We start from the raw sequence: 69,516 nt of genomic DNA, 5'->3' as shown, positions 1-69,516 counted from the left end.
ATTGCTTCTACACCAATAGATAAGCTGGAAAGTAGATGGCTAAACCCCTCCTCCCCCCACAAAAGTTGTAAAGTTCATTTTTTGACATAATGATTTGTACATCTCATTGATGCAATGGGTCCACCTGTATTCCTAGTTAAACGATTTGTTTTTGCCCTTCCTCTCCACAGATTATACAAACATCAAATACAGTGAAAGCAGGGGTTATACCATGGGGGAGGGACATACAAAGCAATATAGAAATCATCTTATAAATATGTTAGAAACAACTGCATGAAAGAAAAAAAAACTTATCTTGGGGTTCATTCAACTAACATCAACTTCATCAACTAGTTATTGCAAATAAGGGAAGCCGTGGGACCTATGTTTCTTTGGGTCTGGTATACTTAATATAATTTTTTCCAAGTCTTTCCATTTCCTAACAAATGGGCAATGTCATTCTTTCTGATGGAGGCATAGAATTCCATTGTGTATATATACCACATTTTCTTGATCCATTCATCTACTGAGGGGCATCTGGGTTGGTTCCATATCATAGCTATGGTAAATAATTCTGCTATAAACATAGGTGTGCTGGTAGCTTTACTATGATCTTGTTTGTGATCATGTGGGTTAATGCCCCAAAGTGGGATTGCTAGGTCATAGGGGAGCTCTATGTGGAGTCTTTTGAGGAACCTCCATACTGCTTTCCACAGTGGTTGAACAAGTTTACACTCCCACCAAAAATGTAGTAAGGTTCCCTTCTGTCTACATTCCCTCCAGCATCTGTTGTTATTAGAGTTCTTGATTATAGCCATTCTAACTGTTGTGAGGTGGTACCTCAATGTTTTTATTTGCAAATCTTTTATGGCTAGAGAGGTTGAGTATTTCTTCATGTGTTTATTGGCCATCCTTTTTTTCCTCTTCAGAGAAGTTTCTCTTTAAGTCTTTAGCCCACTTATTAACTGGGCATTTGTTTCTTTGAGGATTTGTTGTTGGGGGATTTAATTTTTTGAGTTCCAGATATATTTTAGGTATATTTTAGATATATTTTAGATATTTTAGATATGAGTTGCAGGCATATTTTAGATTTGTCCATTGTACGGCTAGTGCAGATCTTTTCCCAATCTGTCGGCTTTCTAGTAATTTTGCTAGCTATGTCCTTTGCCATGAAGAAGCTCTGCTATTCCAAGCAATCCAATTTGTCCCATTAGTCTTTGATTTTTTTTTTATTTCTGGGACTCTATTAAGAAAATTTTGGCCTGTGCCATGGAGAAGTTGAGTTTCTCCTATTCCGTACTGTAATGTTTTCAGAGTAAGACTTGAAACTTTTAGAGTTTCAGATATTACAGGAAGATCTTTGATTCACGTTGAACTGATGTGAGTAGATTGAGCTGTTGCATATATTTGTGTGTGTGTGTGTGTGTGTGTGTGTGTGTGTGTGTGTGTGTGTGTGTGTGTGTGTGTGTGTGTAAGGCGAGTTATGTTTATCATTGAAATCAAGGATAAGGAACTTGGTTATTTTTTCTGAGATATACATTATGGTGTTTCTTTGTTGGAGGTAGGCTTGCCTTTGCCTGATGTGTACATTTCAGCTCAATTTTTCAATTAAAGTTTCTTAATTATTATTGAACATATAGTGCTCTGATATTGCTTTGTCTTTAGTCTGCCACCTAGGATATTCTTTTCCTCTTAAATGTTAACATTCAATATAAATTTTACCTCCTGACTGATTTTCCCCTTTAATTTGCATTTTGAAATAACTACGATAATATCTTTGATCTCTGTATTCATGAAGAAAAACCATTTTGAATTCTCTGTTTAATGTAATAACACCTGGACAGATTTTTTAGCAGCAAGACCTTAAATTTTCTTTTTTAGATTTAGTTTAAAATAGCCCTCCTCCATGTTTTTAGCATGGGTAGACAAAGAATTCCCACAATGTCTTACAACTTTTATCTTTCACTTTCTCTATGCTTGTTTGTCCCTGCTAAATTTTTCTGGATGCCTGTATTAGCTACCCCAACCCTTGCAAAACTGTTGCTGCTACCCAATTTCCTGCCACTACAACTCAGCAATTACATTCACAATTACCCTTTCCCTGGTACTCCCTTTCTATGCTATTCATTTTGCTACCCATAATTCTTAACACTATGTTTCCAGCCACCTGATTCCTGACAACCCTGTCTCTGCTACCACATTCCTAAACAAAGCAAGGCAAGAGTAGTCACAGACAGTCGACTTGGGTACTCCTCTTGCAGGCAAAATGGGATGTTATTCCTCATGTATTTTCATAAGGAACTAACTAGTGGTGGAAAGAAAAGAAGTTATTCAAAGGAGACTAAAATCCAAGTATATCAACTTATAACTTATTGCTAGGAAAAAGTCCTAAGGTGAAAGCTAATGAGAAAAGAAAATTTGACAAAAATATTGGGGATGATATAAAAGTTTACCTTAGTCTCTTGTGCCAGTGATCTGAACTAATTTATGATATAGATATGTAACTAGTTTGCATTTTAAAAAGTTTATGAAGATGCACATTTATGTGGTACTTATATTATTTATGAAACAGTTGCATACGATCATGTTTATGATATTCAATAGTTTATGCTTTATTATATGCTCATTACTCTGCCTTTGGCAATATGAATTGAGCTCTCTAAAAATAAATGGAATTTCATTGTCAAATACTACAAGGAGATTACTAAGGCTAATACTAAAACGAAAGCTGGTACAAGAAAACTGAACAAAACTACAAGTTCGAAAGGAAGGGGTCAGTGGTAAGGGCTATGATAAAAGAGAAATTCTTCACCATAGAATCTTGGAAGAATAGAATGTGTCTTGTTGAATTACTAGCTTTTTAAACATTCTTAGAAAGCAGAACATGATTTTTGATTCTTGATTTTTGGAACCTCTTTAATGAGTGGTTAAACAAAAAAATTATCGAAATGACTGAAAATCCACTGACATGAATTATTAGATTAATATTATACTCAAAGTTGCCTTGAGATACATGAAGGCTGGATTCCTTTCCTATTAAGTTAATGGAATAAGTTTCCTTTTGGATGGTTTTACAGTCCATGACACTTGTTCCAAAACAAGGAAAGATACTGTAGAGAAAAAAAGAGGAAGGAGAGGTAAGGCTGCTGAAATTAGCATATTTCCCATTTGGACTTTACTTGGTTGTTACTACAAAGAATTAGAATTTCACCTTAAGATAATTTCAAAATGGATGTGCTAAAGGATAACGCCGAAATGTAATATTTAATGCTGTTTGATTACTTGAAGACAAAGGTTTACAGAAAACTGTCATGTACCAATAAACATCTAGAAGAAATATAATTTTAAAATTCACATGTTCAAAGAAAACCCTGGCATGAAAGTCTGTGAGTCACTTATCTCCAAATAGGAAGTGGCCCTGTGGCTCAATTGGGAGAGGGCTCCCCTTGAGCTCAAGCCCCATGATTGACAAGAAGAAATTTTAAAGAATTAAACCATTAGGGCTGGAAGGAGACTCGGTGGTAGAATGTTTGTCTTGCATGCATGAGGTCCTGGGTTCAATTCCTCAGCACCACATAAGCAGAAAAAAATGGAAGTGGCACTGTGTCTGAAGTGGTAGTGCACTAGCCTTGAGATGAGCAGCTCAGGGACAGCACCCAGACACAGAAATCAGGCCCACCTACCAACAACAACAACAACAATAAAAATTAAAGCATCAAACAGCCTGAAGATGTTGTCCAGAATAATGAATGCAGCATTATCCGTTTACATGACTTAGTGAATTAAAACCTAGTTTACCAGGGGAGATGGTGGGCATTTTGTGTGTGTGCCAAAGCCTTCAAAATTATTTTGTAATTTCCCAGGGAGGGAGAAAGGAGGAAATGGGGGGGAGGAGTGAGGTTTTTGGTGGACTTGCCTTTTGATTCACTGATTGTTTTCTGGAGTCAAATTCAGAGAAATTCTGCTTGCAATCCTAGTTGCATGGGGAATGAAGAAGCCATGTCCTGGAAGTGGTTTTGTCTTGTCCTTGGCCTGGTTCTAACCACCACTGGATAAGTCAAGTCCCACTTCAGGACCAAGATGGCTTGAAGAATACTGATCCATTGGGCAGGTGGACCTAACCACAGCCAGAATAGGCAGAAAATGCAATTCCGAGGGCAACACTGGAAATCTACACCAGGCAGAGATTTTTTAATATATATTTTAACGTAAAAATACTGTACAGAGGACTCAGAGTTACAGGACCAGGTAATGAGTACATATCTTATAGAGCATTGTTATCTCCTCCTTTGTTTTTCCCCTGCCATGTTTTCCTTCCCCACATCTCCAAATCCTCCCTCGTCGACCCCTGCCTGACATTGTAAATTCATTTTCAACACAGTGTCCTGTACATCTCATTGTCACAATGGGTCAACCTGCAACCAGCTATTTCCCTTCCACTCTCCAAATTACATTTATATATATATATATATATATATATATATATATATATATATATATATATATGCTATATAACTATCTATATCTATATCTATCTATCTATCTATCTATCTATCTATCTATCTATCTATCTATCTATCTATCTATCTATCTATCTATCTATCTATCTATCTATCTATCTATCTATCTATCTATGATCCAGAACACTTGAATCAAATACAGTGAAAACAGGGGTATACCGTGGGGGGGATGAACCTACAATAGAATCACATAGTGCATTATAAGCATATTAAAAACCAAAGAAAGAAAGGAAAAACCACTTGTGTTTCTGACTTGGGGTACACTTCGCTTGTATGTTCATATGTTCTTAGCCTTTGATCTTCTCTGCTTGTCCTAGACATGTTCTAATCCTTGCAAACAAAGGTAAAACAAGGTAAACCATGGGTCCTATGTTTCTTTGGGTCAGGCTTACTTCACTTAATATAATTTTTTGCCAAGACTTTCCATTTCCTAACATATGGAACAATGTCATTCTTTCTGATGGAAGCATAGAATTCCAGTGTGTGTGTGTGTGTGTGTGTGTGTGTGTGTGTGTGTGTGTATACACCACATTTTCTTGATCCATTCATCTGCTGAGGTGCATTGGGGTTGGTTCCATATCATAGCTATGGTGAATAATACTGCAATAAACATGGTTGTGTTGGTAGCTTTGTGATCATTTGGGTAAGTGCCCAAAAGTGGAGTTGCTGGGTCATTGGGAAGCTCTAGAAGGAGTCTTGAAGAAATTCCTTACTGCTTTCCAAAGTGGTTAAACAAGTTTACACTCCTACCAATAATGAAGTAGGGTTCCCTTTTAGCCACATCCCCACCAGCATCTGTCATTATTACATTTCTTGATTATAGCCATTCTAACTGGAGTGAAGTAAAATTTCAATGTTTTGATTTGCATTTCTTTTATGACTAGAAAAGTTGAGTATTTCTTCAATTGTCTAATGGATATTTTTTATTTCATCTTCAAAGAAGTCTCTCCTTAAGTCTTCAGCACACTTAATTATTGGGCAGTTGTTCCTTTGAGGATTTGTTGTTGGAGGATTTATGATTTTGAGTTCTAATTATATTTTAGATATAAGACTTTGTCTGTTCTATGACTCATGAAGAACTTCTCCCAGTAAGTGGACTTTCTATTGATCTTGCTATCTATGAGCTTTACCTTGCAGAAGCTCTGCTGTTTCATGCAATCCCATTTCTCCAATGTTTCTTTGATTTGTTTTGTTTCTGGTTCTCTATTAAGAACATTTTGGCCTGTGCTAAAGAGCCCTAGAGTTCCTCTTATCTTTCATGTAATGTTTTCACGGTGTCTGCTTTTATTTTGAGGGCTTTGATCCATTTGGACTTGATTCTCATGCAGACTGATATATATATATATATATATATATATATATATATATCTAGCTTTAGTTTTCCACAGGTGTTTAACCAATTTTGCCAACACCATTTACTGAAAAGGCTGTCTTTCTTCCATTCTATTTTTTAGCTCTTTTGTCAAAGATTAGGTGGCTATAGGTCACTTGGTTCTTTTCTGAGTCTTCTGTCCTATTCCATTGGTCCTCAGGACTGTTCTTGTGCCAGTAGCAAGATGTTCTTATTACTATGGCTTTTCGGTTCAGTTTGAAATTTGGATATTGCTCCAGTGCTGTTCTTTTGGCTAAGGATTGACGAACCTACAGCCAGCATTATACTTAATGGTGAAAAGTTAATGTCATTTCTCATAAATTCAGGAAAGAGATAAGGATGTCTTCTCTCTCCACTCCTCTTGAATTTAGTATAAGAATGCTAGCAGGGATAATAAGACAAGATCTAAACTTAAAGGAAATCCAAACAGGTAAAGATGAAGTAAACATACAAGATGACCAATGGAATAGAATTGAAAACCCAGAAATGAACCTACAGTCCCATAGGCATCTAACTTTCAATAGGGCAGCTAAAAAAATAGAATGGAAGAAAGACAGCCTCTTCAGCAAATTGTGCTGGCAAAATTGGTTAACTAATTGTAGAAAACTAAAGCTAGATCCTTATTTATCACCCTGCAGTAGTATCAACTCTAAATGGATCAAAGACCTCAGAGTCAAAGCAGACACTCTGAAAATATTACAGAATGGAATAGCAGAATCTCTAGGTCTCCTTGGCACAGTCTGAAATTTTCTTAATAGAGATCCAGACACACAAAAAATCTAAGACAAATGGGACAAATGGGATTGCATGCAATTGCAAAGCTTCTGCATGGCAAAGGACATAGCTAGCAAGATCACTAGAAAGCCCACGGATTGGGAGAACATCTTCACTAGCCATATAATAGACAAGGGTCTCATATCTAAAATATACCTGGAACTCAAAAAATTAAATCCCCCAACAACAAATCTTCAAAGAAACAACTGCCCAATAAATAAGTGGCCTAAATACTTAATGAGAAATTTCACTGAAGAGGAATGAAGGATGGCCAATAAATGCATGTAGAAATGCTCTTTAGTAATGAAAGAAATGCAAATCAAAACAACATTGAAATACCATCTCATCCATTTAGAATGGCTATAATCAAGAACTCTAATAACAACAGACGATGGAGGGGATATAGACAGAAGGGAACCTTACTGCACTATTGGTGGCAGTGTAAACTTGTTCAACCACTTTGGAAAGCAATATGGAGGTTCCTCAAAAGACTCCACATAGACTTCCCCTATGACCCATTAATCCTACTTTCTGGCATTTACCCAAATGTTCACAAACAAGACAACACTAAAGCTTCCAGCACGACTATGTTTATTGCATCATTATTTACCATAGATAAGATATGGAACCAACCCAGATGCCCTTCAGTAGATGAATGGATCAAGAAAATGTAGTATATATACACAACAGAATTCTATGCCTCCATCAGAAAGAATGACATTGCCCCATTTGTTAGGAAATAGAAAGACTTGGAAAAAATTATATTAAGCGAAGTAAGCCAGACCCAAAGAAACATAGGTACCATGGTCTCCCTTATTTGCTAACTATAATATGCCTGAGTAAATCAGAATATGTCAAATAAGTTGATGTTAGGGAAATGAAAGGTTAGATATGTATTCAAATTTTTTTTATTTCATGGGATTGTTTCTAACACATTTATAAGATTATTTCGTTGTTGCTTTCTATGTCCCTCCCCCATGGTATAACCCCTGCTTTAACTGTATTTGATGTCCGTATAATTTCTGGATGGGAATGGCAAAAACAAATCGTTTGACTACGGATACAGGTGGACCCATTGCAACAATAAGATGTACAAGTCATTATGTCCAAATCGAACTTTACAACTTTGGTGGGGGGGAGGAGGATTGGGTGGGGGCAAGGGAGGTAGATGGGAAGGGATGGATAGGGGAAACAAAGTAGAAGGCTACAATGCTTGACAGGAAATGTACTCATTATCTTGCCCAGGTAATTTTAACCCTTATGTACACTATTTTCACCAGAAAAAATAATAAATTAAAAAAAAAGAAAACAAGAAAAAAAACCCATGAACATTACATGATCTTGTATTTAATGGACTCCATGGACTCCACTCCCAAGTTACTTGAGATGATCAGAAACTCTGGTGAACTAGCAGAAAATATTTTTTTCTCAATAAAACCATCCAAGAAAGGAATAAAAATAAACAAGAAAGGAATACACAGTTGGAAATTTGGGCTAATTTTGTCATTATGTTTTGAGAAGTCAAGTTTCCTATAGAAATGCAACTCATATATAATCCTCAGTTGTGTTTTAAATGTTGTTTTAATTAAAGATCATTTCTAGATGCAAAAGAGCTCATGATTCTGAACCAAAAATTTGAAAAAGTAAGCATCATTCTGTTAAATTCCAAAGAAATGATGAAGGATTACAAAAGTTTAAGCCTGGAGAAATAGGAAAGTTCATTTAATGTAGGACTTTGTAGATCTGGCTAAATTAGAATTTAGATTTAAAATAGATATTTTTATTTGTAATTTAATATTCTATATGATACTACAAAATTATTTTCAGGTAAAAGATTTAATTTACAACTCACAAATGATTCTGGCATTCTAATTGACTAGAGTAGTTTTTCAAGTGAGGTATAATAAGAAATTTGTTGATAGATAATTCCAACAGTTCATGTGTAAAATGATAATGTGAATAATCTAGACAAATAGCCAACAAATTGATTGTATTAATTTATAAATATAGAAACAGAGCAATCTTTTGAGACTTTGGTGTAACATGGTATGAAGAGTAATTGGGTGACATCTTTTTTTTCTACCTATACATATCACAGGAAGAAATTTCCTTAATTATGTACCTCTGTATACAATGAGAAAAATGCTATGTTTGAGGTTTGTTTTTATTTTGTTTTTGTTGATTGGTTTGTCCTAGGGCTTAACCTCTGGTCTCGGGCACTGTCCCTGAGCCTGTTTATGATCAAGGCTATTGCTCTACAACTTGAACCTCAGTGCCACTTGGGTCTGGCTTTTCCTTATGAGTTTATTGGAGATAAGAATTCAAGGAAATTTCTTGCCTGGGTGGGCTTTCAACCATAATCTTGAAATCTTAATATTAAGATATACAGATCTCTTGAATATCTATGATAGATTATATATATAATAAAATAAATAAAAATAAAAATAAATAATATTTGCAAGTGTTCGGATCTCAAGAAAACCACTGCGGGGAAAATGATATAGGAAAGTTTAGTGTAGTATTCTTTCCACAATAGGAAGGGCATGACATTAGCAGAAGTGTAGTATTTTTTCACAATAGTGATAAAGTAGTCATGATGTGAATTTAGGGAATTTTAAGGCACACCTTACAAGTTGGAAATTGTTGTGCTAGGATGATTTGACGGCATAAAAACTTGGGATTGATTCTTATAGAAATAATAGCTTACTCTGATGAACAAATGTTTACTCTTACGGAATTATTTATTGGAAGTGGCACTGTGGCTCAAGCGGTAGAGCTCTCACCTTGAGCTGCAGAGCACAGGGACAGCGCCCATGCCCAGAGTTCAAGCCCCATGACTGACCAAAAAAAAAAGGAATTAATTATTATAGATACTTCATAGTTTTATCCTCTACAAGAACGTGTCTATTTTTTCTGTTGGCTTTTAAATATGTAATGCCTCAATGAAAATTGCATCTATTGCAGAATTAAATATAATGCAAACAGGTACTATTTTGAATGTCTCTGGTATGGCATGTTCAGAATTTGAAAATGAGTAGTTAGTAGTCTTAGGAATGTTGAGGAACAGATATATTCTGTCCTCTTAACAATTAGTCAGTTTTCAGTTTTCAGTTAGGAGTTTCCATAGAATTGAACTGTTTTCTGTTTTAGTATGAGACAATACGAAAATAATATTTTTTCAAAGTAATGGCAAGTATATTCTGAAAATATTGTATAGTTTGATAACATTCCAGTTGATGTCCCTCTGATAAAGAAAGAGTAAATTCAAGTTAGCAGCCAAAATGTTCATTTTTTAAAAAGGTAATACACATAGAATAATATTTACTCTACCAATACAGTGAAATTATATTTTATGCAGCTCATTTTAACTTAATTTTATTAAGGTCATATATAGAAAAGGTTGCAGTAATTGTAAGGTATTGAATACATAACATGTCAAAATTTTTACCCCCTCCCTCATTTTTCTCACACTTTTCTTTACCCCATACCCCTTACAAGTTATAATGTCAATTTCCAACATGTTGTCCTGTGAGTATGGCTATTGCATTGGTTAACCTTTTGTCCTTTGTCTCGCCATTTTATTGTTCTGCTTCCCTTGCCAAATGAACATAAATGTATATACAATACACAGAATACTGAAATCAAATACAACAGTGGCCAAACCATAGGGGAAAACACAAAAGAAAAAAGAAATCACATAGTATATTAAAAACAACATCCACAAAGAAAAACCTCTCTTTCCATATCTAGGAGATTATTTTGCTCAGCATCATTTTATATGGTCATTTATACCTAGCTATTGAGCCATTCTACTCATCTGCTAGGACTATTTCCTATTTATTATTAATTTTTATTATTAATAACTTTTTCCTATTACAAATGAGGGAAACCATGGAATCTGTTTCTTTGTGTCTTACTTATTTTTCTTTGTAGGATTTTTCCAAGTCTTTCCATTTCCTTATGAATAGGAAGCATAGGATTACTCCGTATATATATAAACCACATTTTGTCAATTTGTTCATCTACTGAGTGGCATATTGGTTTAAAACATGATTGCATGTAAATATCACTTAAGGCCATTCAAAAATGACAGATTCCACCTCACCAGATATAATATCATGATTTCTAAGTAAGATAATATTTTATGGTGGTACAAGTTTTGAGATATAGGATGAGTCTAATGTATATCTTTCACTGAATTAAGCAGGAAGATATCCAATATCATGTAGGACTAAAGTGGTAGTGACAAAATATTTCCCTTGAGAAAGATATAGGAGGCTGCCAGAAGTATGAAGTAGTTCAGATAATTTTGAAGAATTTAGAAATGCAAGCTCAATTATGTCTCTTTAAATAATAATTATCTAAGTGGAAGGGCAAAAGAAGGGTAAGAGAAGAAAATAACTGACAGCAGATCATTGTCCCAAGTTAGAGAATAAAAAAACATAATCTATAACTTCCAAGTTAAAGAGAAACCAATATAATACGTCCCACTTAATTTAGGTACATGCAAAATATTTACTTGGCTTTTCCCTAGTTAATGATCCAAAATAAATGAACATTTATAAGAAAAGTTATGTGATTGAAATTGCTTCAACTTGAACACTAATTGTGATCAGCCCTTTTATTCTCACTTTGTACTTGGAAAATTGTCCCTAAGTTGATGATTTTGTGGCTGATTAGATTCAGAGTTAGGGGCTTCTACTTGTACAATTAGCCCAGAATAGTTTAAAGCAGTTTTCCACCCAAGATATCCAACTAACATTGTCTGAATCTGTACTTTGAACACACACTCACACCTGAGCACATTATTTGAAATTATAATTCAGCTTTCCTTGGCACATTCTACTTTGTGCCTTTGTCTTCTTTGCATATGCCTTTTGAGTTCATAGTTGCTCTATTTCCATTTCTTCTATACAAACTGCTCAGAACATTGTTCAACTACCACTTCTTATTTGTACAGGCCCAGTCTGTGTATGAAGGTTCTTTGTCCATGTTAAGCAATAGGATAATACTAACTCTCTGAGAAGAAAAGTTCCACAATATAACCCTATGCCCACATTAAAGGATGTAGAATTTAAAGCATTTTGAGACAGTGATATTAGAATTAAAAGGCTCCTTAGGGACATTTTCCTGGAGTTCATCAGTTTACCCAGGAGAAATATAAATATCCACAAAATTTGGAGCTAATTAGTAAGTATCCGAATTAACATTAGATCCTAGATGTTGTGTTAATACAAGTCAAGATTGTATTATTGTTAAATCAGAATCCTTCAATCTTTGACAATGTGTATGAGAAAGTGAAAGAAAGACATTAAATCAGAATATCTTATCTTTTTAGTCATTTAATCCTAGTGGTGAGAGTAATGTCTGAACTTTTCCATTCATTAAAAGCTTGAAGTTTATAAGAACATTTTCCTACATAAAAGAATTTGTGTCAGGTTTGTTCACACAGCATGGAGATATACCTAACAAGAATTAGATTTCAATAGTGTATATGGAAGTTATGATGTGTCAATGGCTATTGAGGCATTTTCTGTTCTAAAGAGGAATCAATTCCAGGAGTCTTCAGTCACATCAGTAAAGCTGTATGTTTAACCTAATACTTGGTTTTACTTGTCCTACATTTATAATGAGTAGGCTGATAAGATATCCAAACATATCTAAATATTTTTCAATAAAATCCCAAACTGATATGGATAGATGGGTCACTAATTGGAACTGTAGCACCAATTAGGCTTGTTTGTGCTGTAGTTCAATCTATAATCTCCTGGCTAAATAAAGTTTTCAAAAATATTCACAGAATATCACTAAGAAAAGTTCATGATATTTAGATCTGTGTAACATTTCTAAGGTCAGGATTTAAGCATTTGTTCCCAACATTTAGAATCAATAGGATCTGTTAAATTAATGGATCCAGAATTTTATGTATTCACATTCATATCTCAACATTTTATCAATATGACTTTCACCAAAACACTGTTCTTATTGAATTTGTCTATGTCCATTTACTTTTCAAATCCAAATAGTAGATTTCCTTCAATATCTTCCTGAAAATTCATTCCTTCCCTTTCTTCTATAAATCTGTGTTTGTTACTTTTTTGTTTCCTTATTTATCGCTTTCCTCCAATCTTGTCCACACTGGTACTCACATTGTTCACACATTCATCAGAACTTTCCTTTTCCTCTTCCCTTTAATAATGTCCCTGATTTTATTATTATTTTTCATATTCATGGTCGTGAATATTTTGATGATGTCCAAACAGACCTATCTTTGCATCTCTTTAACATTAACCTTAGAACTATCAGTGAGTTTTTTTTCCTCTAAATCCATCTTTTCCACCTGTAGTCCTTATCACCAAGAATGTAACTAACACAGTTAGGAGACAGAGATGTGGAAAAGCTTTAGATTTACTCTTACACTACCTCGATCCATTAGATAAGATGAATGATCAAGATTTTCTCAGTTTCTGTCACTAATGTAATTTCTATGTACTCCTTTTTATGCCCCTGACACCAGCCTATTGCAAATACTCATCACCAGTCACTCAGTCCTAAAACAATTGTTTACAAAGTATGCATTTTCCCCCACAGTCTTTTTTATATTGGTCCTCTCCATCACCAAATGACTCTCCTTGTAAGCACACAGAGTGAAGAACTCAGACAAAAATTCTACTACATTATTTACTCACAGCATTGACTATTGGTCTTACATTTCTCATCTGTAAATGGATATAATCTACCAGAAATATTGAAGAATATATTTGTTGACCTCTAGAGCAAGGCAAAAGAAAGTAAACAGTCATTACTTTTCCTGCCTTAGCTTACAAATAAGGAAAGTGTCAAATTCAGTTTGTTGGTATAAAGTCAGAAATAGTTTCATGCAGAAATAAAAATAAATTTTAACTCCTGCAGCTTGTGTCCTTTTATGGTAACTGCAGATATGTAAGTATTATTATGTAAAATTTGTCATGTATTTACAGCTGTAATGAAGAACATACTCTTAATATATCATTGGAAAAGTATCTATCTGAGAATGTTATTTGAATTAATCACACTAAGTTGAAATCTAGATCGTAGCCAATCAAAATATGGAAATAAATGATTTTATTTATAAGCAAATAATACCACCAAGAACAGTGAGTATACCTTAGAAAGACTGTTGGAATAACATTAGGGTTTTTACTGTCTCTACCTGTTTATTTGATTGATTTCTTGATATTGAAACTCTCCTCTTTTTATTCTGGTTTTGTTTTGTTTTGTTTTGTTTTTGGTTCGTCATGGGGCCTGGACTCTGGGCCTGGCACTGTCCCTCAGCTCTTCAGCTCAAGGCAAACGCTCTACCACTTGAGCTTTTTCTGCTTATGTGGTGCTGAGGAATCAAACCCAGAGCCTCATGTAGGCAAGGCCAGCACTCTGCCACTGAGCCACCTTCCCAGCCTTCCTCTTGTTATTGTTATTTTATGTAATCCAACGCTGTTAATAACTATGCATTCAACGTGGGAAATTTAGCTTCAAAGTTATCTAAAGTTTTTTTTTTTCCTTTTCAATCACAACATCGTCATTATCAGGATACACTGTGGTCATCATTCTCTCCACCCAAATTATTATTAGCATCATAAGTGCTAATTATTGAACGTCGGATATGTGTCTATGATTTTACTATTATTTGTCTTTAGATTAATAATTTTAATGTTACCACTGAGCATGCATCCATATTGAAATTTTGAACAAATAAACAAAAACCCCTAAACCATATCAGGTAGCTTGACTATGTGCCTATAACAAATTATGGAATAGATTTTTTGAAGCATTGCAAATTCCTAATCAGTATGAATTAACTTCCTCTCTCTCCTGAACTACAAACAAATATTTAAGAGTTTGGGCAGAACCTTTTCAAGTAATATACTGTAAATGTTACTACAATGTGTATATCTAAAATTCCCTTGAAAGTAATAAACTCTACTTTATATTGAAATCTTAGTTATTTCATTCTAGGAAACTTTTAGAAAAATTGACTGTACCTTTGAAATGAAAAATGTCAAAAATAGTAACATAAAAGTTTTAGAGGGAATCTGTCATATATATATATATATATATATATATATATACATATATATATGTAAATGTTATGTGTAGAATAGTACATATTTAGAGATTATTTGTCATCAGAAATATATACATATATCTAAATTTATTTGCAGAATGATATACATAATAGTGAAACAAACATCTTAAAACATAATTAAAATTAAAAAAAAAAACACTTCATGAAACCAAGTTCCGGTAACTCACCCTTATAATACAAGGTATTGTGGGTGCTGAGATATTAGAATTGTTTTCGAAACTAGCCCAGACAGAAAAGTACTTGTTAGATTCTTATCTCCAATTAACCAGTAAAAACAGGAATTAGCTCTTTTCCTCAAGTTGTAGAGTGCTGTCTTTTAGCATAAAAAGGCTTAAGGACAATGCCCAGGCCTTGCAAACAACACCCACAACGAATTGTATCACATTAATTTCACAAAAGCATCTTTTAACTGCTGTGAACATTTCTTAGAAACATGAATACACACCCCTGGAAAATGTTAAGTTAAAATGTATAGAATATTTACATCTATGTTAAAGACATAACTATTTAGATTGTTTAAGGTATTTAGGTAATGATTAGAATTTAAGAATAATGATAGGTAGGTCATATATTGGGACTGGTTTTTTATTCTATTTTACAATAGTAATAAAATTATATTTATAATGATTATATAAAATTATTGTTGCTTGCTACTTGAATTATCATAAGTGATAAATATTTTTAAATGATTTCCAAAGCAAAGGAGAATCAATTCTTTTGAAATTTCAAAACAATTAAGAAAATGATTTCAATGCTGCTTCACTCTAAGTCTATATTTGTTTTCTTGTTCTTATTTTCATATGTTAGTAGAAATTAAAATTCCAAAAATTTAATGGATATTGGCATTCAGGAACATCTTCACATACACTAATATTGGAGTTCCTTAAGTGGGATTGTTTTATTTCATTTGTTACTGTCAAAAATATATCAAGATTATTGTGTATTTTGTTCTTTTCACTGCTTTTGGCTCTTATCTTGAGAACAGGTTTTTCCTATCAAGGTAGAGATAAGCAATTGGATTAAACAAGTAACATATGACTTTCATAAAATGCAAATGCATAGATTTGTGTCTACTATCATTTGCTAAAAGTTTCTTCCAGAAAAGTTTCTCAATTACTTAGAAGTTTTTCCCCTCCCCCTCCATAAATTATACAGACATCAAATACAGTGAAAGCAGGGGTTATAGTGTGAGGGAGGGACATACAAAACAACAAAGAAATAATCATATAAATGTGTTAGAAACAATCGCATGAAAGCAAAAAAAAAAAAAAAAACATTTGAATACATAACTTAGGGTTCATTTCCCTACCATCACATTATCTGACCTTTTCTGCTTGGCTCAAATATATACTACATATTGCAAATGAGGGAAGCCATGGGAAAAATAGGGATACATGTGGACCTATTGCAACAATGAGATGTACCAGTCATTATGTCAAAAAATGAACTTTACAACTTTTGTGGGGTGGGGGTAACGGGGAGGATTGGGTGGGGCGGCGGGGGAGGATGGGAAGGGATGGGAAGGGGAAACAAAGGAGGAGGCTATAATGCTTGATAAGAAATGTACTCATTATCTTGCCCATGTAATTGTAACCCCTCTGTAGAGTATTTTCCCAATAAAAAATAAAAAATAAAATAAATTTCTCAGAAGTGATGCATAATTCCTAGGTATCCCACTTATCACATATACTTTTGGATTGAGTTATCTCTGTATAACCTCAAACGGAAAAATTACCCTCAAAATAAACAGAAATCACATCTTTGTTTTAAATGCAGCAGTTTACAAAGAGTTTTTAGCCAACACCAAAAACATCTTTTTAGCTGTTCTGCATTTTGTGTGAAGAAGTTTTAACAATAGTTTTTTTCCTGATATGCAATTCACTTACAATATATTATTTCCTTTTATTGTATACATATTAGTCCTTTGGAAGTGAATTGTACTTGCATAGGTTTCCAAAGCCTAATTTTCACAAACTTGCATTTCTTCAAATAGAAATGCTGTAAATTTTAGAACAGACATTAAAATAGATATAAAATTCAGTTACAGGAATTTGCCCAGCATACATCCTCTATAGTGTGTCTTTTCAAAATTTGTTTTTGGGGATCATTTCCAGGGTCTCACACATACTATTCAAGTTAACTGTCAATTAACTACATTCTGTGTCCAAAAAAGTTTTTTACTTCTGTTTAATACATTCATAGAAGTGTAATGTCTGGATCCTATACAATTATCTTTCATCTTTTGAAGACTTAAAAACTTGTTTGCTAAAATGATTGCAGTATTATACAAATCGATCACTATGAGAAGTATATCAATTTATCCACAAATACATTACTATATTTTGCGTCCTTTTTTATATAATGGTCATACTAGTGAGTTTTCTTTTTATTATTTCTTAGACACTAAAGAGAATCTTATTTCATATGCTCCTCCTATTGACTATTAATTTACATATGTTACTTAAAGAAATATTCTATTCAGGAAAAAAATTTATATACAATTAGAAGACATAAAAATACTTAAGTTTAAGAATCATTGTAGCATTAACATTGTAGCATGAACAAATATATGCACTCTATCTGTTGGATATGCTTTCATTTCTCTTATAGTGTCCCTTGAATTATGAAAGGTTATCACTTGATATAATCCAGTTCTTGCTTTTCTTTAGCCATTAATGTTTTCCATATCAAAGGTTTAGAAACCTTTACTGATCAATATCATGAAATTTTACATTTATGTTTTATTGGTTTTTAAATCTCACATTTAGTTTGATAATCATTCTTTATAAGGTTTGAGGTAGGCCAGGTGCGGGTGGCTCACGCCTGTAATACTAGCTAGTGAGGAGGCTGAGATCTGAGGATCGTGGTTTAAAGCCAGCCCGGGCACGAAAGTCCATGAGACTCTTATCTCCAATAAACCACTAGAAAACAGGAAGTTTTGTTGTTGCTCAAGCGGTAGAGTGCTCACCTTGAGCTGAAGAGCACATGGACAGTGCCCAAGCCCAGAGTTCGAACCCCATGACTGACATACAAACAAACAAACAAAGTATTGAGGTAGTAGTCTAAGATCATTCTTGAAGTCTAGAGAGGCAATAGTGCCAATAAAACCAGTTAAGATTCTGTTTTTATTTCATAAAATCATAGCATTCTTTTAAAAATCTGTGGACCATAAAACTAAGAAATTATTTTTGACAAATCTGTTACCTTCTTCTATGTGTCTGTTCTTAAAGTAGAACTATGTTGTCTTCACTACTAAAAATGGTAATACTGTTCAAAGCTAGTATGAAGGCTCAAGCTACACCATTTTACAAGATTGCTCTGACTGACCTGTATTCCTTGAATTTACATACGAGATTATTGAGCAGGTGGACCAATATTCTACAGAGCTATCTAAATATATGATAGTCACTCATATTTTACAACTTGTGAAAATACAAACCCATGATATTATATATAGAAAATGTCTTTAGATACTGCTCAATGCAACTAAAATTAGTTTAGAAATGAGTTAAGATTTAGATAACAGTACAGCATAATCAAGCTGAATGATGACGACTTGAGATGTACTGCAGAAGAGAGTGTGAGAAGGAAGAATGGTGGACCACATAGGAGCTGTATGTCATTGGTATTGTTTCAAAAAACAGAAAGACTTCAAAAAAGAGGAGAAAAATAAAGTGTCCTGAATCTAGTTTCTTTTTAATCCACCTGATAGTTTGGACTGAAAGTCAGATAACATGGGAAAAAAATAGAAAATAAAGCATCATATAGATCTGTTACAATGTAAAGAAGTTGTAATAGGAATATAATTAATTTCTAAAAAAATCAGAGAAAGAATAACAATAGCAAGTGCTAATGTGGATAGAAGATGGATCACATTTTATCATGTAATTTTGAAAAAACATACTATGAATGAAAATTTAAAAGTCATAATTTAAAATACAATTTGTATTATAACTAGATAGTATAGCTCAGTGGTAAAACATTGGCCTAACTTATGTGAAGCAATTGTGTGATCTCCCAAGCATTAGAAAGTACACACAAAGCACACATACACAAAAACCAAATAAACACACACACATCCCACATACACACATTTGTTATTATCATATTAAACAGAGGAAATTATCACAAATAGTAAAAGTATTTTAATATATGAAATCACAATATTGCTCATACTATTTAAAAGTTTAGTAGAAATAAAATAGTCACAAGATACTTGGAATCTTATAGGTTAAGTACATTGAAAATTCAGAAATAAAAGACATGAGAAATTTGCAAACAAGTTTTAAATAATAAACATTTTGAAATATGTGTCCTTTTATTTAGACAAAAGATTGATGTTACTGGTGTTTTAACTCAAGATTTAGAATATGATAACCAGGTGCTCTATATCTTGCTAGGGATGACTATATCTCTAATCATTTCACTCTGGAAATTTTATGATAAGGTCTCATAGTTTCTCAGTCTCTCCTGAATTACAAACCCTATTTATACTTACCATTGTAGTTAGAAAAATGGAAAGCACAAATCACTATGCCCAGCTCAAACATTTTTTTTAATTCAAGTAAAATATTTCCAAATAATGACCTTTTTAAATAAAGTATGTGCTTCTTGAAAATACACTATTTGTTAAATGGGCAAATATGTTTAGAACTAAAGAAAATAAATTTATTTAAATTCACCAACCATAGAAAATTTAAGAAAATAATTTTTAAATATTCACATGTTAACTATTTTGAAATCAAACTATATGTCTGAATAATTTACATGTGTTAAAATTATGCAAAACTAAATTAACTACTCCTACAACTCTGAAAAAAGAATTACCCTAAAGAAACAATAGAAAATAATTAAGTTCAAAATTTGAAATTTACAAAATAAAATGAAGTGTACTCTATAGTTGACTTAAGTACCTGTAAACCCTCTGTATATCAATTTTATAATAAAAAATGCATGAACAAAGAAAGAACAGTACCCATTGGTCAATAGCGACAGGAAAAACATCAGTAGGTTTTTTTTTTGAGTGTGCAAAAAAATCAGTGGAAGAGATAACAATGTTTCTTCCATAATAAATGTACTCATTACCTTACTTATGTAACTGTATCCCTTCTGTACATTACCTTTACAATAAAATTAAATTGAAATTAAAAATATACTAAATAACATACCAATTAAGATTTCGTAGAGAGCATGGGAGGTGGCTCAGTGGTGGAGCGCTTGCCTTGCATGCTTGAGGCCCTGGGTTCGATTTTTCAGCAAACATAAACAGAAAAAAAGCTGGAAGTGGTGCTGTGGCTCAAGTGGTCAAGTGCTAGCCTTGAACTAGCCTTGAGGAACAGCAACCAGGCCCAGAGTTCAGGTTCCATGACAGGACCCCCCCTAAAACAAAACGTAATTACTAGAAGCCATTGGTTAAAACTTTTTAGAAAACTAACCTAAGTACCCAAGTAATATAATTTGATGATGCTATCTAAATACTTCAACTTCAGCAGAGAAGCCAAAAGTTTAAAAACTGTTACAAAGTAAAGTAATAAATCAGAATATATTACTATTAATAATAATCATACGATAAATTTATAGGGGTAGTCAAATTTGTAAGAAATGAGGCAATTTGCCATTCGTTTGCACTTAATAAGTGAGAAAGAATTTTCTAGGTCTTTTAAAATATATAATAAGTTTAATGAAGAAACAATTCTGTCACATCATATGATAATCAGAAGAAGCTGATATTAGAACAAAGAGCAGATTGTACTGTTTTGGATGTTAATGTATATACTTATTTTGGTTGTGGGAAATTGTGTTCAAATTGGGGAATTGTTTTTGTTAGACTGGTGTCATATCAGTGGTTAATTTTAGGATAGAGGTTCCCTTTCCTCAAGAACATGCACCTGATCTGTCTTTTTAGCCTTCCCATTATCAATGGCATACGAGTTGCACACCAACTTGTCCTGCTTCCTACCTTGACTGGCTTGGATTCTGTAGTCCTTCCAATCTTAACCTGTGGATAGTGCAGGATGGTGGAAATGATCCAATGCACCCAGCTATAGATTGAGAAGGAAGTCCACTAAACTTTCTGTTCTCAAGCCTCCTCAGTAGTTAAGAGCTCAGATGGGAGCCCCTGGTACCAAGCAGTAAGAGTATTTCTTAAAGCAACTAGACATATCTATGACTTACGCATGTGAACACCTCAGGACAAGAATAAAAGAGCAGTGAAGCACAGAGGACAGGACCAATTTAAACTAGCTACTTGGAGGCTGAATAAGCTTAGCTAGCTACTCTGGAGGCTGAGATATGAAGACCACTATTCAAAACCAGTCCAATCATGAAAATAAATGCGATTATCTCCAAAAAATACAGAAGTGGAACAATGGCTCAAGTGGTAAATCAATATCCTAGGTCACAGAAGCATAGAGATGATGAATGAATGAGCACTTGCACATGCGCGTGCGTGTATACATGTGCATGTGTACACAAACACACACACACACAAACATAAGTATTGCAATGCGAAGTTTTTTTTTTAACTTGCAGTACTCTATTTCCCTGTGTTAGTTTAAAAATTAACAAAATCAGCTAAGCACCTATTTACCTACAACTCCTCATGTTTCTCTAAAGTCAACTCTCTTTTTGGAAACATGATTTATTTGACCCAAATGTAAATTATTCAGGAGTTTGATTCTTCGCCCTCAATTCTGTAGAATTAGATGATCGTTTAGCTTCATCCTAGCAATATAATTTGAGAAATCCTACATCAAGCAACATATTTCTTTCACTAGAAGGGAAGCCTCTTTCAAACAATTAATAATAGGTTTTCCTTCTTCTTGCTAGCATCTGTAGTTTTATTATCTTCATATATTTCATGATCTGTCTGTGTATGACAAAGATTGCTGTGAAAATGAAAAGACCCTTCGCAGCACTTATCATTTATATACCATTCATAGAGATGAAGGTGTTTAAATATTACTCAAATTGCTTTGGAATAAATCATGTTCAGATTGACTATCGTGAAAAATAAGGATTGGTTTCTCAGCACATTAGGTAAGAACTTGATTGAAAGAAACCAGAAAAGTGAGGAACAACTCAACACATACATTCAAATGAAACAAAACAACCCAAGAAAACAAATTAATTCAGTACTCAAAAACCTGCAGAAAATGACCTGACTTAAAAAAAAAAAAACATCAGCTATGACAAACTTATGAAAATTCTGACTACATTTGAGTCTACTCTTGTGAGGATAGAGGTTAAAGCCCAGACTGGACAGAAAGATCTTTACACAATGACACGTACCTGTTATTCTAAATTCCAGGAAGAATAACATAACGTGGACTGAGCCCAAGATCAGTATCTGAAAAATAATCAGGATAATTTAGGGCTGGAGACATGACAAAGTGGTAAGAACACCCATTTAGGGGGCACAAGACACTCAATTCAAACTCTAATATTATGGGTATTAAAGTAAAAAGCTATGATTTTAAATAAGTGGAATAATTGTAAGATTTGAGTATTTGAGTGGAAAAATGCATGAGAGAGATAGAATATACCCATGGTACAATGCTTTCAACTTAACTGAAAATGTTTTGTGGTACTTCAGACAAAATAGAGTTACCTTGCAAATGAGCATGGTTGTGCATTTGGGTGATGGAATTACTTTACTTACACAGGTGTAAATTGAATAGATTTTATTTGGGTAGATTGTACTTCTTGAAATAAGAACCTGGATGATGTCCCTGAGATTTTTCTCGCAAAGCTACCATTTTACTACTTTGAGCCACAGTTCCAATTCTGATTTTCTTTTGGTTGTTTGGTGATAAGAGGCTCCTGGACATTCCTGCCCAGGATGGCTTCAAACCACGATAATCAGATCTCAGCCTCCCGAGCAACCAGGATGCCAGGCAATAGCCGCCGATATTTTTCATAATTTAGTAAATTGTACAGTTCTTGAAATTATTCATTATCATTATAATCTGTGTAATATATGTGTGTTTGTATATATCAATGCATACAGATAGAAATACTTTAACATATTTTTGTATCTACAGTAGATTTATGAAATCATCCATTATAAAATAAAATGGAAACTAAAATTAATAAGGAGCAAAACAAAGGAAATTATCACTTGTCTTGTTGGTGAATGGAATACGAATTGCGAAAATCACTTTGGGAAAACCATCTCTACGTTAACAAAATGGATAAGAGCTATTAATTCCAATCCATCTATTTGCCCATATTGTGCAACCTCACACATGAGTGTCAAAATCAAACCACACTTTTAGCCTTTGTTTTTAACTCACCTGTTACAAATTATGGGTTAGATGAAGTAACCAAATAAAGATTATAATAATATTATGTGAGGCTATGAATTAGAGCTGAAAATGATTTTAAATGTGATAATAGCTAATTAAATTGCATACTTCTTACTTTTACTCTGTCATGTCCTTCATTCTCACATTAGGAAAATACATAGAAGGTTCTCACTAAATTATATGTACATTTATGATATAATGTATTGAAAGAATATGGGCACAGTGTGGTTTTAGTTTATTGAGACCTGTAGGGGGAAGTGTGTTTTTGAAGACTTGCAATACATTGGGATGAGGATGAAGGGAAGGATGTGCTTATTCTGGAAAACTGGCTAGAGGATTGTTCCCATAATGGTAGTGATGAATTCTTCCAAAAGGTTACAGTAAAATCACTGTCACAACCATGTTCATTGCTCCACTATTCATCATAGCAAAGTTACGGAAACAGCCCAGATGCCCTTTGGAGGAGTGATGGTTGGAGAAAGTGTGGCACATATACACAATTGGATTGCACCTATCCATTTTGAAGACTATTACATTATTTGAAACGAAATGGATAGATCTAAAAATATATTAATGAGCTAAGTCAGAGCCAGACAAACAAAGAACCAATATGTCTCATATTTGGAAGCTAGAACTTTATACAAGTTTACACAAAAATATTAACCAAAGCATGATATTTGCAGAGGAGTATTTCAAAAGTGTATTTTCTTATAAAATTGAACTTTTAATCCAATAAAATATATGTCAGGAAACTATCACTTGGAAGGTGTGAGGGGAAGTCAAAAGGAAGGAATAAAGAGAGTTATGGAAGAAGAGAGTGAAAGTATATTATTCAATGCAGATAGTATGAAACTAGAAAAAATTAAAGTGGGGTGAGGTTTGAAAGGATGTGGAAAAGTTATATAAAGATCCATTATACTTAAAAAAACTGATTTGTTGAATGGAAATTCCATTGTCCAAGTATTTAAGATAATAAGAATATAATTAAAAACAATGGAGACATCTGATCTTAAATTCTATTTCCATCTCTTTTAAAAAATGAAATTGTTTGCTCTATAAAATGAACAGAGGGATGAATTTCTTGGCTAGCTAGATCATTGCACATCTGTCTCTTCCTCTCTCCCTTTTCATGGTTCTCATAGGTAATATGATTGCTTCATAATTATCCTAATTTATTTTGCTTTTATATTTTTGGTTGCATCATTTAACTTTCTGCTCAGCCATTTCCCAAATAATTTACATGGAAGGCATTATTTCCTATTTTCTCATTCCTAGAATAAGCTGCACATGAAGACACCACTGGTCCTCATTTTCAGTCTGTACCTTTGAATACGGAGGAAAATCTTTCCTCTGCTCTCTATCAATTCCCTACTCTCCAGTTAGAATAATTTAGAATAGTAAAAATGAATAAAGAGAAAATAAATAATAGTGAAAAAAACAGATGCCAAAAATTCACCGGATATTTCTGACCAGTTCATCGAATGTGAACTATTGGGGAAATACATGGACACCTCATACTCACTGGCACTCAAAGTCTCTGGCTAGGCAATTCTGATGAAGATGATTAACAAGATGAAAAAGTGAGAAATGGTATCAATTGCAAGAGAAAAATGGAATAGGATCCAAGCAAATTTCTTCTTTGGACTGCTGAAAATAATCGCCTTACTACAGTGCAGAGACTACTTTCCAAAAAGGCCACTCATGTGAATACTAGTGATGACGATGAGTACACCCCTCTTCATTGAGAAGCATTCAGTGGACACTTAGATATTGTCCATTAGTTGGGGGCTCAAGGTAGATATTCATGTAATAATTGTGAATGGCTGGACACCCCTGCACAGTACTTATACATGGAATAATAACAGAGTGGCTTCTTTATTTCATCATGATGCAGATATCAATGGCCAGACTAAAGGCCTCTTGACCCCCTTGCATTTTGCTGCTGGGAATAGAAATAGCAAAGTTATGCTAGATCTCCTTCTGTTGAACCATTATATCAAACCAGGTCTGAAGCAAAACTTGGAAGAAACTTCATTTGATATTGCCAAAAGAATAAGTATGTATCACTACCTCTTTGATGTTGTGGAAAGCTGTACAATTTGTTCTCCTAAGTCCTAATGGTGTGGGTAAATTTCTTAAATTTCAAAATTGCCAGTTCATCCTATGTGTCCATACAAAATATTTTCACAATACAAAGCAACAGCAATATCTTACTTTAAACATTCATGAATTCCATGGTATTCTTCCAAGTGAATTGCCTGACTTTGATGTCAATATACATTCAAGTTGTTTGTATACATCTATAATTATTTCTGTAGCGTTTGTGATTTTTTAATAAGAAATAATTTTAACTTATCTGTTGAAATGAGTAGTAGAGAAACTAAAGATATTTCTGGTGCTTGTCTGAAAAAAGTATATTTTAAAATATTTAGTATTCTGTTTGTATAATATCCATCATCTAGTTCATTCTCTCCTAGATATAATACTTTGAATTCGACATTGTTTTATAATATATAGGTTCATTAATGTGTCCTTTCAGATTGCATTCCATATAGAAAAGGTTTAAGATTCCTTTAATTCCTACGTCCTTATAGAATTTTATTTTTTTGGGATAAAATGAAAATGTTATTTAATTTCAAAACTTTTATAAAGGTTATGCAATGTAAAGGCCTTTATAAAAAGGTGAAGATTGAATGGTGTAAAACTAACTTTTATTCCTATGAATTACATGTATAATTACACTTGTATATTTGTAATCAACTGTTTAATAACTGTTTTTCATTTCTTCACAAATTTTCATATCATCCTTGTGCAAGAGCCATGTTAATCTCTGTATTGTAATTTGCGTAAATGTGCTGCTGAAGCATGTAGTGTCCTGTAAATTTAAGTAATTAATGATGCAATCTTAAGACAGGCATATATCCTTGGTTGCCTATTTGTAACAAGGAAACCTTATTGTTTCCTAAATTGCTATTCATCTTGTTTCTGTAAAATTCTGTTTATGATGGAAAAAACTTACATTGATAGGTCTACTGTATACATATTTAAAAAAAATTTTCCCTTCCCCTCCACAAATTATACCAACATCAAATACAGTGAAAACAGGGGTTATACCATGGGGGAGGGACATACAAAGTAACAAAGAAATAGTCTTATAAATATGTTAGAAATAATTACAGGAAAGGAAAAAATTTGAATTCTTATTTTCGGGTTCATTTCACCTAACATCAACTTATCTAACAATTTCTGCGTGTCTCAGACATACACTAGTAATTGCTAATAAGGGAACCCATGGGACCTATGTTACTTTGGGCCTGGCTTACTTCACTTAATTTAATTTTTTTCCAAGTTTTCCATTTCCTAACAAATGGGGCAATATCATTCTTTCAGATAGAGACATAGAATTCCATTGTATATATATATACCACATTTTCTTGATCCATTCATCTACTGAGGGGCATCTGGGTTGGCTCCATATCTTAGCTATGGTAAAGCTGCAATAAATATATTTGTGCTGGTAGCTTTTTTATGGTCTAGTTTGTGATCATTTGGGTAAATGCCCAAAAGTGGGATTGCTCGATCATAGGGAAGCTCTATGTGGTGTCTTTGGAGGAACCTCCATACTACTTTCCAAAGTGGTTGAACAAGAATACACTCCCACTAACCATGCATTAAGGTTCCCTTTTGTCCACATCCCCTCCAGCATCTGTTGTTATTAGAGTTCTTGATTATAGCCATTCTAACTTGGGTGAGGTGATATATTAATGTTGATTGATTTGCATTTCTTTTATGGCTAGGGACATTGAGCATTTCTGCATGCGTTTATTGGTCATCCTCCTTTCCTCTTCAGAGAAGTTTCTCTTTATGTCTTTAGCCCACTTATTTATTGGGCAGTATTTTCTTTGAGTATTTGTGTTGGGGATTTAATTTTTTGATTTCCAGGTCTGTTTTAGACATGAAACCCTTGTCGGTTGTATGGCTAGTGAAGATCATCTCCGATTCCGTGGGCTTTCTATTGATCTTGCTAGCTATGTCCTTTGCCATGCAGAAGCTCTGCAATTGCATGCAATCCCATTTGTCCAAACTTTCCTTCATTTGTTTTGCTTCTGGGTTTCTTTTCAGAAAATTTCAGCCTTTGTCAAGGAGACCTAGGCTTTCTAGGTAATGTTTAAAGAATATTTGCTTTGACTCCGAGGTCTTTGATTCATTTGGAGTTGATTCTGGTACAGCGTGATATATAAGGATCTAGCCTTAATTTTCAACAAGTGATTAACCAATTTTGCTAGTACCATTTTCTGATCAGCCTGTCTTTCCTCAATTTTATCTTTTTAGACCTTTATCGAATATTAGATGATTATGGGTCTGTAAGTTCATTTCTGGGTTTTCAATTCTAGTCCATTGTTCCTGAAGTCTTTTCTTGTGCCAGTACAAAAGTGTTTAAATTACTATGGCTTTGTAGTAGAGTTTGAAATTTGGTATTGATATTCCTCCAACACCGTTCTTTCTGTTAAGGATCGCTTTTTGCAATTGGGGGTCTTTTGTTGTTCCATATGAATTTTTGGATTGCCTCTTCTATTTCCTTGAAGAAGGCGGTAGGAATATTGATAGGTATGGCATTGAACTTGTAGATAGCCTTGGGAAATATTGCCATTTCACAATGTTCGTCCTTCCTATCGAGGAGCATGGGAGGTTTTGCCACTTTCTGAGTTCTATTTTGATTTCCTTTTTCAGATTTTTAAAGTTTTCATCATAGAAGTCCTTTACTTCTTTGGTTAAGTTAATTCCTAGGTATTTTATTTTTGTGGGGCTATTACAAATGGAAAACCTTTCTTGATTTGAGCCACGCTTTTCTAATTGTTGGCATATAGAAAAGCCATTGATTTTTGAGGGTTAATTTTATACCCTTCTATTTTGCCCACGTTTTGAATTAGCTTGAGTAATTTGGGAGTGGAGTCCGTGGGATTCCTTAAGTACAAGATTATGTCATCTGCAAAGAGGGAGTATTTTACTTCTTCTTTCCCTATTTGCATCCCTTTTATGTTGGCATATTGTCTTATTTCTGTAGCTAGGTATTCTAATACTAAATTGAAGAGAAGTTGAGAGTGGACATCCTTGTCTCATTCCTGTGTTAAGAGGAAATGGCTGTAGTTTTTCACCATTAATTATAATGCTGGCTGTAGGTTTTCCATATACAGCTTTTATTGTATTGAGGAATGTTCCATAGATACCTAATTTTTCCAGAACCCTTATCATAAAGGGGTTTTGGATCGGGTCCAATGCTTTTTCTGCAGCTGTTGAGATAACCATGTGGTTTTAATCCTTGCTCTTGTTGATATGATAAATTATATTAATTGATTTGTGTACATTGAACCAGGTTTGCATCCCTGAAATGAATCCTGTATGATAGTGGTGTATGATTTTTTGGATGAAGTGTTGAATTCGATTGGCCAAAATTTTGTTGAAAATTTTGTATCAATGTTCATCAAAGAAATGGGTCTATAGTTCTCTTTCTTTGATGATTCCCTGCTTGGTTTTGGGATGAAGGTTATGGTGGCTTCATGGAATGAGTTTGGTAATGAACTTTCTCTTTCAATTTCATTGAAGAATTAGAGGAGTATTGGTGTGAGCTCTGTTTTGAAGGTCTTGTACAATTCTGCTGTAAAAATCCATCTGGTCCTGGGATTTTCTTAGATGGGAGGTCTCTTATTGCTGTGTCTATTTCAACGCTTGATATGGACCCCTTAAGATGTTTTAACCCATCTTGTTTTAGTATTTGCATGTTGATAATTGCTAGCAAAAGTTCCATTTCTGCCAAGTTTCAAACTTATTAGCATAAAGGTTTGAAAATATTCCCTTAAAATGTTCAGAATCTTGGTTGTTTCCGTGCTAATGTTTCCATTCTCATCTCTGACTTTATTTATTTGGGTGTGTTCCTTCATTTTCTGATAAGATTTGCTAAGGGTCTGTCAATTTTGTTAATTTTTTCAAAGAACCAACTCTTTGTTTTGTTGATTCTTTCTGTTTTTTGTTTATTCTAATTCTTTTAACTCTGATTTAATGTTAATTATTTCTTTCTATCTATTGAATTGGAGTTTATCTTGCTGCTCTTTGTCAATGTGATTCAGATGTCTCATTAAATGGTTGGTTTCAGATATCTCTAATTTGTTGGTGTAGGAACTCAGAGCTATAAACTTGCCTCTGAGTACTGCCTTTGCTGTGTCCCAGAGGAGCTGGTAATTTGTGTGTTCATTTTTGTTGAATATCATGGACATTTGAATTTCCTTTCTAATCTCTTCCATGACCCCCTGTTTATTCAACAGTGTGTTGTTCAACCTCCATTTGTTACAAGACTTTTTTGTTGGCTTTTGGTGTTGAGTTCTAATTTTATTCCCTTTTGGTCTGACAAAATGTAAGGTGTAACTTCAGTGTTTCTGAATTTGGACAAGTTTGTTTTGTGACCTAAAATGTGATTTCTTTTGGAAAATGTTCCATGTGCTGCAGAGTAAAACCTGTATTCTGATGTCTGTTAAATCTAGTTGATCTATGCAGTTGTTTAGATCTGTGGTTTCTCTGTTGATTTTTTTGCCGATTTGATCTATATAGTGGGGATAGCAGTGTGTTAAAATTCTCAACAATTAATGTCTTTGGATCTATGTGAGATCTGAGGGAAAATAGTGTTTCTTGGATAAATTTGTGTGCTCCATTGTTTGGCGATTCCATATTTAGAATTTTAATATCCTCCTGAAGTAGAGAACCCATAAGTCGTATGTAGCCACCTTCTTTAACTCTTTACACGAATTTTAATTTGAAGCATATTTTATCTGATATTATTATTGCAACTCCTTCCTGTTTATGGCAGCTGTTTGCTTGGTAGATTTTATTCTAGCCTTTCATTACCAAAATGTGTTTGTTTTTATGGGCAAGGTGTGACTCCTAAAGGCAAGAGGTAGAATTATCTTGCTTTTTAATCCAACTAGACAGACTGTTTCGCTAAATTGGAGCTTTAAGTCCATTAATGTTGAGAGCTAGGACTGAGAGGTGTTTGGTAGCTCCTGCCATGCTATCCACCTCTGTGGGGGCTGTGGAAACTTGGTTCTTCCTATGGTTTTGGATTCTCAGTTTGGGTGTGGTTTCTTAGCCATTTTTGTGGTCTTGTTGGTTTTATATGTGTAGGTCATCTTTAAGCATTTTTTGTAGGGCTGGTTTGGTAGAGATATATTTTTCATTTTTTCTTTGCTATGGAAGGTTTTTATTTGACCTTCGGTTATGAAGGAGAGTTTAGCTGGGTATAGTATTCTTGGTTGAAAATTGTTGGTCTTCAGGGCATGACATACAGCTCTTCTTACTTTAATTATCTCTGCTGAAAAATATGAGACGATTCTAATTGGTTTTCCTTTATAGGTGATTGATCTTTTCTCCTTGACATCTTTTAGGAACTTATTCTTGGTCTTAATTGATCCTGAGTGGATTATAATGTGACAATGGGAAGTGCTGTTCTGGTGTGGTCTATTTGGAGTTCTACAAGCATCTTGTATCTGAATAGGCCTATCTTTTTGTATGTTTGGGAAGTTCTCTGCTTGGATCCTGTTAAACAAATTTCCTAGACAATTAATTTCTGTCTCTAGGTGTTCTTCTACACCAATTGTCCTCAGAGTAGGCCTTCTGGTTGTCTATTCCAAATGTTGAATAGATCTATCATGTTTCTTCCATTTGTCTTGGATAGTTGTATGTTCTTTTTAATACCTAGGCTCTCTTTAATCCCTGAGATTCGATCTACTGCATTATCTAACCTACTGTTTTTATTTTTTTGATTCTCTACATTCTTTTTTTATTTTTTTATTTGTTTTAAATTTTATTTTATTTTATTTCTGAACATACTGTACAGAGGGGTTACAATTACATGGGTAGGATAATGCGTACATTTCTTACCAAGCATTACAGCCTCCTCCTTTGATTTACCCTTCACATCCCTTCCCAGCCTCCCCTCTCCCCCCCAATCCCAATCCTTCTCCTTCTACCCCCTTCACCACCCCCCATTCTCTACATTGTTTTTTTTTAAATTTTATTTTATTTATTTGAGAACATACTGTACAGAGGGGCTACAATTACATGGGCAGGATAATGCATACATTTCTTACCAAGCATTGCAGCCTCCTCCTTTGTTTAACCTTCACCTCCCTTCCCAGCCTCCCCCTCTCCCCACTCAATTATACCCCCCTCCCGCCCCCCACACCGACATTGTAAAGTTGGTTTTGACATAACATTTTGTACTTCTCATTGTTGCAACAGGTCCACCTGAATCCTTAAACGACTTGTTTGTCCCCATCTCCTCCACATGTTATACTGACATCAAATATAGTGAAAGCGGGGGTTACAGTGTGGGGGAGGGACATACAAAGCAACAAAAAATAATATTATAAAAGCGTTAGAAACACATGCATGAAAGAAACGAAAACATTAAAATACATATTTAAAGGTTCATTTTCCTAACATCACATTATCTGACCTTTTCCGCTTGACTCATACCTATACTAGATATTCCAAATAAGGGAAACCATGGGACCTATGCTTCTTTGGGCCTGGCTTACTTCACTTAATATAATTTTTTCCAAGCCTTTCCATTTCCTAACAAATGGGGCAATGTCATTCTTTCTGATGGAGGCATAGAATTCCATTGTGTATATATACCACATTTTCTTGATCCATTCATCTACTGAGGGGCATCTGGGTTGGTTCCATATCTTAGCTATGGTAAATAATGCTGCAATAAACATAGTTGTGCTGGTACCTTCAGTGTGGTATTGTTTGTAAACATTTGGGTAAATGCCCAAAAGTGGGATTGCTGGATCATAGAGGAGATCTATGTGAAGTCTTTTGAGGAACCTCCATACTGCTTTCCAAAGTGGTTGAACAAGTTTTCATTCCCACCAACAATGAAGTAAGGTTCCTTTCTGTCCACATCCCCTCCAGCATCTATTGTTGTTAGAGTTCTTGATTTTTGCTGTTCTAACTGGAGTGAGGTGATATCTCAATGTTGTTTTGATTTGCATTTCTTTTATGGCTAGGGATGTTGAACATTTCTTCATGTGTCTATTGGCCATCCTTCTTTCTTCTTCAGAGAAGCTTCTCTTTAAGTCTTTCGCCCACTTATTTATTGGGCTGTTGTTTCTTTGAGGATTTGTTGTTGGGTGGTTTAATTTTTTGAGTTCCAAGTATCTTTTAGATATGAGACCCTTGTCCGTTGTATGGCTAGTAAAGATCTTCTCCCAATCGATGGGCTTTCTATTGATCTTGCTAGCTATGTCATTTGCCCTGCAGAAGCTCTGAAACCTTATGCAATCCCATTTGTCCAACCTTTCTTTGATTTGTTGTGCTTCCGGGTCTCTAGTCTGAAAATTTCGGCCTGAGCCAAGGAGACCTAGAGTTTCTCCTATTCCATCCTGTAATGTTTTCAGAGTGTCTGCTTTGAGTTCAAGGTCTTTCATGCATTTGGAGTTGATTCTGGTGCAGGGTGATATATAAGGATGTAGCTTTAGTTTTCTACATGTAGTTAACCAATTTTGCCAGCACCATTTATTGAAGAGGCTGTCTTTCTTCCATTCTATTGTTTTAGCATCCTTATCGAAGATTAGATGGATATAGGTCTGTAGGTTCATTTCTGGGTTTTCAATTCTATTCCATTGGTCCTGAGGTCTCTTCTTATGCCAATACCAAGCTGTTTTGATTACTAGGGCTTTATAGTAGAGTTTGAAATTTGGTATTGATATTCCTCCAGCAGTGTTCTTTCCATTGAGGAGCGTTTTTGCTATTTGGGGTCTTTTATTGTTCCATATGAATTTTTGGATTGCCTCTTATATTTCCTTGAAGAAGGAGGGTGGAATTTTGATAGGTATCGCGTTGAATTTGTAGATAGCCTGGGGAAGTATTGCCATTTTCACGATGTTAATCTTGCCAATCCAGGAGCATAGGAGGTTTTGCCATTTCTTAAGTTCTGTGTTGATTTCTTTTTCAGGATTTTAAAGTTTTCATCATAGAAGTCCTTCACTTCTTTGGATAAGTTAATTCCTAGGTATTTTATTTTTTGTGGGGCTATTACAACTGGAGTTGCTTTCCTAATTTCAGCCACACTTTTCTCATTGTTGTCATATAGAAAAGCCATTGATTTTTGGGGGTTAATTTTATAACCTGCTACTTTGCCAAAGTTTTGAATCAGCTTGAGTAATTTGGGAGTGGATTCTATGGGATTCTTTAAATACAAGATCATGTCATCTGCAAAGAGGGAGAGTTTTATTTCTTCTTTCCCTTTATGTCTGCATCTTGTCTTATTGCTGTAGCTAGACATTCTTATACTAGATTGAAGAGAAGTGGAGAGAGTGGGCATCCTTGTCTTGTTCCTGAGTTAAGAGGAAATGGCTTTAGTTTTTCACCATTGAGTATAATGCTGGCTGTAGGTTTGTCATATACAGCCTTTATTGTATTGAGGAATGATCCATGGATGCCTAATTTTTCCAGAACCTTCATCATAAAGGGGTGTTGGATCTTGTCAAATGCTTTTTCTGCATGTATTGAGATAACCATGTGGTTCTTATTCTTGCTCCTATTGATGTGATGAATAATATTAATTGATTAGTGTATATTGAACCAGCTTTGCATCACTGAAATGAATCCTGTTTGATCATGGTGTATGATTTTTTGGATGAATTGTTGAAGTTCGTTGGCCAAAATTTTTTTGAGAAGTTTTGCATCAATGTTCATCAAAGAAATGGGTCTATAGTTCTCTTTCTTTGATGAGTCCCTGCCTGGTTTTGGGATGAGGGTTATGATGGCTTCATAGAATGTGTTCGGTAGTGAGCTTTCTCTTTCAATTTCATTGAAGAGTTGGAGGAGTATTGGTGTGAGCTCTGCTTTGAAGGCCTTGTAAAATTCCGTTTTAAAACCATCTGGTCCTGAACTTTTCTTAGCTGGGAGGTCTCTTATTGCTGTTTCTATTTCAATACTTGATATGGGCCTGTTAAGCTGGTTTAACTCATCTTGGTTTAGTTTTGGCATGTCAATGTTTGCTAGGAAAAGGTCCATTTCTGTGAAGTTCTCAAACTTATTAGCATAATGTTTTGAGAAGTATTCCCTTATAATGTTCTGAATCTTGGTTGTTTCCGTGGTGATGTATCCATTCTCATCTCTGAGTTTATTAATTTGGGTGTGTTCTCTCCTTTTTCTGATAAGGTTTGCTAAGGGTCTGTCAATTTTGTTAAGTTTTTTGAAGAACCAACTCTCTGTTTTGTTGATTCTTTCTATAGTTTTTTGGATACTAATTCATTTAATTCTGATTTAATTTTGATTATTTCTTTGCGTCTACTGGATTGGGGTTTATCTTGCTGCTCTTTTTCAAGGAGGTTTAGATGTGGCATTAAATTGTTACTTTCAGTTCTCTCCAATTTGTTGATGTATGATCTCAGAGCTATAAACTTTCCTCTGAGTACTACTGCCTTTGCTGTGTCCCAGAGGAGCCGGTAATTTGTGTGTTCATTTTTGTTGAATAGCATGAACATTTGAATTTCCTTTCTAATCTCTTCCATGACCCACTCATGTTTCAGCAGTGTGTTGTTCAGCCTCCATGTGATACCGGACTTTCTTTGGTGGCTTTTGGTGTTGAGTTCTAATTTTATTCCCTTGTGGTCAGAGAGAATGCAAGGTATAACTTCAATGTTTCTGAATTTAGACAAGTTTGCTTTGCGGCCTAAAATGTGGTCTATTTTAGAAAACGTTCCATGTGCTGCTGAGAAGAACGTGTATTCTGATGCTGCTGGGTGAAATGTTCGGTAAATGTCTGTTAAGTCTAGTTGTTCTATGCAGCTGTTTAGATCTGCGGTTTTTTTGGTGAGTTTTTGCCGAGTGGATCTATCTAGTGGGGAGAGTGGTGTGTTAAAATCCCCAACAATTAATGTCTTTGGATCTATATGGGATTTGAGGGAAAGTAGTGTTTCTTTGATAAATTTGGTTATTCCATTGTTTGGCGAATAGATATTTAGAATTGTAATATCCTCCTGAAGGAGAGATCCTTTAATTAGTATGTAGCGACCTTCTTTATCTCTTCTCACGAATTTTAATTTGAAGTCTATTTTATCTGATATTAGGATTGCAACTCCTGCCTGTTTATGAGGGCCGTTTGCTTGGTAGATTTTGTTCCAGCCTTTAACATTGAAAATGTGTTTGTTTTTATGGGCAAGACGTGACTCCTGCAGGCAGCAGATAGAAGGGTCTTGTTTTTTAATCCAACTAGACAGTCTATGTCGCTTAATTGGAGAGTTCAGTCCGTTAACGTTAAGAGATAGGACTGAGAGGTATTTGGGAGTTCCTGCCATGTTATGCACCTTCTTGGGGGCTGCGAAAACTGGGTTCTTCCTAAGGTTCTTGGATTCTCAATTTGGGTGCAGTTTCTTGGCCTTTGTTGCGGTCTTGTTGGTTTTCTATGTGTAGGGCATCTTTAAGAATCTTTTGTAGGGCTGGTTTGGTGGAGATGTATTGTTTGAATTTTTCTTTGCTATGGAAGGTTTTTATTTGGCCTTCAGTTATGAAGGAGAGTTTAGCTGGTACAGTATTCTTGGTTGATAATTGTTTGTTTTTAGGGCATGGCATACGTCATTCCAGGCTCTTCTTGCTTTGATTGTCTCTGCTGAGAAATCTGAGGTAATTCTAATTGGTTTCCCTTTATAGGTGATTACCCTTTTCTCCTTGACAGCTTTAAGGATCTTTTTCTTGTTCTGGGTTGTTCCTGTGTGGTGTATAATGTGACGGTGGGATGTCCTATTCTGGTCTGGTCTATTTGGGGTTCTAAAAGCTTCTTGTATCTGAATAGGCCTATTTTTTTGTATGTTTGGGAAGTTCTCTGCTAGGATCCTGTTAAACAAATTTCTTAGACCATTAACTTCTCTTTCTAGGTGCTCCTCTACAACCATTATCCTTAGATTGGGCCTTCTGATGGTCTCTTCCAGGTGTTGGATAGACCTATCATATTTCTTGGACTTGTCTTGGATGGTTGTATGTTCTTTCTCTATAATATCTAGGCTGTCTTCAATCCCTGAGATTCGATCTTCTGCATGGTCTAACCTGCTGTCAAGACTCTCTACTTTGTTTTTTATCTCTTTTCCTTCTAATTGGTCAGCTTTGATGGCTTCAAATTCTTTGTTGAAGCTCTGTTTTAGGTCTTTTATGAATTTCTTTACTTCCTTACTTTGGTGTTCACTGTTTGTTCTCAAATCACTTAGTTGATTGGTTATGGTTTCTTTGGACTCCCATTCCTTCTGTTGGGTTCCATTCAGCATTCCCTTTGTGGTCTCCCTGACTTCCTTCAGCTCTTTGTTAATGGATTCCATGAATGCCTTTAGTGATCTTTGTGTATTCTCTACCTGGTCTCTCAATTCCTGAATTACTCTTTGATTAGCTTCCTCTCGTCTGTGGGATTCCTGCAGTTCTCTTTCTTCCCGTTCCTGGGATTCCTGCAGTTTTCTTTGAGTGTTCTCTGCCTGCTCACGCCATTCCTCCCTTTCTTTTTGAGTATTCTCAAGTTGTTCACGCAAATCCTGTATCAGTAGCTTACTCACGCTTATGATATTCCTGTATAAACTTCTGGGATGCCTCCTCTCTCTCCCTGTCACGCTCATACAGAGTCCTTTGTACATTTTCAAACTTCTCATTTTTCATGTTTGCTATTAGTGTTTGTAGAGCTCTTTGGGAACTCTCCTCTGGATTATTCTTTATCTGTTCTAATCCCTGATTATCAAGATTGGGAATTGAGATACCCGAATTTGCCATTTTTCTTGTGTTTTTCCGGCTTACTCGGCCCATTTGAGATGAAGATTGCACCAGTTTTGTGCTAGAACACTATCTTAAGGCAACCATCAACCAAAGTTTGCGTTTGTACAGTCAATAGTCTACAGATACAATCTAGTTCAACAGATACATCTATTCAACATCAAACAACTATATGTTAAAGGACTTCTAAGCGCAGAAAAGAATTTGGAAAACTAGAAATTATTAGGATTAGGGAGAGATGTGGGTAAAAAATAGGAATAGATTGGTGTGGGGAGGCACAGGGAGAGTTAACTATGTCCTAATCACAATGCAGGAAATGGGTTGGGTAGGATGCAAGTAGAGAGAGAGAGAAAAAGAAGAGACGGAAAGGGGAATGAAGAGAGACCAGAAAAAAATAGAAACGTAAAAATTAATGTTATTATAGAGGTTAAAAGACCGTCTATTTAGAGAGGGATGTGAATATGTTCAGAGAAGGGGAGGGACATAGAGGAGATGTGAAAAACTTTAAGGATGGGAAAGGGAGAAGAAAAGATCAGAAGTTCATTAGAGCTAGACAAAAACCAAAAAGATAATTAAGAAAGAAAGAAAAAGAGAAAGAAGACAAGAAAAGAAAGGAAAACGCTCATTCACATATTCCTAAAATAAAAATTACAAGATGAGAAAAAAAAAGTTACTGGAAAACAATTATTTTTTCAGAAGAGGCAAAAATTAAAGATTAATAAAAGTTTTAGAAGGGAAAAATTTATATATATATATGGTAACAAAAAACAAAAAACAAGCAAAAAAAAAAGAAAAGAAGAAGAAGAAGAAAATGAAAAAAAGAAAAAAAGAAAAAAAAAGTCTTTTGATTTTTTTTTTGGGGGGGGGAGGAGTGGGAAGAATCCTGTATCTCCCTTTTGTCTGTAACCAGTCTCTTGTTGGAGCCTCTGGTCAGCTTGAGGTCCTGTGGCTTGATTGGTTTCTTATGTCGGTTGGTTGGAAGAGGCAGAAAAATGCTCTGCTTTACCCAAGATTTTGAGATCCCCCTCCCAGGTTAGTTTTCTGGCAGGGTGATCTGCTTTGAGAATCACAAAAGGGGGATGTGGTGATGAGGCTAGGTTCTGGGTAGAGTTGAGGCCTTTCAGCAAACAGTAGCTTTTCCCTGGGGCTATTTTGTGATAAAGCTCACAGCACCCAGCCTGGAGCCATTCTCAGGGTTTCTGTTTTTCAATTGATTGTGGTGGCTGCTAGAGGGAGGGGCAGCCTTTGGTCTGGTTACCCTGTGAGGCAAGGCACTCCAATGGCTGGCGCCTGAGCTAGGTGACTTTTCCCTGGATGGAGCTGCGTCTGGCAGGTCACTTCTCCGAAAAGTTCTTGTGACCTGCTAAATGACTCGTTTTATTCCAAGGCCTGAGCTGGAGCTAGCAGCTCCTCCGAGCTTTGTGGGTATCCAAGATGGAGATCACCGGTGCTGGGTGGGGAGGGGTGGCCTTCCCTCCTCTGCTCCCTGAAAAGGAGTGAGGACGTCGGGCTTGTACTCACGGCGAGTCTTGGATCCTGGGTCGTCTCTGGTCTGCAAAAAGCAGGATGAAGATGTCCGCTCCTTGTCGGTTCTTGTTGGTGTTGAGTAGAATCCGCTCGTCCGCTGCGTCTGGCTACTTCGTCCCCGACTCTCTGTGTCTCAGGTATGACCCCGCAGCGGTGGTCGCCGCCGCGACCCTGCCGCCGCAGCGGCAGCTGATGTGTTTCCTTGGCTTCCCCTCTCTTGTCTAACTCTCTGTCCTGTGATGGCACACTTGGTGTGATTCTCTGGCTTAGGACTGTTCACTGGAACTGTAAAACTGCTTTCTATGTGAGACCTTGTTCAGATTCCAGCTTCTCCTCCTCCATCTTCCCCCATTTATCTAACCTACTGTTAATCTTCCTACTTGGTTTTTTATTTCTTTTCCTTTTAATTGGTCAGCTTTGTAGGCTTCAGATTCTTTGTTGGAGCTTTGTTTTAGATCTTGTGTGAACTTCTTTACTTCCTTAATTTGGTGTTCTCAAATCACTTAGTTGATTGGTTATGGTTTACTTGGATTCCCATTCCTGCTGTCGGGCTCCATTCAGCATTCCCTTTGTGGTCTCTCTGAATTCTTTCAGATGTCTGTTTTTGGTTTCCATGAATGCCTCTATTGATCTTTGTCTATTCTCATATTACTGTTACAATCCCTTTGCTACTCTTTGATTAGCTTCCTCACGTTCATGGAATTCCTGTAGTTCTCTTTGACTTCTCTCAGCCTGCTCACGCAATTCCTGTGTCTCTCTTCGTCTGTTCTCTTCCTGCTCACACAATTCCTTTCTTTCTCTTTGACTGTTCTCAGCCTGCTCACGCAATTCCTTTATTTCTCTTTGTTCTCAACCTGTTCACTCAATTACTGTATCAATCTTTGAGTAGTTTCCTCACAGTCACGAGATTCCTGTTGTTTGCTTTGCTTCCTCTCTCTCCCTATCACGTTCAAACTGAGTCCTTTGCAAGCTTTCAGTCTTTTCATTCACCACGTTTACCAGTAGTGTTTTTAGTTCTTTGTAGGACGTCTCCTCTAGATTATTCATTAACTGTTCTGTCACTGGATTATCATGAATGAGAGTTGATATACCCACACTTGCCATTTTTCTCCTGTTTTCCGGCTTGTTCTGCACACTTGATATGAAAGTGACACCAATTTTTTTCTAAAACACTATTTTAAGGCAAGCATCAACCAAAGTCTTGTAGTTGCACAGTCAAAATGGCTGTAGATACAACCTAGTTCAACAGATACAATCTATTCAACATCAAACAACTATGCATTAATGGGCTAAGAACAGCAAAGACGAATTTTTCAAATCAGAAAAAATTATGTTTAGGGAGAAATGTGGGGTAAAATAGGATTAGAAGTATGTGGAGAGGTTAAAGTAAATTTAACCAAGTCCTAATCTCAGAGAGGGAAAGGGTTTGGACAGAATGACAGGAGAGAAATTAAAAAGAAGAAAATGAAAAATGGAAGAAGAAAAATTTAAATTTAAAAAGTGAAACACTTAAAAATTATGTGACTTTAAAAAGTGATATTGAGAGAAGAAAAGGATAGGATGACAAGAGTGGGATGATAGAAAGAAGACATGAAAAACTAAAAAATAAAAATTCTTAAAAGTATTTACTTGAAAATTATATGTTATAAAGATATAATACTTCTATTAAAATGTTAAGCCTGTTTCTGGGGTTTTAGCCCAGAGGAAGGGCAACTGCCCAGCGTGTGCAAGGCCCTGGGTTCGGTGCTCAGCCCTGGGGGAATAAAAAGACCAAAAAAAGTTAAGCCTAAAAGTTTGTGAATTAAGTAATACATTTCTGGATTAATTATATACACAATAAGGGATAAGTTCTAATAAACGATGATGGGTATTTATCTGGGGATGAGGCAAAACAGCAATTAAGTCACGCAAAAAAAAGAAAGACAAAAAAATACAAAAAATTAAAAAGGACCAAAGGTCAATAGCGATTTTTTCAAAAAGCATACACACACAACACACACACACACACACACACACACACACACACACACACACACACACACACACCTAAAATAAAGATTAGCAGAAGAAGAAAAAAAAAGATTAATAGAAAACAATTTAAAAAATTTAAAAAATGGTACCAAAAAGAGTTCTTTAATTTTTTGGGGGGCGAGGGGTGAGGAATGAGAAGATCCTGTGTCTCCCCTTTGTCTGTAACCAGTCTCTTCGTGGAGTGTCTGGTCTGCTTGTGGTGTTTGTTTTTCCTGTGGCTTGGTTGATTTCTTACATCAGTTTGTTTAAGCAGTCAATAAAATGCTCTGCTTTATCTAGGATTTTGTGATCCTCCTTCAGGGTAGTTCAGTGGGAGGGAGATCTGCGTTGAGTATCACGAAAGAGAAAGATGGTGGTTTTCTCTAGTTTGGAGATGCTATGATGAGGCTAAGTTCTGTTTAGGGTTGGGGCATTTCAGCAAACATTATCTTTTCCCTGAAGGGCTAGCTCCTGAGACACTCCCAGAACCCAGCCTAGATCCATTCTCAAGGTGTATGTTTACTGAATTTCAATTGATTGTCTAGGCTGCTGTAGGTAGGGGCATCCTCTGGTTCTGTTAACCCAGTGAAGATAGTCACTCCTCTGGTGGGGCGGGGCAGAACTCTATCTGCTTGCGCTAGGTGAGTTTCTCCTGAGTGCATCTGAGCCTGGAAGGTCAGGTCAGATTCCTGTGACCTGCTAAATGACTCTTTTCTTTCTTCCAAGGCCTGAGTTGTAGCTAGTTGCTCAGCCTGGCCATTCTCAGTATCAAAGATGATGTCTGGTGCGGGGGAGGGACAGTCTTCCCTCCTCTGCTCCATGAGAAGGAGTGAGGATGTCAGGATTCTACTCAGACAGGAGTCTTTTTTCCTGGCTATCACTGGTCTATGATCTGCAGGATGAATTTATCTGCTACTTGTCAGTTCTTGTTGGTGTTCAGTAGAATCCTCTCACCCACTGCATATTGCGCTTTTGTCCTTGACTCTCTGTTGTAGATATGGTGGCTATGGGTGCCCTAGCTGCTGCCACAACCGCAACTACTGTCAAGTGCTCAGATCTGTCTTCTTGCCTGGATCTTCCCTCTCTAGCCAAACAATGTGTACAGTGATGGCACACTTGGTGTGATTATCTAGGCTAGTACTGTTCACTGGAACACTAAAGCTACTTTGTATGTGAGAGTTTGTTTAGCCTCCAGGTTCTCCTCTACAATCTTTCTCTGACCTCCATGAAACTCTTTATATTTTATGTTGATGGGTTATTATACAACAATTATTTTTAAATGTACATGTAGTATCTAAAGATAGCCATATGAATATTCTCAGGCAGCTCTTATTTATCTGTTATGTACTTTCAGTATTATGATATTTCTCTCTCTCTTATACTTTCTCTCATTTCCTCACTTTCTCTTTCATGCTTCATGTCTGCTACTTAGAATTTCTGGTGGTCTACTATTATCCTTCAGGATCCACTAGTTTGTGGGAACATGATAAAGACAATCAGTTACCCTTGCCTTATTTAAGAGTTACAACAGTGATGTGATATTATTTGCCATTCTAAATGGTAAAACAACAGATCTAGGAATTCCTTTTCACTTTTATTACTATTATAAATTTTATCTCTCTAAGAATCATTGGTATGGATAAGATAATTTTAACCTGTGACCTAAAAGTACTTTTTCTTTTACAAACAACCTTTTGCTTTGAGTATCAGTGAGTAACTACATGTAATGAAACAAAGCTATCCTATCGAACGTAGACTGAAGTTGTTCACAGGGATGAAAAACAAGATAATGGAGAAGTGAGTACAAAGGATACCCATCATAGAGCACAGGTCCTCAGGGTAATTTACCATGTACACTTTGTGAGAATGACAATGTGTTAGGAACTATAGATTAAATCACTGAACACTTGATATATATGCAAATATGTGTATATATATTTATATTATTTATGTATGCATATATGTATTTGCCCTTATATATGTACACATGTATGTTACTATACTCACAAATACACACATACATATACCCATGTATAAATGCACACATGGAGAAAGACACATAGTTACAGTCAACACAAGTTTCACTAGATGTTGAATATGCCTTAGACGGAATGCTTGGAACCAAATATGTTGAAGATGTATTTGTCTCTAAGAGTTCTTTTACCACTCCTCTTACCTCTTAAAACTGGTACGTTTTAAGACATGAGATTCGACTTGCAAAATGCAGTACAAGTGATAACAAGTCATTCAGAAATCTCAGTAATAAAGGTCATATGGTGTCTCCCTGCTCCCCACGGAATGCTTGCTCTTGTAGACACTCTCAACAACCAAAGTAGTAAGAGAATATCCTATCAGTGTATATACTATCAGAGGGGATTGGAGGGAGGATTTGGGTGATGTGAAAGGAAGGGATGGTAGGGGAAAAACAAAGGATTGGGTAACAATGCTCAATAAGACATGTACGCAATACCTTCCTTATGTAACTGTAACCCCTGTGTACAGTGTCTTTACAATAAAAATATATATTAAAAAGATACAAGGAAAACTTCTGTACTTATGGGAAGTTGTATTTATCACTCAATATCAGTAAGGTATTGGTTTTAGGACCATAGGCATATTAAAATTTTGGATCCTCAAACATTTTACTTGAACTCAGTATATTATTTACATTAGAATGTTTCCACAACCTAGTTCAGTGTAATTGCTATGAAACGTTTTACTACATTTTATGTTTGAAATGGAAAATAAAAGTATTTGCACTATCAAAAGAAACAATTTTTTTTCTTTTTTTTTGTCTTTTTTTCTGCATTTTGTGGATGGTATTGGGAGAGCAGTTTTGAAAAGCTCAAATTTCATCACCAAGAGCTGTCTGCAAAATGTAAAAGGATCTAATACAGCATCTTGAATAATATGGAACTCCAAGGAGAAGTACTTGAATTGAGACATTATCAGAAACTAACCACGCAAGGAATTTTTAGAAGCACAGCTGCTAGTTTTCTAATGGAGAGCTTTCATAACCCTTTCTAAAACACAAGTCAGAACCTCATTGAAGTGTAGATGGTTTTCCCTCACCTTTCGGTCAAGCTCAGTCATTATCAATCAACATACAGCTAATATTGAATAATCCTCTGATAACAAAATGTTGATGGAATGTCCATCCAGTTTAGGTTAAGAGCGTTAACCTAGTAATGAACTAGCTGGTAAGTAAATCTGAAACTGTTATAGGCTACAGGGGTTCAAGAAAAGGTAGGATCAATGGATACTACAGTATTTTTCCTGATAAGAGAATTTGAGGGCAAGTTATTTTATAATGGTTCATGTTAGGGAACAAGATAACTTCAGAGGAAGAGTCAGAAAATTTGTGGGAATCAGGGCCATCTGAAACTCATTTCCAGAATGCAAACTGATTAAAACTAGAGTATTTTTCTTAAGCATTAGAATTGGACTCTCATTAGGGTGAAAGTTAGGTTTCAGTTGCAGCTGTGGTTAGTGTTAGCATTAGGGCAATGGAAAGTTTAGGGTCAAACTCGAACTATCTTTGAATAACAAGTCATGTTAGAATTAGGATGAATGTGAAATAGGAAACTGCTAATTATATTAAGATTAGGATATGATTAGTGTGAGGGTTAGCCTCAATATTCCAGTTAAGGTTAGAGTTAAAAAAATGGCAAGATAACGAGTAAAACTACAAATTATTTTTAGAGAGGTGAGTTGAATCAAAGTTAGGATGAATAAATCTAATGTATTTTTATGGCTTTTAGAATCCAAAGGCTATCAGTTCTATGGTTAGGGTTACTGTTCTAGTTCAGGTTAGACTTAGGCTTAGGTAAGGGTAAGCTATAAGGTAAAACTGAGATTTCTGCTAACATTTTCAAGTAAAATAAGTGTGAAATTTAACAAAAATTACAGAGTTTTCCTAATTTTACTATTCAGGGTTCAATAGGGTTAAATTTAGAGTTAGGTTTCTAGTAAGGTTTAAATATATAGTTAGGGTTAGGAACTAGAGTATAATGTAAGTAAAACTGCAACTTCTTTTTGGAGATAGGGAAGTTCAGTAAAAGTTAAGATCAGTGGAAACTATGATAGCTTTCCTGATATGAAGACTTGAGGTTAATATTCATAATAGGGTATGATTTCAGAGTCCAAGTCAGGGAATCTGTAGGATTTGGAGAAAAGTGCAAATCATTTCAAAGACCATGAGTATCTGTCAGGATATATTTTCCATTAATTATAGGATTGGGTTACTATTATCATCAAGGTTATTCTTAGGGTTCTGACCAGGATTAGAGTTAAGATTATGGAAATGGAAGGTTGAGAACTTGAGTGACTTACTTCCTTTGTGTCTGTATATGCACTATTCTAAGGCTTGGACTCAAGGCTTGGGTTCTATCCATGAACATTTTGCTGTAGGTTAGCATTCTACCACTTGAGCCATGATTCCACTTCCATATATCTTTGGCAGTGAATTGGCGATGAGAGTCTCACAGATTTTCCTATCCAAGCTGACATTGAACTTAGATCCCAAGATCTCTGCCTTCTGATTAATGGTAGGATTAAACTCATGAGCTACCAGTGCCATGGAAAATGCCTGACTTTTATTGATTGTTTTTACTTTTGTTCAAGATCAACATTGAATTCAATATTTGATAGCATTGTTCACTAGATAACAAGCTGCCACTTGAGCCATATCTCCAAAAATGATTATCTTAAATAGCTGGAAATCATTAAATTTTCTTCAGTTGATATGAATCATTAGTGCTGTTCTAAAACTTATCCTAAACATTTATAGACCCTAGAGGTGATCTGAGCAGATTATCACGGTTTTCTTCTAATTGCATAATATTTTAGGAATATGATTTTTAATTATTATTTTAAGTAGCAAAGGAGTTAGTAAACAAAGCAGTTTCTGTGTACAATATACCTTGTTCAATGCCAACCATTTCAACATTCGCATCTTTCCTCTATGCACCTCTTCCTTCACTCTTCTTAATTTTGTAGGATATTTACTGGATTACTCTCTGCACTTCCCCCCTTTTCTCCTGGTCATTCTTGTACTTTTCCCCCTTCACCCCTGTTTTAACTAGCCACTTACATATGATGCAGCAACTCTAATCCTAGGCATTTACCTGAAAGATTACAAACCAGGATACAGTAAATATTTCAGCACAACCATGCTTACAGAATCAGCCCAGATACCCCTCAAGAGAGAAATGATTCAAGGAAATGTAATGCACACACACACACACACACACACACACACACACACACACGCACACACACACACACACACACACAGAGGAAATCCTACTTACCCTTCAGAAAGACTATTGTACCCTTTTTATCTCTCATTTCTCATTTCTTTTGCCTGGTATCCAATTGTTGTCATACTGTCCCTGTACTGCAGTAAGTGACACATGCAAACTGATGTAAAAGATTTTCAGAGATTTGGCTAGCCATAGATTCCTAAATATGAGTTCTATGCTCATTCTCTTTGTTTATTCATGCCTTTGAGTAGTGATTGCACAGATTCATTTGTACTATTTGCTACACAGAAAAGAGATGAACGCACATACATGGATATACATACATACATGGATATATGCACGCATATGGGTATATATTAAATACTTGAATTCATTTTATGTTTTTGAGAATTACTGAGCTAACAAAAATCACATGCATTTTACTTCCTAGTCAATTCTTTCAAAGCCTAAATAACTTTGTCTCCTTTGAATACATAATTTTAAAGAGAATATCACCATCTCTAATCTTTCAATGGCCTTGAAATTAGATGTTTCAATGGGAAAAAGTTATTTAGCCAGTCCCAAATTGTGCCTTTTCCAAGTTATCAGATATTCAATATATCACATGCCCAAATAATAGAGAATGGGAACAGGTCTACATTGAGCACTCACAGTAGACAGCTCTCTGGACTTTCTCAGGAAGAGCTTTCTGCCATTGTGGGATGGATAGGGCTGGATAATAAACAAATAGACAACATAGATTGAAAGTATTGTGCTAAGTTGACACCTGAAATATTGTATGTTTCAACTGCATAGTATTGGTTTTCATGAATCAGTTAATCAGGTTCTTTACACCATTTGATGTTACTAGACTGTGGAATGCATGTTTATTGCATTTACTTTGTAGAACTTATTTTGAAATTTGGTATAAAACGTTCACCATTTTTTTAAATATGGATTACTCCTAGTTGTCAAGAGTGAGGAATTGCCCTGGATCTTTGTAATTTGAAGTCTTATGTTGCCATATGTCATATCCTATTTTCCTTTTACAGAGTTGGTAAAAAAAAATATATGTAATTTATTTTATTTTATTTTATTTTGGGTCTGGTCGTGGGGCCTGAACTCTTGGCCTGCGTACTGTCCCTCAGCTCTTCAGCTCAAGGCTGGTACTCTACCACTTGAGCCACAGAGCCACTTCTGGCTTTTTTTTGTGCTTATGTGGTGCTGAGGAATCGAACCCAGGGCCTTAAGCATGCAAGGCGAGCGCTCTACCACTGAGCCAACTTCCCAGCACTGTAATTTATTTTTTATTTTTATTTATTATCTATTACAGAATTTGAACTCAGGGACTGGGCACTGCTCCTGAGGTCTTTTGCTCAAGGTTAGCTCTCTACAACTTCGAGCCACAGTATCAATTTTAGTTTTCAGTGATTAATTGGTGATAAGTGTCTCACAGTGACTTTTCTCAACCTGGCTTTGAACTGTGATCCTCATATACCAGCCTCCAGATTAGCGAATATCACAGGCATGAGCTACCTCCACCAGTTATACGTAATTTAAACTGTAGTTTTCTGAAGTCTTTCAACCTACACTGAATATTTTTTCTTACGAGCTTTCTAATAAATATGTAATCTATTCAATTTTGAAAAGTACTGTGTACCTCACACTTATTTGTGGCATTTCTGAAATCCAAGTTTCTCTGTGTGTCAGGGTGGATACTTTTGCCTGTAACAAGTATGTTGAACACATAACCTCTGGCTACTTAAAGAACAAAGGATGAGAAGCTACAGTAGCCAGATAAAGAACTTCCAGGATAATTCAATGGCAACTCATGTACTCTCTCTGTAGGCGAACAGGCAACACAGAAAAGAAATTCTTATATTTGAAAGTGATTGAGTGTGTGTGCACATAGGTGTTCACTTATTTATCTGTTATTTTAGTTTTAGATATATTCACTAGTATAAAACAATATTTCATATATATATGCAATAACAGTTTCCAAAATCCAGGGAACCACCTCCATGGGCACCGCTTTCCTATGTTGCTCTCTGGGTAATAAGAATGAAACGTGGAATTGTCTTGTTGTAGAGAAATTACTCAGAGATTCAAGCATTTTTCTTTTAATAGGTTGCTTGTTCCTAACCCTAAAATTAGGAAGTCTGTTAATATGTATGTTATATTATAATATATTTAATATATTATTTAAAATGTATAATTATTGTTTATTATAAAATATATTTCATATAATACCTGAGAATATTATATATTTATAAGAAAAAATACAACAAACGTATCAGTCCATACTTTCCTAGCCATGATTAGCTTCAGTACAGTTAAGCACATTACATCTCAACAGGAAAATTCTACTGAAATTCTGATCCCCTTGAGCTAGATAAGGAGAATTCCTGTAAAAGAAGCCTCTCCTCAACTATGAGAAAAGATATGTTTGGAAGTTTAGTTTAGTTTAGTGTTTTTTTTATTTTTTGGCAAGTCATGTGGCCTGAACTCTGGGCCTGGGCCCTGTCCCTCAACTCTTCAGCTCAAGCTTAGTGCTCTATCACTCGAGCCATAGCGCCACTTCTGGCTTTTTCAGGTTATGTGGTGCTGAGAAATCGAACCCAAGGCCTCATGCATATCAGGCAAGCATTCCACCACTGAGCCACTAATCCAGCCCAAGATTGCAAGTTTTTGAGAAAAGGAATTTGGCATTTGCTTTGCATCCTTGATTAGTCATGAATAGATATTATTTGGCTCCAAATTTTGTCTCCTTGTAGGTTCCCTGAACAGTTACACATCAGCCTCATTCCATCACATATCTTTAAGTCCTTCTTTTATTTCTTTTTATAATTTTTGTTTCCTAAAGCTTGATTGTTGATCCTAAAGCTTGACCTAGACAGTGTCCCTGAGCTCAATGCTAGTGCTCTACCACTTGAGCCGTGCACCACTTCTGGCTTTTTCTGTCTGGACATGCTTTGAATCATAATATTCAGATCTCAGCCTCCAGGGTAGCTAGGATTACAGGTGTGAGGCACCAGTGCCAAGCAAGTCCCACTCTTTTAGATATTATTCTAAAAGCCTCCAATCCAAGGTCACTCCTAAGATTGTAAATGGAACTATGCCAATAGTTCCTTTAATTGTTCTGGCTATGGTGTTTCTTTTGCAAATTATATTGAAACTATTCACTGTTCTCTTCCTAATCCATGATTCTAGATGTGTTAGTAATAATTACTTAAATTTAGCTGCTATAAACCCTAAATCTCTCAATTATTAATTTCATTTAATTCTTTCAATATGATTGTTTTTCAATACAAATATGAACTTATACTCACTTTCTTGAATCTACCCCTTGGCATGAGCTGTGCCTGGGCCTATTCTACCTCAAATGCAAGAGGTTGGCAAAAGAATAGCCTACAGTATTCCTGCTTAAGAGTCAGGACAAGTAGTTGAGTGCCTAAAAGAGGCAATGCATTCCTGGCATGGGAAGGGGTGGGAGAGACAACAGCCTAGAGAGCAAACTGGCAGTCACAACATTTAACAACTTCTCCTTTGGGGACACTGATCTCCTGCAAAGTGGCAGTGATATAACTCACTTAGTGAATTTTCATATATGAAGGAAGTTGTCATGTCTCACTACACAACTCACTTGTAGTCAAACAGAGGCTCATTCTTTTGTGTCCTCCTTAGGCCCAGTCTCATTTTATCACCATCTTAGACTTTGCCCAGACTCTATTCCTACCAGAAGGTCCCTGATGAGGAGGAATGTGTGGTATCTTGGCCTTTGATTAGCCCGATGGGAACTGAGGCCACTTTTAATTTTGTTCCTTTTCATTCTGACAAGTCTGTGGTAGGTGGTGGGAAAGCTCATTCTCTGAATTGTTCCCTATTACCAAATCCCTTCAGAGAAAGTCAAGGAATGACAGATTCTGCCTGAGGGAGTGAGTTTCTCCATTTCCAAAGAGGTCAATTAATATCTGATTATGAGGCCCACTTGGTGGTCCTTCCCCAGATCCGCTAAACAGGAGTGGATGTTACCTCAGACACCAGGCCATCCTCATATTTCTTCAGCTCTTTCTCATGAAAATAAAGGTCACAGGAGTTGAGTTGAGAAACAAGGAGAAATGAGAGTATCAGAAGAATCATTGGCATTGGGAGCAATTAGAAACACTGTGTGAAAAAATGGCTCAGAAAATCTAGGATCACTCACATCATTTGGGAATCACATCACAGGATTTGGGAATAAAATAAATAAATTACTACCTACATTAGTAACTCCACTGCTCTGGCTACATTACAAGTGTTCTCTCAAAAGGTAGCTGTACTAATTTGATGAGGAAAAAGGAGCACATTGTTTCCTCACCAAGTTCTACTAAGTATCTTCTTCCATAACCGAGGTTGTTCTTACCCTGTACTTGTCGGTTACTTTCCTTTGCTGGATTCAATCAATGACACTTGAAAGTGTTATCATCTTCAGACATGTAATTACATTTTGTTTTAATCCATTTGTTATAATATAAAACAAATTTTTTGGGAAAATATGTCTATGCTATATTTTATTCCATGCCATATTTATTTGATGTTATTAAGTATTATTTTAATAGTTTCATTTTTAAAACCTGAGGAAAATATTTTGTTACTGTTAGCACCAATTAGTTGCACCTTTTTTTGTATTTTTTCATATTTGTATTTGTTATTAAGCTTCTAACAATGTCTTTTCCCCCTACTGTTGCGTTCTTAAAAGTGCTTCAAATTATAAACTCTATATGATGATCTGTATGTGTTCATTTATAAATTTAAATTTTTATCTAATATGCACATTTTATATGATATTTTCATCCTATTGTAATTGCTCTGAAATCAATATGGAAGTCCTTCATTAACAAAAAAATGCAATGCCACAAAACCAGTGAAATTAAGATTAGGTATCTATCCAAAAATATTTAGCAATGATATAGTAGAAACATCCACTTCTCTTATATACCAAAACATGTTTATAGCTATGAAAGGTGCATTTTCTTTATTCTCTCTTTATGGAACATCCAGGTTGATTACACTGCTTGGTTGCTATGAATATTGCTGCCATGAACATATATGTTCATATTTATTTGTATTCTTTCAGTATGTATCCAATTTGCAATAATGGTCTTCAAGATATTTGTGTTTTTTGTATCGTGTAAACTTCCATTATGATCTCCATATGGGTTTCACTAGTTTACAATGCCACACCACCAAACACAATTCCTGATTTTTTCAACCTCTCCAGCAGTTTTTTTATTTGCGTGGTGATAGCTCTTCTGGTGTGTAAAATGGGATCTCAGTGAATTTCCTATTTATTTTCCTATGCATTTCCTCTGTGGATAAGAATCTCAAACATTTCATTTATTTACTAAACATATTGGTATTTCGTTCTTGATCAGTGTCTTTCTTTGTCTTTTGGTATTTGATCAATTTTTAAGTTTATAATATTTGATTTTTTCCCATTCCAAATACTTACTTTAATAAAAAGAATTTTTTCATTACAGTGGTGTATTGCTTGGATATTTTGATTTTGTGAAGGCTAAGAGAATTTGATATTGTTCTCTCAGTCAAATTATAAGCCTGTAAAAATGACGTGAACCTGATTAAATGAAGTTCTTTCTGCACATTTTCTCCCATACCGATTTCTCTGATTCATGAAATGTGTATTTTGTGTCATGCTGGATGCCTATCTAAGTCTGTGTTTGGATGATTCAGTAAGAATTGCAGAATTCGCCACATAGATTTTGGAGCAAAGGCTTATAGCTGGTAACTGGGCAATGATTCATAAGGCAGCTGAGGCTGAATCTATGATCCCTTCTACCTGTGTTCAGTTCCCAATCTCTTGTAATACACTCCTCACTTCCCATGCGGTGGTTTCCCATTCTATACAAAAGGTTTCTGGAGCTTCATGTTATTTTGGCCTCCTAGTAGGCCAACATGAGGGGAGTGAAAGCAAGCAAGGCAGATATGGCAGAGGAATTTACTTTTTTTAATTGTGTAAATGCCATACAGAGAGGTTACAATTACATGGGCAAGGTAATGAGTACATATCTTATCAAGCACTGTGGCCTCCTCCTTTGATTCCCCTTCCTATACCACCCCAACTCACCACCCCCACCCCGTGGTCCCTCCTCAGACCCCCCTCCCGCTAAAGTTGTAAAGTTCGTTTTTCAACATAACGTCTTGCACATCTCATTGTTGCAATGGATCCACCTGTACCCCAATTTAAACAATTTCTTTTTTCACTTCCCCTGCACAAAGTATTCCAATATCAAGTGCAGTGAACACAGGGGGCATACAGTGGGGTAGGGACATAAAAAGCAACAAAGAAATCAACTTATAAATATGATAGAAACAATCACAAGAAAGAAAAAAAATTGAATTCCTATCTTGGGGTTCATTTCGCCTAACATCAACTTATCTGACAGTTTCTTCTTGTCTCAGACATGTACTAGTTATTGAAAATAAGGGAAACCATGAGACCTATGCTTCTTTAGGCCTGGCTTACTTCATGTAAAAAAAATTTTTTGGTCGGTTTTGGGGCTTGAAATCTGGGCCTGGGCACTGTCCCTCAACTCTTCAGCACAAGGATAGCACTATCCCACTTGAGCCACAGTGTCACTTACAGCTTTTACTGCTTATGTGGGGCTGAGGAATCGAACCTAGGGCCTCATGCATGCAATGCAAGCACTCTACCACTCTGCCACCTTCCCAGCCCTGGCAGAGGGTTTTTATCTGTAGATCCATCACACTTGGGAGCTTCTGGCTGAAAATTCCAGAAAGACAAAAGTGAAGAAACACTTAAGAGAAAATGTAAAACAGAAAGCCACAATGTTTAACCCTATAACAAATTTCTAGGATAAGGAGACTCACTAATTGGTGTCACCTGAGGAGAAAAAGGAAATATTCAGGAAGAATGAGAAGGAAGTGGGAGGGAATAGAGAGAAAGAGACCTAGACTACCTAGAGCTGGGACCTCAATGTGAGCTTAATTTTACTGGGGAAACCAACCCCAAGGACGCAATACCTTACAATTTTGATTACTCTCTCTCTCATGCTACAAAGCCTATTCCAGATCCACTTCCACTCAGCATGGTGTCCATTCTGGGAACCAGACTGAATGCTGAAGGTTCCCAGGGGATGGAAAGACTGAAAACCACAGGGTTAAAGCTCAGAAAAGATACATGCCATCAATTCTCACATGTCATTTGTCAAAGTAAGTTCTACAACCAAGCCTGGTACCAATGGGGATGGGAATAGATATTGAAAGCATTATAATAATATCTACTATTATTATCATATAATAATCTAACATCTATTGTTTCATCAAAGGGAGAGAGATAGCGTTTCTCCCTTTTTAGGTGTATGGGACAGGGCATTCTATAGAAAGTTTGTCAATTGGGGGCTCTCTGAATCTTTTCTCCCAAGATTGTGGCTATGAGGTTTCGGGGAGGAGAATTAGAGTAGAAAAGTGAGTTCTCAAGCTGGGTACTGATGGGTGACACGTATATACCAAGCCTGAGGTCTGAGGATTATGATTTGAAGTCAGTCTGGGCAGGAAAATCCATGAGACTCATCTCCAATTAAACAAAAAGAGCCCGAATTGGATCTGTGGGTCAAATGTTAGAGCATTACCTATGAGTGGGTGGGGGAGACAGAATCTTGACCCTGAATTTAAACCCAGGTTGGGGGATGGGTGGAAATGTATTCTCAGTGCATGAAATCAAAGGTGTACGGTCAACATCACTATTGATGTTAACTTTGGGGAAGAGTTGATCAGTTTTATTCTGGAAATGATTTGTTCCACTCTTCTCTGTCCTGTATTCTTTAAAAGAAACAGCTTTGAACAATCTATACCTAAGATGTGTGGATTGCACAGAAGCACTGGTTTCATTTTTTTCTACTTACAAAATGGTACATAAATAGTGTACAAAGGAGTTTTAATTTAATATGTCGGTTTGTGAGTACATCTTGATCGATGTCATCAATTTGATTATTCTTCTCTATCTCACCCAACCCCACCCCCTCCATTTACGTGGTCACATTTTCACACCTGTACATTGAATATTATAACTGGATTCTCCCACTGCACCAGTTTGGCAAAGAAATTTCTTCATTGTACAGGCAAGGAAGATGAAGCTGAGGACTACATGCCCAAGACACCATAGCTATTACTTTGCATCAAGATTATTTGACTCACAAAATCTTCACCAAAAGAAGCATGATAAAAAAGAACATGGCCAGGAACTAGAAGCATCTATCTTTGTGTGTGTATGTGAGTGTGTTTGTTCTGGTGCCTGAGTGCTGTCCCTGAGCTGCTTTGCTGACTGTTAGCACTCTACCACTTGAGCCACAGTACCACTTCCAACTTTATGGTAGTTAATTGGAGGTAAGAATCTCATGAACTTTCTATCCTGGCCTCATTTTAATCCACAATCTTCAGACCTCAGTTTCCTGAGTAGCTAGGATTGCTGGTGTGAGCCACTGGCAGCTAGCTAAACATCTATTAGATAAACATGTGGGGCAATTGGTCATTTGATACTGGTGACACTCAACCTTGCTAATTAGGAGGCAGAGATTTACAAGAATGATATCATGACCAGTTTTGACAAAAACAATTCGTAAAAAAAACTACAACAACAAAGAAAGCTAGATATAGTGTAATTTTCCTGTTAACTCACTATGTGGAAGCCATAGGTAAGAGATCATTGCTCAAGGGAGGCTTGACCTGAAAAGTAATCTAAAGTGGTTAGAGCCTTAGCACCTTCAAGCACCAGTAGTGCCAAAAGAAAAAGAAAAGAAAAAAACAGAAAATGAAAGGAAAGTATAAAAAGGAACTATTTGCTCTTCATTCGTGGTTTCATTTCATTGGATACAAGAATTGAGAGTATTTTGTTTATTGTTTTAGGATTCAGGCCTCTCTAATATAAAAGCATTTATTTCAGGTAAATATTGTATTATTACTATTTATTAACTTATTATTCGACCTTTAGGTTTGGAGATTGAAATAATGGCTTTGTATATATTAGTCTAGTTCTACAACTTAGCTGTACCCAAGTTCTCTTGTATAGATTTGAAAATTGTTTATTAATTCTTCAATAGTTAGCTATTCTACTTTTCATCTTATATTTTCTCTCCCACCTTTTCCCCTATGTATTTTAGTTTATGTGTTCAAAACTCCTCAATTTTATCTTCTAAATTTAGAATTTTGCTTTTGAGTTTACAGAGAAGTCAGTTATTTGTGACATCTTTTAAAATTATATACAGATATATGTATTTCATATATATGATTGCTTCTTATAGTTCATTGCAATAGGCAACATTTATCTGACCCTGTGCACATAGCTATTGAGCCATTGTGATCCTCTCCTAAGAATAGCTTCCCTTGTTCTTCCCATGTGAACGCTTAGAGTGCTGTTAATCATATTCAAGTGTAATTATTTGTCTTTTACTATCTATTAGATAAACTTGTGGATGTATGGGCATATCTAGTTATTAGAAATGAGGAAAACCATGCAGCATATATTTAATTGGATCTGGCTTATTTCATTTCATAGCATTTCCCCCCCCCCCAGTCTTTCCATTTCTTCAGAATGGGGTAATGACATTCTTTCCCATGGAAGCACAATACAACAGAATTGAAGATCCAGAAATGAATCTACTCCTATAGGCATATAATCTTTGATAAGGAAGTCAGAAACACAGGGTGGAAGAAAAACCGCCTCTTCAAAAAATTGTTTTAACTGGCTGTACACAGAAAACTGAAATTAGATCATTTTATATCCTCCTGCACCAGAATCAATTCCAAATGGATTGAAGAGCTCAATTTAAATCCAGATGCCTTAGGAATCTTACAGGAAGAGTTAGGGGAAACACGGGGGCTCCTTGGCATAAGTCAAAATTTCCAAAGTACGTCTAGATAAATGGTATTACAGCAAACCAAATCAACCGTCAGGCTCAAAAGCCATGAAAAAAAGAGATAGTGTAGCACAGATTTATTAGGTAGCAAACCTACAGATGAGAGCCTCAGCCAATGGTAAACCCTTTCTCCCGTTTCTAACTAGGTTAATTATTCTGGGTTTACATGAATATAAGTATTTTCTGATGGGGATTAGTCAGAAAACAACTATTGCTAAGACAGAGATAGTATGTAAAATGAGTTGTAGATGGAGAAAGGGAGGGATTAAGGCAAGAGTGTCTAGTTCAAAGACTTGGCTTGGTGCCAGCTAAGTAAGGTATAGCTACACAAGGGAAGGGGAGTAAAACAGGAGTGGTTATAAACAAAAGCACTGGTCTGAAGCCTCAAAATAAGGACCGCAATCTGTGTGGACAAAACAGTCTCTAACAATAAGTTTTATTTAAATTAACAAGCATGATTTTAATTTTTTGCAGAGTGGGATGGTGTATAGTCACAGGCAATTTCTCCTATGTCACGTAATCCAATCTACTCTTTCACATGTTACCCAGTAGCCAGGTTTCAACACAAATGACTACAATGAGATTGTACAAATGACGCTGTGACTTTTCCCTCTTATGAATCAAAATTCTGTCAAATGATTTATGTCTTCCAGATGTTTACACATTTCTCATGATCTTTTCTACTATTTAGTCTTCATTATTGATAATCATAGTACATTTTGTTGTTTTCTTGTGTGTATATGTCATTTTTAGTGCTTGAACTCGATGTTTAATGGTCTCCCTTGTATTTTTTGCTCATGGCTGATGACACTCTATCCTTGAGTCACATGCTCACCTTCTGTTTCTTGCTGGATAATTGGAGATAAGTTTTCACATTTTTGTCTGTTTGGACTGACATTGAACTAAAATATTCAGGTCTCAGCCCCCTGAGTTATAGGATTGTACATATGAATGGCTGACACCAATCTTTGCTTTACTATTATTTTAATTATGTGGTAGAGGAAAGTGGAAGTATATTTGTGTTAAGTGTGCAATTTTCAAATACAAGTTTGAATCAACTTGATATAATATAACTGTTATCAATTTTACCAGTTAAATCATGAATATTACACATTACCACAGAAACATAATTGAAAACAAAAGGCATAATTGTTTTCTTAAAACAGTCAATGAAACCATAAATTACTTTCACTTTACAAATCATGTTTTATTTAACTTAAATTAGATGGACCCATTGCAACAATGAGATGTACAAGTCATTATGTCCAAAAATGAACTTTACAACTTTGTTGGGGGGGGGTAGTGGGGAGAATTAGAGGGGCAGGGGGAGGATGGGAAGGGATGGGAAGGGGAAACAAAGGAGGAGGTTAGGATTGATAAGAAATGTACTTATTATCTTGCCCATGTAATTGTGACCCCTCTGTACAGTATTTTCACAATAAAAAATAATATAAAAAACAAAAATAAATAAACTGCAAAAAATTTGGACAGGGTGCTAATATACATATTTTTCCATCATCACCTACCACATCCTCCTTCTTCCTTCCTAGAAAAAACACCCAATCAATAAAAGGCATAGATATTTGGCTCTTGACCTTAGAAATGGAAGCAGAATGTTATGGATGTCTGAGATGTTCATTAAGAGTGTTTTACATAGTAATGTCACATGCAACAACCTATGAGTTCTGCAGGTCTTAACACTACTTCCTTAGTGATGTAATAGGAGGTCAGCTTTATTGGACATAGTATTGTTTTCCACTTCCTTTCCTACCACCTGACCTAAATTATAATACATATTAACAGAAAGAAAAAGTAATGCCAACTTAAGAAAGTCCCATTGGAACAAGACGTTATGTCGAAAAGGGAACTTTACAACTTTGTGGGTGGATGGGAGGATCGATGGGTAGGGATGGTAAGGGGAAACAAAGGAGGAGGCAACAATACTTGATAAGAAATGTACTCATTACCTTACTCATGTAATTATAACCCATCTGTACTGTATTTTCACACAAAAATTATTAATATGAAAAAAATTCATTTAGGGCTCGGGGAATATGGCTTCATTGCATGAAACCCTGGGTTCTATTCCTCAGCACCACATAAACAGAAAAAGAAACACTGGAAATGGTGCTTTTCCTCAAGTGATAGACTTCTAGCTCAAGAACAGTTCATGGTCCCTGAGTGCAAGCCCCAGGACAGGAAAAAGAGTCATTTAGCTAGTAAATGCAAAATAAAGAACCCATACTTGGAATATATTATTGCTCCTTCCAAGTGATACCTAACAATAGTTCTTAATTCATGTACTTTACTTATATTAGAATACTGTGTTGAACAAAAAAAACTGTTGTTAATAGGTCATGGCAATTAATGCCAGGAATGTGCTTGGATGTCAGGGGAAGTTTAATTCTGGAAATTGAAAGATTCCAGGATTTTGTGTGCTCAGTGCTAATCAGAAAGGGAAAGGTATCTTTGTGGCCAGTCATGGCACCAAAAATGCATATGCTGGTTAACATTTGTGACAGAAGAGAAGGAATAACTCCAGATGGAAGGAATAAATTATAGTAACTAAGGTATAGCAGAAACCGTTCTAGGAAACCATTTTTGGTTTTTGAAGAACTAATTATAAACTAGGTTTATTCCTTATTGCTTTTATTATTCTAATCACTTAGGCTCTTCTTAATCTCTGTGTGAGAAGTTGTATATCCTTCTATGCTGCTCTTTCATACCTGATCTCCTTTGCTTTCTAAAAATCTCAGTCTTTCTCTATTTCTCAATGAACAATTTCTGATACTAAATCCACATATACTAATGTAAGAGTCCCATAGCTCATGAGTCATTAATGTAACAACATGGAAAAAGAGGGCATATTTATTACTACCTCAATTTTTCTGAAAAGCTGCAATGTCACATCATTTGATTTAAATTTCCATTCTTTGTCTACATAGTGTCATTAAGTGCACATAAATGCAAATATGAGCCAGGTGCTGGTGGCTCATGCCTGTAATGCAAGCTACTCAGGGGTTGAGACCAGAGGATTGTGGTTCAAAGCCAGCCTGGTCAGGAAAATCCATGAGACACTTATCTTCAATTAACCACCAGAAATCCGGAAGTGATGCTGTAACTCAAGTGGAAGAGCACTGGACTTGAGTTGAAGAGCTGAGGGACAGCACCCAGGATCAGAGTTCAAGCCACACGACGAACAGAACAGGTGTAAATATGACTTTAAGTTTCCTCATAAGGAATGACAAAGTCAATAGTAATCTTCCCAAGCAGAGAAAATAATTGCAAAATGACTTTACACTCGCAAAAATGTTTCAAGTTTAAAAGTCGATACTCCTGGAAAGATAAAACATAAGAATATAAGGAAGTCTGGGAAGTTCAGGTTGCATCAAGCCTATGCAGAACAGTCTTTGTGACATAATCTAAAATTAACCAGCCAAAAGCTGTATTGGAAGAATGGCTCAAGTTATGAGCAAGATTGCTGAATAAGAGCTTGAGGTTTTTTCATACACACATACAAGCATGCATATACACACAGAGGCACTTATATGTGTAAACACACATAAGAAACAACTTTCAGAATGTGTAGAAAAGTTAGAAAATATATACTGAGTAAGACTAGAACAAGTGATAATTGTTAATATTAGAAAGTCCTCAAGTGAACTTTCCCCAAAAAAGGTTGAGACTATTACATAGGTAGGGACCAGAGATAATATAGTCAACTAATTATTATTAAAGTGATCAGATCCATGGAGGAACAAATCAGAGACCCCTGCAGGTGCATCTGAAAATGTTCATAACCTCTGTCAAATTCTAAAACGTCTTTGAAAATTGTACATAAACAGTTTAAGCACTTAGTCTAGTGGATAAGATTATCAGAGAAGTTCAGAATTGCTAGCCTGTTTCTAGATTAAATAAACCATCACACTATGGCAGGGCAATGTGATACAAGCCTGGAAATTTAGCACTCAGACTAAGACAGGAAATTAGAGAATGGAATTACATAGCGATATCTTCCCTGGAACAGGTAGTATAATTTTCTCTCAATAAAACAACCCTAACAGCAAGAAAGAAATATACAGTTTGAAGTTTGGGCTAATTTTGTCACTATGTTTTGAGAAGTCACATTTCCTATTGAAATGCAACTCATATCATCCTCTGTTGTGTTTTAAATGCTCACTTCATTTCAGAAAATCCCTAGATGCAAAATGGCTCATGATTCCCAACTAAAAATTTGAGAAAGTAAGCATCATTCTGTTGGATTCCAAAGAAATGATTGAGGATTACAAAAACTAAAGCCTGGAGAAATGGCAAAGCTCATCTAATGTAGGACTTTGTAGACCTGGCTAAATTAGAATTTAGATTTAAAATAAATATATTTTGTTTGTAATTTCATATTCGATAGGATACTACAAAGTGGTATTCAAGTAGAAGGTTTAATTTAGAAATGCACAAATGATTCTGGCATTCTATTTGCCTGGAATATTCTTTCAATTGAGGTATAATTAGAACTTAATAGATAATACCAACAGTTCATGTATAACATGATAATGTGAATAATCTAGACAGTTGCCAACAAATGGATGCTATTAATTTATAAATTTAGAAAAAGCAATTTTTGAGACATTGGTGTAGCATGGTGTGAAGAAAGTAATTGTGTTACATCTTTTTTTTCTTCTACCTATACATAACACAGGAAGATATTTCCTTAATTACGGACCTCTGTATACAATTAGAAAAATGCTAGGTTTGAGGTTTGTTTTTATTTTGTTTTTGTTGTTTAGTTTGTCCTAGGGCTTGACCTCTGGGTCTGGGCACTGCCCCTGATCCTGTTTTTGCTCAAGGCTACACCTCTTCCACTTGAAATTCAATGCCACTTTTGTCTGGCTTTTCCTGAGCAGTTTACTGGAGATAAGAATCTAAGAAAACTTCTTTCCTGGGTGAGCTTTGAACCATAAACTTCAGATCTTAATATTCAGATATTCAGATCTCCTGAATATCTATGATAGATAAAATAATAATAATTGTGGGGCAAGTCTGCAGCAAAGATGGTGCTGAGAGGGAGTTGAGTAGGCAGAGACCGATTTGTTTATATTCAGTGCATAAATAGCTCCTGGAAGCTTAGGTGCATGATAGGGTGTGACCATTACAGTGATTAGTTGGTTCCTTTTCCTCCCCATGCCACCTGCTCTTTTTTGCTTTTAAACAGTGCTTGTTGGGTGTTAATAAACGAGTTCCTGCTTGACTTGCTCCCTGCTGTGTCTGATTGTCTCCTGGGTTAAGGGAAGCTTTGGAACGGGCAAGCGGCGCACTTACCTTTCCTCAGACCCCGTCCATCTTTCATGGGATGAAGACCCGACATCAGGAGCCCAACTCGGGCAAGAAAGGAAAATATACCGGCTGACGCTAAGTGGTCTCTCAGGGTAAGTAAAACCCTTAGTATGGGTAATGCTATTTCACAGAAGAAGGAGGAGGAGGCAACATTAAGCCTAGAGGGAGTAAAGGGGGACTTGGGAATTGAGAAGGTAAAGGAATGGGTCAAATTTGACTGAGAATGCACTGAAACATGCACAGTGGAAGTCAAAACAAGGGTGAAGGTTATCCCCTCTGACTTGGGTGCCCTGACTTTCCTAGGCTTCCACCCTATTCCCCCGATTGGGCCAGAGGTTGTGCCTTAGGAGACCTGTGAGAAGGAGATGCAAGACCCAGACCCATACCGACCTTCCATTGAGGGGCTGAGGGCTGCAGAAGAAACCTACTCGGAGGCCTGCCCTGTAAAGGAAGTCCCACCTGGGAGCCCAGAACCTGGGCCACAGGATTCACTTCCCCAACATATCCAGTCAATCTTTCACCAGGAGCTAACAGGCCCTTGGATCTTAAAGAGATCCACAAGGTGGTGGTGGTGAATGGCCTGAACTCTCCTTGGGCCCATACCCAATTACAGGACATTGCTTATCACCCATGTGTCCCTAAGGATTGGCTGGATGTGGCCAAAGCCATCTTCACCAGTTCTCAGTTTATTAAATGGTGTGCTTTCTTTAAGGAGCCATGCAGATTGTGGGCGGAGAATAACTGGCAAGTTCAAGCCGCAATACCTATTACTTATGCAGTTTTAACAGGGATGGGGGATGGGTACTCCACTGGGGTCCAACAGGCCACAATATTTGTCCTGTACCATGACTAGGTGAGGCAGGCAGGACTTGCCGTGTGGTAAAAACTGGATGATGGGCCCACTGAGTCCCCCATAGCAGGAGTGAGACAAAAACCTGGTGAGCCTCTACTTGAGTTTATAGCCCTAGTCCAACAGAGTATTAATTGCAAGCTGCCAGCAGGGAACCTCTGAGATCAGTTTGTAAAGCTACTGGTCTGGGAAGGGATATATGCAGACCACATCATGGCCTATGTGGGATTGAGAGAGAATTCCCTGAGCAGATGGGTGGTGGCCTCACAGGATATGGGAACACAACAGCATCATTCCTAATCTCTACCTTTAACCTTACAGGCTCAGACATCTGCAATGACTGAGCCTATTACCCAGGCGCTGGAAGCCCAGGGCCAAGGAACCCCAAGACCATTGGGGAGAGGGACTTGTTTTAAATGTGGGCAGGAGGGGTACTTTAAGAAGGACTATTCACAATAATCCCCCACCAACCAGCCCGGGGGTCCCAAACAGACCCCTACACCCTGCCCCAGGTGCAGGAATGGGCTGGGAAGGTGGCTCAATGGTAGGGTGCTTGCCTTGCATGCATGAGACCCTGGATTCAATTTCTCAGCAACACATAAGCAGAAAAAGCCACAAGTGGAGCTGAAGCTCAAGTGGTAGAGCGCTCACCTTGAGATGAAGAGCTGAGGGACAGTGCCCCGCCCCAGAGTTCAAGCTCCATGACCAACAAGATATATATATATATGTATATATATATATATATATATATATATATATATATATATGAATATTGCAGGAGCAGGAATTCCCTATAATCTCCAAGGCCAAGCAATTATAGAAAGAAATCACCAATGACTTAAGGAGCAATTACAATTATTAAAACAAAAAGGAGGAGTTTTAGCCTCCATATACAGTTATAGATAGCTTTTTTACCATTAACATTTTACATTTTTCAACAGGGGCAACTGAATCCAGATTTCAGAAGCACTGGGGACAACTTAACCCTAAGCCCTAAGTGAAAGTCAGGTGGAAGGACCTCCCTGACAAATCAATTGAGACGACCTGACCCTCTAGTTACTATGGGCAGGGGATTTGGATGTGTTTTTTCAATAGGGGACACAGCCCCTTTGGGTAGAGCCGGTCAGATCTGGTTGAGTCAGCTAGAGTAGCAGTTGAAGCACATTTCCTTCTCATAGAGATGTGACCCACAGGAACGTCTGCCTAGCTTGACAACCATGAGCTGTCCAAGCTCTCTACATGCCTTAGTGCCTGTCACCAAGCAGTGCCTGTCACAAGTGCCTTACATCAACTCCCTGCTAAGTGATTGGCCCAGAAGGACTCAGAAGGTTGGGAAAGCTGGGGTGTAAAATCCCCCCCCACTTGCACAAGAATAAATGAGACCTGCCTAAACCTAATCTCCCAGTGTGTGTTCCTTGTGGGCATCATTCACGCTTACCCCCTGCAGGACATCTAGCCCTATAAGTGGCGCCCAACGTGGGGCTCAAGTGTTTTTGGCAGATGGACGGTCTAATGCAAGGTAAGTGCCTCCAAGAGCAACCTTCCCCCTGCAGCATGAGAGCCTTAATTACGAGCGCTTGTTGCCCTGCTTCAGAGTAGGCGGTTAAAAGTATCACAAAAGGAAGCTAGTTTAATATGGGAAATAGTAAATGAATTGTGTCCGTGGATTGACTCCGGGGCCATTTGGGATCCAGACAGCTGGACCTGCTCCTTCAGGCAGCTCATAAAAAAGAAATATGAGAAGGCACTGAGCTACCCCTAAAATTTACCCCATTGTAGTAGCCATCCAAGCCTGTCTATCGGGGAGAGAATAAGGGGAAACTCTGCAGGCATTTAAGGCCTCACTATGAAAAGAAACAGCATACAGAAAATGGTGAAGCTGCTCAGGCACTCCCATCTTCTTGTGGAGGCAGAAAACAATTCCAGTAAGAATGCAGATGACCAACAACTGCCACCATCACGTGACCCACAGGGCCAGCCAGCTATGCTTGTAAAACCCCTCTCCCACACTTTGGGTCCCAGGAAACCTGCCCAAGGACTTCTTTTGGCCATTTAGGCTAGCCTGGGAACTCCCCTCAGGGAATTTTGTATCCTTGGGCCTTCATATCCAACTTTGCCCAAGAAAGAAAACCCGTTGTTCCCCCTATAATACAACAGTTTTTTGCGGGCCCCACAACTACCATGGCAATGGCAGCCAAGCCAATGGATGAACCCCAGTTCGTGTTCCCGGTAAACTTCCACCGAACCACTGCACCACCTAACCAATGGTACCCCCATGGCCCAAAAGTGCTTGACAAATATTGGACCACTGTTAAGGAAAATGGGTTGCACTCCCCATATGCTCAACAGATGCTCGAAACCATTAGCATTGATCTGAGTTGCCCCAATGATTGGAAGAACTTAATGTACACAACATCATCTTCAAGGGACTTCCTTTTATGGAAGGCTGCTTTTTATGATGAATGTGAACAACAAAGCACATGAAATGTCACTGATGGAGGATATGATGCAACCATAGCAGACCCTGATTGCTTAAAAGGGGAGGGAGCTTATGGGACTCCCATTGCACAAGCAGTGGCATCTCCACAGTACTTTGACCAAGTATTCCTCTGTGCATTGTGGGCTGACTCCTTGGTCCCTTGGAAAGAAGGGAACAAACAACTAAAAACCCTCATACAACATTGCAATGAATCTTTCACTGACTTTGTTGCCCGTGTTCTAGAAGCAATAGCCCAGAAGTTATCTCACGTTGGAGCCCAAGAAGCACTAACGAAGACCCTAATATGGGAAGGGGCCACAAAGGAATGCAGAAAAGCCATTGCCCCTGAACGAAATGGGGAGATCACTGATTGCATCCTAGCCACCAAAAATTTGGGGACATCAACTCATGCTAGGACTGCCCTTGCACAGGTTTTCACCTCTATGACCGCCAGTGCGTGCGCCCCCTAATGGCGCAATGGGAAGTTGACCTTGTTGGGGATGTGGCATAACTGGTCATTTTATTTTTATTTTTTTAATTTTAATTTTTTATTATGAAAGTACTGTACAGAGGGGTTACAATTACATGGGCAAGACAATGAGTACATTTCTTATCAAGCATTGTAGCCTCCTCCTTCGTATCTCCATCCCATCCCTTCACATCCTCCCCCAGGCCCCTCCCACTCAATCCTCCCCATTACCTCCGCACACCCGCACCAAAGTTGTAAAGTTCATTTTCCACCAAAACGACTTGTACATCTCATTGTTGCAATGGGTCCACCTGTATCACTATTTAAACGATTTGTTTTTCCCCTTCCCCTCAGCAAATTATATGGACATCAAATAGAGCGAAAGCAGGGGTTATACTATGGGGGAGGGAAATACAAAGCAATAAAGAAATAATCTTCTAAATGTGTTAGAAAAAATCAACTGAAAGAAAAAAAAAACACTTGAATACATATCCTAGGGTTCATTTCATTAACATCACGTTATCTGACATTTTCTGCTTGATTTAGAAATATGTTAAATATTACAAATAAGGGAAACCATGTTTGATTGGGCCTGGCATACTTCACTTAATATAATTTTTTCCAAGCATTTACATTTCCTAACAAATGGGACAATGCCATTCTTTCTGATAGAGGCATAGAATTCCATTGTGTATATATACCATTTTCTGATCCATTCATCTACTGAGAGGAATTTGGGTTGGTTCCAGATCTTAGATATAGTAAATTGTGCTGTAATAAACATAGTCGTGCTGGTAGCTTTAGTGTGGTCTTGTTTGTAAATATTTATGTAAATGCCCAAAAGTGGGATTGCTGGGTTATAGGGGAGCTCTATGTGGAGTCTTTGGAGGAAACTCCATACTACTTTCCAAAGTGGTTGAACAAGTTTACACTCCCACCAACAATGAAGTAAGGTTCCCTTCTGTCCACATTCCCTACAGCATCTGTTGTTCTTAGAGATCTTGATTTAGCCATTCTAACTGGAGGGATGTGGAATCTGAATGTTTTGGTTTGCATTTCTTTTATGGCTAGGGAATTTGTGCATTTCTTCATGTGTCTATTGGCCATCCTTCTTTCTTCTTCAGAGAAGTTTCTATTTAAGTCTTTAGCCCACTTATTTATTGGGCAGTTGTTTTTTGAGGATTTGTTGTTGGGGGATTTAATTTTTTAAGTTCCATGTATATTTTAGATATGAGAACCTTGTCGATTGTATGGCTAGTGAAGATCTTCTCCCAATCCGTGGCATTTCTATTGATCTTGCTAGCTATGTCCTTTGCCAGGCAGAAGCTCTGCAACTTCATGCAATCCCATTTGTCCAACCTTTCTTTGATTTGTTGTGTTTCCAGGTCTCTATTAAGAAAATTTCGGCCTGTGTCAAGGAGACCTAGGGTTTCTCCTATTCCATCCTGTAATGTTTTTAGAGTGTCTGCTTTGACTCTGAGGTCTTTGATCTTTTTGGAGTTGATTCTGTTGCAGGGTGATATATAAGGATTTAGTTTTAGTTTTCTCCAAGTAGTTAACCAATTTTGCCAGCACCATTTACTGAAGAGGCTGTCTTTCTTCCATTCTATATTTTAGCTTCCTTATCGAAGATTAGATGGCTATAAGTCTGTGGGTTCATTTCTGGGTTTTCAATTTTAGTCCATTGGTCCTGAGGACTGTTCTTATTCCAGTACCAAGCTGTTTTGATTACTATGGCTTTATAATAGAGTTTGAAATTTGGTATTGACATTCCTCCAGCAGTGTTCTTTCCGTTGAGGAGCGTTTTTGCTATTCGGGGTCTTTTATTGTTCCATATGAATTTTTGGATTGCCTCTTCTATTTCCTTGAAGAATGAGGTTGGAATTTTGATAGGTATCACATTGAATTTGCAGATACCCTTGGGAAGTGTTGCAATTTTCACGATGTTGAACTTTCTAAATCAGGAGCATGGGAGTTTTTGCGATTTTCTAAGTTCTGTATTGATTTACTTTTCAAGTTTTTAAAATTTTTATCATCGATGTCCTTCACTTCTTTTGTTAAGTTAATTCTTAGGTATTTTATTTTTGTGGGGCTATTACGAATGCAGTTGCTTTCCTAAATTCAGCCACAGGTTTCTCATTGTTGGCATACAGAAAAGCAATTGATTTTGGGGGGGTTATGTTTATACCCTGTTACTTTACCAAAGTTTTGAATAAGCTTGAAGGATTGGGAGGGGATTCCATGGCATTCTTTAAATAAAAGATCATGTCATCTGAAAAGATGGACAGTTTTACATCATCTTTCCCTACTTGAATCATTTTTATGCTTTCATCTTGTCTTATTGCTGTGGCTAGGCATTCTAATAGTAGATTGAAGAGAAGTGGAGAGTGTGGGCATACTTGTCTTGTTCCTGAGTTAAGGGGAAATGGCTTTTGTTTTTCACCATTAAGTATAATACTGGCTGTAGATTTGTCATATACAGCCTTTACTGTATTGACGAATATTCCATGGATTCCTAATTTTTCCAAGGCCTTCATCATAATGGGTGTTGGATCTTGTCAAATGCTTTTTGTACATCTATTGAGATAACCATGTGTTTCTTATCCTTGCTCCTGTTGATGTGATGAACAATATTAATTGATTTGCGTATGTTGAACCAGCTTTGCATCCCTGAAATGAATCCTGTTTGATCGTGGTGTATGATTTTTTGGATGGATTGATGTTGACTGGCCAAAATTTTGTTGAGAAATTCTGCATCAATGTTCATCAAAGAAATGGGTCTATAGTTCTCTTTCTTCGATGAGTCCCTGCCTACTTTTGGGATGATGGTTATGATGGCTTCATAGAATGTGTTCAGTAGTGAACTTTCTCTTTCAATTTCATTGAACAGTTGGAGGAGTATTGGTGTGAGCTCTGCTTTGAAGGCCTTGTAAAATTACACTGTAAACCATCTGGTCCTAGACTTTTCTTAGATGGGAGGTCTCTTATTGCTGTTTCTATTTAAATGCTTGATATGGGCCTGTTAATATGGCTTAACACAACTTGATTTATTTTTGGCATGTCAATATTTGCTAGGAAAAGGTCCATTTCTGCCATGTTCTCAAATTTATTAGCATAAAGTTGTTTTTTTTTTTTTTTGGCCGGTCATGGGGCTTGAACTCTGGGCTTGGGCACTATCCCTCAGCTCTTTAGCTCAAGGAGAGCGCTTTACCAATTGAGCCATAGCGCCACTTCCTAGCATAAAATTTTGAGAAGTATTCCCTTAAAATGTTCTGAATCTTGGTTGTTCCTTTGGTGATGTTTCCATTCTCATCTCTGAGTTTATTTATTTGAGTGTGTTCTCCTCTTTTTCTCATAAGATATTCTAAGAGTCTGTCAATTTTAATTTTTTCGAAGAACCAACTGTTTGTTTTGTTGATTCTTTCTACAGTTTTTTTGGATTCTAAATCATTTAATTCTGTTGTAATTTCAATTATTTATTTCTGTCTACTGAATTGGGGTTTAACTTGGTGCTCTTTTTCAAGAAGTTTCAGATCAACTAGATTTAACAGTCATCTACCAAATATTTCACCCAGCAGCATCAGAGTACACCTTTTTCTCAGCAGCACATGGAATATTTTCTAAAATAGACCACATTTTAGGCCACAAAGCAAACTTGTCCAAATTCAGAAACATTGAAGTTATACCTTGCATTCTCTCAGACCACAAAGGGAATAAAATTAGAACTCAACACCAAAAGCCACCAAAGAAAGTCCGTTAACATATGGAGGCTGTACAACACACTGCTGAATCACGAGTGGTTCATGGAAGAGATTAGAAAGGAAATTCAAATGTTCATGATATTTAACAAAAATGAGCACACAAATTACCAGCTCCTCTGGGAACTGGTCATTTTCAAAAGGATTGCCCTTCACTCTGGGGTTCACCCAAAAGAAAGCAACCTCCTTCCGTATGTCCTAAATGTAAAAAGGGTTTTGGGGGGGCCTCTGAATGCCACTCTAAGACTCAGACTTTAAACTAAATATGGGGTATTCCTCAGCCCCTACCCCAAGGGGACAAAAACTACAACCACCACCTCAAGTGAAATGGACTTTTCCTATCCAAAATGGAAAATCTAGAATGGAACTTAAGGTTAAAGAACAAAATTTAAGGGCATCATTGATACGGGGGTAAGTGTACAGTCCTTAGAAAAAAAGTAGTCAAAACGGTGTGGGTGGAACCTAATTCCTGGCCCCTGCATACAAGGTGTCGGTGGAAAAACAGATTCCCTCCATGTCCAATGGCCTGTAAAATGGAAAGACTGTGATGGGGTCACCGGGGCTTTTAAACCTCTTGTTGCCCCTGGCCTTCCATGCAATATTTGGGGAAGAGATGTCCTCACTAATATGGGTATTGTGATAACAACAGATGATAAGGCTTTTTATGAAGACATCAAAACCGATCAAGCCATTAGGCACCCACAGTACCCCCAATTCTAATGGCCAGTGTTGTAGGACCAGAGTCATTTCCACTCCAATGGGATACCACCAAACCCATTTGGGTAGAACAGTGGCCTATTTTCCCTGAAAAGTTCCCTCATCTTCACACTGTAGGGGAGGAGCAACTAGAAAAAGATATATTGAACAAATCATCAGTCCCCACAATTCTCCCATTTTTATAATCCAAAAAAAGAGCTCAAGGAAAATGGAGACTTCTTCATGACCTACATTCCATAAATATTCCTATGAAGAAGATGGTAATGCTTCAACCCGGACTCCCATATCTTTCTGCAATACCCAATGATTGGC

The 69,516-nt window shown here is 36.4% G+C and overlaps 1 pseudogene; it reads right to left on the bottom strand.

The window, feature by feature from the left end:
* Positions 1-25,843: 25,843 nt before the first annotated feature.
* LOC138808713 (U6 spliceosomal RNA) lies at positions 25,844-25,943 on the bottom strand (annotated as a pseudogene).
* Positions 25,944-69,516: the final 43,573 nt, after the last annotated feature.

This window comes from Dipodomys merriami, unplaced genomic scaffold, assembly GCF_024711535.1.
Source record: "Dipodomys merriami isolate MVZ:Mamm:240054 unplaced genomic scaffold, mDipMer1.0.p SCAF_47, whole genome shotgun sequence".
Taxonomy (NCBI): Eukaryota; Metazoa; Chordata; class Mammalia; order Rodentia; family Heteromyidae; genus Dipodomys; species Dipodomys merriami.
This window is presented reverse-complemented; position numbering and strand designations above follow the sequence as displayed.